At 42.0% G+C, this 65,199-nt stretch overlaps 4 protein-coding genes across 4 annotated transcripts; 1 reads left to right on the top strand and 3 right to left on the bottom strand.

Annotated features, from left to right (window-relative positions):
* Positions 1 to 18,421: 18,421 nt before the first annotated feature.
* LOC311056186 (histone lysine acetyltransferase CREBBP-like) lies at positions 18,422 to 23,669 on the bottom strand. The gene is made up of 8 exons (XM_084072627.1): positions 23,561 to 23,669; positions 22,802 to 23,041; positions 22,410 to 22,465; positions 21,256 to 21,373; positions 20,343 to 20,517; positions 20,098 to 20,160; positions 19,583 to 19,658; positions 18,422 to 18,576 (listed from the first exon to the last, which is right to left on the bottom strand). The coding sequence occupies exons 3-8, from the start codon at positions 22,442 to 22,444 to the stop codon at positions 18,558 to 18,560; spliced, it is 486 nt and encodes a 161-aa protein (XP_083928753.1). The 5' UTR covers positions 22,445 to 22,465; positions 22,802 to 23,041; positions 23,561 to 23,669; the 3' UTR covers positions 18,422 to 18,557.
* A 406-nt stretch (positions 23,670 to 24,075) lies between these two features.
* LOC311056188 (CREB-binding protein-like) lies at positions 24,076 to 37,460 on the bottom strand. Its single transcript, XM_084072629.1, has 9 exons — positions 37,398 to 37,460; positions 36,867 to 36,942; positions 35,669 to 35,860; positions 31,417 to 31,584; positions 27,723 to 27,836; positions 25,911 to 26,001; positions 25,528 to 25,631; positions 24,840 to 25,234; positions 24,076 to 24,362 (listed from the first exon to the last, which is right to left on the bottom strand). Exons 3-5 carry the CDS (start codon positions 35,858 to 35,860, stop codon positions 27,753 to 27,755), a joined length of 444 nt encoding a protein of 147 aa, XP_083928755.1. The 5' UTR covers positions 36,867 to 36,942; positions 37,398 to 37,460; the 3' UTR covers positions 24,076 to 24,362; positions 24,840 to 25,234; positions 25,528 to 25,631; positions 25,911 to 26,001; positions 27,723 to 27,752.
* LOC311054637 (histone acetyltransferase KAT6A-like) lies at positions 36,775 to 56,868 on the bottom strand (the record flags this gene model as incomplete). Its single annotated transcript, XM_084070643.1, is given in 14 exon segments — positions 36,775 to 36,827; positions 37,398 to 37,460; positions 37,643 to 37,817; positions 40,059 to 40,120; positions 40,123 to 40,201; positions 43,289 to 43,430; positions 44,081 to 44,196; positions 44,925 to 45,037; positions 45,782 to 46,119; positions 46,600 to 46,714; positions 48,670 to 48,718; positions 48,972 to 49,087; positions 54,168 to 54,276; positions 56,342 to 56,868. Coding segments are annotated over 14 exon segments (1,539 nt in total). The 5' UTR covers positions 56,351 to 56,868.
* Positions 56,869 to 58,953: 2,085 nt separating this feature from the next.
* Positions 58,954 to 64,283, top strand: LOC311055191 (uncharacterized protein). The gene is made up of 5 exons (XM_084071292.1): positions 58,954 to 59,088; positions 59,749 to 59,980; positions 60,099 to 60,231; positions 62,094 to 62,336; positions 63,552 to 64,283. The coding sequence occupies exons 2-5, from the start codon at positions 59,790 to 59,792 to the stop codon at positions 64,062 to 64,064; spliced, it is 1,080 nt and encodes a 359-aa protein (XP_083927418.1). The 5' UTR covers positions 58,954 to 59,088; positions 59,749 to 59,789; the 3' UTR covers positions 64,065 to 64,283.
* The last annotated feature ends 916 nt before the right edge of the window (positions 64,284 to 65,199 follow it).

Raw genomic sequence — 65,199 nt, 5'->3', positions numbered from 1 at the left:
TTCCTGATAAACATGGACAAAATTAACCATGTTATGACATAAACAGATTAGATTAGCGAGAGAAAGTCATTACAATTTGAGAGGAGTCTGTATGATTGATCAGCCATTAGTGAGGACTAATGAATATCACTGTATTTTTGTTAAAGGAGTTTAATCCCTCGAACCCGCTTATTGCTGCTTGCAATAATAAAATTATTGAATTCACTCACCAACTGCCTGTGGCGGTAAACTGCCCCAGCAACAGCAAATCCTGCCGTCAGCACGACACACGCCACCAGTGCTCCTATGCCTACTCCACTCTTACCAAAGGCAGCTGTCAAGATTGCAATTTTAATCAAGAATTGCACAGATATGAAAAATAATTTAGATATACAAATACATTATTGACATATTTAATAATTGTATACATGTAAGAATAGCAGAAATAGCTGATCTTCTGTTAACTCTGTTAACTTGCTATTTTTACTTTTTTAATATTTCAAAATGTTTTTTTTTTCAATATGGAAACGATAACTATGTAATTATGCAGAAAGACATGCCTACCTCCGACGAGTGACCCCGATGTGATTGAGGCGACATATATTGAGGCAATCAGATAGGTGTGATTGAGGAGTGTCGCTCCCAATGACGGCATCTGAGGATGAGAACAGACATTTAACACGTTGTGAGCTTGTAGGTATAAAATAGGGCTAAAGTGGTAAATGTATGTTTTATAATGTAATGTATATCTACAAAGTAACTAAAGGTTTCAAATCATTGTAGTGGGAACATTAGCCGAAAATAGCAGATCTACAAGCTCACAACGCCTCGCAGTGAGCTTGTAGGTCGGCTATTTTTGGCAAAGAGGGGATAAGAATAAATATGACGTTGTGCTGAAAAAGTTTGATGAATACTTTGTTCCCCAACGCCAGGAACAATACCTCCTAGTTACAGGGCCAGAGCTCAGCTCTGGACCTGTTTTATTATTCGCATTATTTTAGTTCTTCTGCCACTTTTCGCAGTTCTGGCTGAACCGTGCTGTCGCTTTTTACGAAACTCGGCCATATGGTAGATGGTCATGAAAAACGATCAAGAAATAATTCTCACAATCTTAAGTCCAAAGGTGGCGCTATAGCACTCATTGAAAATGGGTACTTTGAACAGGTACAACTCATGCCCTGTGTATCCGCAGAAAAGTTTAAAAGATGTATCCCATGGTGTACACGTGGTGTTGTCCCAAAAAGTAAATAATCCACAAGGAGATGTCCATAAAGTTCAACAAAAACTCTTTACTTTGATCAAAAACAAAATTTACATTCACTTGGGTAAAAAGAAAACTATATTTTTTATTGAATTCACTCACCAACTGCCTGTAACAGTACACAGCACCAGCAAATCCAGCTGTCAGCACTGCAAAAGGCACCAGTGCGCCGATGACTGCTCCCGTCTTACCAAAGGTCCCTGTCAAGATTACAATTTTAATCAAGAATTGCACAGATATGAAAAATAATTTAGATATACAAATACATTATTGACATATTTAATAATTGTATACATGTAAGAATAGCAGAAATAGCTGATCTTCTGTTAACTCTGTTAACTTGCTATTTCTACTTTTTTAATATTTCAAAATGTTTTTTTTTCAATATGGAAACGATTATAACTGTAATTATGCAGAAATAATTGCGATTATCTCAAATAATTGTGATTATTCTGTAATATTTTTGACATGCCTACCTCCGACGAGCGACCCCGCTGTTATCGCAGCGACAAATGTTGTGGCAAGCAACAAGTAACTAAAGGTTTCAAATCATTGTAGTGGGAACATTAGCCGAAAATAGCAGATCTACAAGCTCACAACGCCTCGCAGTGAGCTTGTAGGTCGGCTATTTTTGGCAAAGAGGGGATAAGAATAAATATGACGTTGTGCTGAAAAAGTTTGATGAATACTTTGTTCCCCAACGCCAGGAACAATACCTCCTAGTTTTATTATTCGCATTATTTTAGTTCTTCTGCCACTTTTCGCAGTTCTGGCTGAACCGTGCAGTCGCTTTTTACGAAACTCGGCCATATGGTAGATGGTCATGAAAAACGATCAAGAAATAATTCTCACAATCTTTCGTCCAAAGGTGGCGCTATAGCACTCAATTGAAAATGGGTACTTTGAACAGGTACAACTCATGCCCTGTTTGACATACAGCCATGAAACTTGGATACACATATGCGTCTCCTCATGCTGAAGAACTTTCACCCTCTGACTTTTGACCTCTGACCTTTAGATCTCCCACTAAGGCTGAACGATTAATCGTTTTCAAACCGAAATCGCGATTTGAAACCACGCGATTAGCGAATCGCAAAGGCCGCGATATAATTATTTTTAAATTTGTTCATACTAATCAGCTGGAGCAAGTCTACTCCAGTGTTTGCGACACTGCAGCAACTCTTATTGCCGTCCTCCTTGAGTGACAGTCTTGCTAACCAATCACAAGTACTGTGCTCTCTATTCTAACCAATCAGAAGTGTTTAAATGCGTCTGCTTGCATGCATATCCTTTACGTCAACCAGTGTTGCCATATCGGCTTATTATAAGTGATTTTGGGCTTGTTTTTCTGTAAAGTTTCTTGTAAATATTGATAGTTGTGGGTTGCATTTTCTTTGGGCTTGTTACTAATGTTATTGTTGATTTAAACCAGTGTACATTTGCATGTCAAGGGACCCCAGATTAATATGCATTTGTGCCAGGGACCCCCATACAAGATTTGTGTTAAAATGTTTTAAAATTATTACAATTATTGCTTATTTCTCTCGCAGAATTGGCAACACTGAAACTGTGCAACTAGTGTGTGACTGAGCGTTGAAGCTCATAGCATGCTAGTCAGTTAGCTGGCATGGCGTCCGCGGCAGAGCCCGAACCAGAAGAAACTCTGCACAATTTAGTCCCGAAAAGATCATGCACTTCGGTGACATGGGATTATTTTGGGTTCGAGATTACAGATGTGCAACAAAAGAAAGTTTTGTGCAAGACCTGTCGTGGTACAGTCGCCACATCCCGAGGCAACACCACAAACCTTCGTCAACACTTGAAAAAACATCACAAGCACCTATACGACGAGTGTATGGTCAAGGCAGGTCAGAGTACTGGTAGTAGTAGTACTGATGATGTTCTGACCCAGTCTAGTAAACAGACAACTCTGCAAGATTCATTTGCAACTGTTACTCCATATGAAAAGAGCTCACGTAGGCATCGTCAAATAACGAACGCCGTAACACACTACCTCGCCAAAGATATGGTGTCCATTAATACGGTGACCAAAGAGGGATTTCAAAAGCTAATCCAAACACTGGATCGAAGATATGCATTACCATCTCGCACATACTTCAGTCAAGTAGCTATTCCTGACCTGTACACGGAGTGTAGAAAGGGTGTCGAGGCAGAGCTAAGCACCGTGGACTACTACGCTACAACCACCGATCTGTGGTCAAGCAGGACGACCGAGCCATACCTAAGTCTCACGGTACACTTCATAAATGACAACTTTGAGTTGAAGAGTCGCTGCCTGCAAACCTTGTACTTCCCTGACGACCATACGGGAGAAAATATTGCCGCTGGACTTAAGGAGAGTCTATCTACCTGGGGCCTGAAAGAAGAGGACCAGACGTGCATCACAACTGACAACGGAGCAAATGTCATAAAGGCTATGTATCTGAACCAGTGGACCAGGCTACAGTGTTTTGGACACAGACTGCATCTGGCGATTGGTAAGTGTAGCCCCCCCGCCCCCCCCTCTTTAAAACTATTAGTATGTATTCCAATTAATAAATAGCTTTCCAATTGATTCGTTTTACTTAATGCTGCTGATTGTATTTGTGTGGAGCACTTTTTGTAGAGCAGTGCACTTTCTAGTAAAACTGTTAAATCCTGTGTATTAAGTTATATGGATTATTTTTGTTCTATTTATTTATTTTTTCAGCTACAGACTCAGAGTTGAATTAACACTGACTATTTTGCTATGTACAGGTTGTCATTGGTTCTTCATTTTAACCACTTTAACTTTTTATACTTTGTTTGGCTATTCAAAAATAGCAGATCTACAAGCTCATAGCGCTATGAGCTTGTAGATCTGTTATTTTTGAAAGATTGTGAAATTTTGTGCAAAGTTTAAACCTTTGAATATATATATTTTCAAAGCGAACATTAAACTCAAATCTTTGCTTGTGGGACTGGGAGTCCCTGGAACAAAACATTTTGAGATGGGGGGCCAAACACATCATTTTGGTGGACCTCTGTCCTTCACATGAAAAAGTTTGAGGACTACTGATGTACACAGCAAAATAGTCAGTGTTAATTCAACTCTGTAGCTGAACAAAATAAATGGAACAAAATAATCATGACATGTTTATCATTATCAGTCTGAAAAATGCAATACTGTTTTTTTTTCTCCAGAAAATTCTGTGAAAAATGACAAGAGAGTAAGCCGGGCAACAGGTGTCTGTAAAGAGATGGTTGGCCATTTCTCCCACAGTTGGAAGAAAAAGAGAGCACTAGGTGAGGCACAGAGGGAGTTAAAACTGCCAGAGCATTCATTGATCAGAGAGTGTCCTACACGATGGGGCTCAAGGCAGAGGATGATGGAGAGGGTGTTGGAGCAGGAGAGGGCCTTGTCTAAAGTTCTGTCTGGAGACAGAAAGACCCGTCACCTGGTCCTCAACTGGTCTGACAAAGATGTCCTAGAATCTGTAAACAACGCCCTGCAGCCTCTCCAGGAGTTTACAGACGCCCTCTCTGGGGAGGCCTATGTAAGCGTGTCATACCTGAAGCCAGTCTTGGATCTCCTGAGAACAGAAACTCTGGCTGAAAAGGATGAGGACACTAACCTCACAAAATAAATAAAGTCAAAAGTCCTAGCCTACATGGAGGATAAGTACCAGGACCCCGCAACACAGGCGCTCCTAGACATCGCTTCATTCCTTGATCCAAGATTCAAGTTTGACTACATGAGTTTACCAGCTCTAGGAACCACCAAAGCAAGGGTGAAGATAGAAATGGAACAAGTGGCACAAAAGGTAACTTGTCTTGTTTTTATATGCATTTTAGTGATTACAAGATGCCAAATGCATTTGAGATATTGCATTTGTATTACATTAGTTATAAGTAAAAAGCATTTACATAAAATGCCCAATTGTTAAAAATTACATCTTGTAAAACTTAACAGCTCTCATCTCTTTCTCCACTCTTTCTGTGTCTGTGTTTTGTAGAAGAGGGCCAGTGACAGCACCACAGACACCGTGCTTCAAAATGCAGCAGAGGCCGGGCCATCCACTGAGGGGAAGAGAAAGCGAAAGTCTTTGGGCAGCTTCTTCAAGAGTAGGGCACCAGTGGTCCCTGCATCCTCCACTAGTGTGCAGGATACCATTTTAGCTGAGCTCAACAGCTACCTCTCAACTCCAAAGCTTGATGAAGAGGGAGATCCCCTCGCCTGGTGGAAAGAACGTAAGATAAACTTTCCTATCCTCAGCAAACTGGCGCGCAAATACCTGTGCATACCAGCAACGAGTTCACCATCAGAGAGACTGTTTAGTGCTGGGGGCAATGTCGTCAACTGTCAGCGGGCATGTCTGAAACCAGGAAAGGTTGACATGTTGGTTTTCTTGACCAAAAATCTGGGTGTTAAGAAGTAGAGATGTAAGGGAACTTGAAAGGAAAGTTGTGTAATGTAAGGCTTCTGTAGTAGTGTATTTTATATCAGATTTTATTTGTGTTGACTTTGCCTTTTGTAAGGAAAAAAAGTAACATTTTCTACTTTTCTAAGATGCACTTTGCCTTTTGTATGGAAAAAAAGTAACATTTTCTACGATGCACCCTGGTGAGCCAAAAAAAGTTATGGAGCCATAATTGAATGACCATGATTTCACTGTTGTGAATCGTTTACACAAAGGTCATTATTTTCTTTTTATATTATTATTTTATTCGTGTTGACTTTGCCTTCTGTAAGGAAAAAAAGTAACATTTTGTACTTTTTTTTGTTGAATGTTCATCTACTACTGTACTTTGCCAATTTATAAGCTAAATACCGTAAATATACGTGCAATGTGCTTCTGGAGCCATAAGTGAATGACCGACTTATTTCACTGTTGTGAATTGTTTACAGAAAGGTCATTATTTTCTTTTTATATTCAGTTTTATATTGTTCAGTATTGATCAGTCACAGATAGACACTGTAGAGCCTGGTGCTCTTTTGACTACACTACACAAAGTTGCCAACTGTGGTGGTATGTGATATATTTGTTAATGCGACTCCAGAGCAACGAAGACGACTTATATGATCCTATCAGTGCCATGGTCTTAGTGGGTACACACAGAGCCATAACTCCTCATGTTCTGGGACTTAAGCTGCTTGTGCCTTTCCCCTATCAGTATTTTGAGGGGAAATAAACAAAACACAAACCTATTGTTTTGAAACCTCATCAGTTCCTTTTGCATCACTTGAAAAGTGAATGCGGTGGAATTACCCCCTTATTTCACTGTTGGGAATTGTTTACAGAGTATATTGTTATTTTATGTGTATTACTTGAAGTACTTAAGTTCAGAAAGTGCTGCTGCACCTTCAGCCATATGTTATTGACTTAAAAAGTTCAATGTCAGATTGTGGCCATGTTACACTTGAAAACAATAAATATGATTCCTGTTGGAAGCAATTCATATCTTATTTCTCATCCTTATTTATTCAAATCTAGAGCAGTAAATTAATGGTATGCCATTGTTTTTAATGTTCCATTACTTTTTAAATGTACACAGTGAATACTAAACTGAAGCTTGACTTAAAAAATAATAATCGCAAATCAAATCGCAATCGCAATATTGGTCAGCAAAATCGCAATTAAATTTTTTCTCAAAATCGTTCAGCCCTATCTCCCACCATTTTGAATTATATGAAAAACAGTCATTGGCTCCTAACTTCTGCATTTTTTCACTTATGGAAAATCCGCCGCTTTTGTTTTGTCGGCAAAGGTCCTAAGTTCATGTGTAAAATGTTTCGTGCAGATTACTCAAAAATCCCAGGAGGAGATAGGTTTTAACTATTGCAGTTTTATGAAAATGATTCATCTGCCCCTAACACATACATGCAAGACTCACATTTCTTTGAAACGTTGCAGTAATGTAGCGGGTCATTCCAAATATCACTGAAACCAATCTCACTCCAATTGGCCAAAGGGGGGCGCTATAGCAATTTTTTGAAAATGCAAACTTTAAACAGGCAAAAGTCATGCCTCGTTTGGCCGAAAGTCGTGAAACTTGCTTACACTTGTGCCTTGACTCATGAGGAACACATCTATCGCTTTGACCAGTAAGCTCCGCCCTTAGTTTGTCCGCAATTTTGAGCAGTTTGAAAAACACTTAAACCCAGGATTTTTCAGCTATTTGCGTTGTTGGATTCCTGTTAATGGCAATAGTATTGTCTTTCTCTCTCTCTCTCTCCAATCTATTCCGTTTCCATGTCTCTCTCTCTCCAATCTATTCCGTTTCCGTCTCTCTCTCTCCAATCTATTCCGTTTCCGTCTCTCTCTCTCCAATCTATTCCGTTTCCGTCTCTCTCTCTCCCTCCAATCTATTCCGTTTCCGTCTCTCTCTCTCTCTCTCCAATCTATTCCGTCTCTCTCTCTCCAATCTATTCCGTCTCTCTCTCTCTCTCTCTCCAATCTATTCCGTCTCTCTCTCTCTCTCTCTCCAATCTATTCCGTCTCTCTCTCTCTCTCTCCAATCTATTCCGTCTCTCTCTCTCTCTCTCCAATCTATTCCGTCTCTCTCTCTCTCTCCAATCTATTCCGTCTCTCTCTCTCTCTCCAATCTATTCCGTCTCTCTCTCTCTCTCTCCAATCTATTCCGTCTCTCTCTCTCTCTCTCTCTCTCTCTCTCTCTCAGCTATATTTGTCTTTGTTATTTTCATTCTGACGATACTGAGAAGCTACCGAGTGTAAAGTATTGAATGATAAGTTGCGAAGTCAATATTGTGGTTACAAAAGAGTTCTGAAAAGATTTGGGAGTTAATCATCTTTGAGGGGGAGATGTAATGAGTTAAGTTACTAAGACAGGGTGCTTGTCATTTTAAGAGCTGCATGTGTTGTGTGTGACGTAGGCGGAAGTACGAGAGAGGTTATGTGTGATGCCGGTTCTGGAGGGAACGTTAATAAACAGACTACTGCTGATACACAACAAGAGAACTCGTGGAGTCGCCTCATTATAATTGTGTGAACTTTATATGTCCTGTAAGATAGACATCTACAGACATTACAGTTTTACAAAAACATTGTATTTTTTATCATGCTAACATTGAAGATGCTTCTTCCACTCTAGCTTTGATCGTGGTAGCTATGTACCGGCAGCCAAATGAACGAATAAGGATTGAGTAAGGAGTGTTGGAATGTGTGGTCTCATCCATTATGTTGTTTCTGGTGTGCGCATATATTATTATGTATACGACCAGATTCTCTTGTGGCGCTGTGCGCTTGTATTACAGGATATACGTGCTGATGACGTGTATTGTATGTGACGAGTGTGTTTTGCGTGCGCACTTTGTGATCTACTAGTCCAAGAGCTTAGCTCCCAAATACAAAGGAATCGTTCAGTTTGTGATAAAAGCATCAAATTTGGTACACTTATAGCTAAAGGCATTCCAAAAATAATTGGATATGGAGCCATCATGAATTTTCAACATGGCGCCCATGGCAGCCATTTTTCAAAATGGCCGCCAGCGACAACTGTTTTATGAATGATGGATATAATATGATATTTCAGACTTATTTACTATACATAGTACTTGGTAAATGTCTTTTGATAATAGAAAATTGTCATCGAATATTCAAGATGGCCGCCATTTTTCAAGATGGCAGCCGTCACTTGTATGATATGGGTGATCTCGGTGTCAAATCAGTCATTTTTTATGATGCAGAATTCAAATTTGGAACTTTGGAATTGGCCAGAAGCTTCCTTCTACCTCACAACTGAATATGACCACTGTTTCTTTCAAGATGGCAGCCGTATAGCCGAAATAAAAGTTATAATGGCAAGAAAAGAGAGCTATTATCTATTTTATTGGAATAAAAATGTTGATCCAATAAACAAAAAAAAACCTATATCTGCAAAATGAAAACAACTGAACCATTCGATGAATGGAAATGTAATAGAGTGGATGTTGAAGCACAGCCAGGGCACACTGGTGACACCACTGCTGTGAAACTCGGCATGGGGTTCAGTGCCAGCTAAATACACTCCGCTTAATAATGCCATATTTTCTGTAATTAATGTGCTGGTTGTGGTGATAGTTTAGTGGTAGTGTAGTTTAGTTTCCTAAATGCTATAATGTTAGCCCCACATCTACTTATAGTTTACATATTTAGATGTAGTTAGATAGCCGCACCTGAATGGACAGGATGTGCCAGCGCGGGAGAGCCGAGCCAAGGGTAACGGGGCTTTATATGACTTTCATATACTGTAGTTACCCGGATGGTGTACAGATCGCACAGGAATTAAATGGTACTGGATTAACGATCGGGCTAGGTGTAGGGGAATTTTCTTATCCGAACCTAGTTGTATCCCATACTTGAATGCGTTTCCCTGTTGTAAAAGGTGGTAAAAGGATAGTCCTTCAGCCTTTACTGCAAACATTGTTTTTTTCTTGTATGAGAAAATGTCTAAGAAATTCCAACTTTTTTTTTTGATGGTCAAGGACCATCAACTTCTTGCACAGCCAAGACTGACTGGAAGCTCTGTATTATATGCCAAGACGGCAGAGGCATTGAGACGTCCTTTGCAGTCCAAGCGAGCAGACAAGGGGAGTGGATACACTTCACTTGCAGAGCATTTAATCCAGTTTAATGAACTTGGCCAGCTCCCTTCAACATTTCCAATTGGAAGTCACTTTTGCGATTAAAAAGAAACCTGCCATCTTTCAAGAAATTTGGGGACAGTTCATGCAGTTTATGGAAGGTAACCCTTTAGGACCTGTGTAAATAAATAGTTCTGCTACTTCGTATTGTGGGAGGAAAATTCATGACCATATCTTATTATTTTTGTTTGTTTGTTGGTTGTTGTTGTTTTTCTGTTTTGTTTTTTATGTCTTTGTAACGTTTTGTTTAATTTTTGTTTTTGGATGCCAGATGCTATGTATATGTATGATTGCTATGTGTTGTCTTTTTGCTCTGTTTTTGTTTGTTGTTTTATTATAGACATTTACTACAATTGCCATATTGCTGTGTTATATACCTGAAAATGCCAAATAAATATATTGTTTAAAAAAAAAAAACATTTCCAATTGGAAGACTGGATGAGGGTCATGGTATTGAAGCAGCCATGATTGCGAACAAAGCTCAATACCATCAAACATGCAGGCTGAAGTACAATGAAACCAAGTTGAAAAGAGCAAAAAAACGAGCATGCAGTGAAAGTCTTGATGAACAGTCATAGTGCAAACTCAGAAGGTCCCAACCAAGTCGGACTCCTGAAATGAGACAGGGCATGTGTTTTTTCTGCAGACAGCCTGCTGGCAATGAAGGCCTTCATGAGGCTGCAACATTAAATTGGACCATCGGGTGCGCGCTGCTGCAACCCTACTTCAAGACACAGAATTACTTGGGCGACTTAGTGCTGGGGACATGGTGGCCATTGAAGCTAAGTATCACACCAGATGCCTAGTAGGTCTCTATAAACTTAGAAGGTCTTGAAGATAATGGCCAGGGACATGCAGCATCAACCTCTGGTGTTGTGTTTGCTGAGTTGGTGCTTTACATAGAAGAGACCAGGCAACACGATGGGTCAGCACCTGTATTCAAACTAGCTGAACTTTCCCAGCTCTAAGTCACAAATGGAACAGCTAGGAGTAGAGGTTGATAACAGAGTTAACTCTACACGGCTGAAAGAGAGACTTCTTGCCGAGTTCCCTGATATGCAAGCTTACAACAAGGGAAGAGATGTCCTGATGGCCTTTGAAGACGACATCGGCAGTGCTCTTGCCAAAGCCTGTGAGCAGGATAACAACGAAGATGCTCTGCACATTGCACAGATTGTCCGCCGTCACATATTTGGTGAGGCCAAACCATTTCATGGTTTTCCCGAACAATGCCAAGTGGACTCTGTGCCACAGCTGTTGCTTACCCTTGTGAACATGGTCCTAGAGGGACCCAGCATCAAAGACCAGATGGAAGAAGCAACATCTCCTGCAGCACTTACGATTGCTCAGTTACTAAAATTCAACAGTGTTAAGCACTAGCGGACACCAGACACAGCAGCTTTTGTCAGACACAGTACTGCACAGGAGACACCAGTTCCATTATACATAGGACTGATGCTGAATGGCCACACACGTAAAAGGTATCTTGTAGATAAAATGGCACATCTGGGCTTGAGTGTATCCTATGATCGTGTTTTCCAGCTCTCAACTCAGATGGGGAACCACGTCTGCCAGCAGTTTCATAGAGAACAAGTGGTATGCCCTCCACAGTTGCGCAGTCATGTGTTTACCACTGCTTGTGAGAAAAGCCCTACAAATCCTACGGAACCATTACGCCAGCCACGGTAAACCCAGAATTATTGCACTATACACTGAACTGACGTCGCTAAGAAAAGAACATGAAGAGACCGTGACAGACTACGTACTCCGAGCTGAAAAGACGGTAACAGCATTAAGAAATGCTGTTGGTATTAATAAGTATGTTTTACTATGTTCTGTCCAATAATCGTTTAAACACATACATGATACGTTAAAAAGGGTTAGCGCAACCAGGCGTCTGCACCAGGGGGTTAAGCCAACAAGAAGAGGTACTAGTAGTGGTGCCAGATTCTGTGAGAGAAACAAGCAACCAGGTCTAGGAAAACCAGCCCAAAAGCAGCGACAATGGGCCACATGAGTACATTAACATTTACATCAGCTATTAGAAAATCTTGCGGGGAAATTATACTGAGCAGCTCTGGCAACCCTGGGTACTAGCAGCAGGTACTCACGCTGCTGGTTGCGCTTGTCGCTGGCGTTCTTCAGAGGCAGGCAGACGGGACAGTCGTGCCGCGTGCAGTTCTTCCAGTGGGAGATGATCTGTCTGGACGACGCGCAGTGAGCCACTGGAGGAGAGATGGAAGACACAAAAAACGAGAGAGAGAGAGAGAGAGAGAGAGAGAGAGAGAGAGAGAGAGAGAGAGAGAGAGAGAGAGAGAGAGAGAGAGAGAGAGAGAGAGAGAGAGAGAGAGAGAGAGAGAGAGAGAGAGAGAGAGAGAGAGAGAGAGAGAGAGAGAGAGAGAGAGAGAGAGAGAGAGAGAGAGAGAGAGAGAGAGAGAGAGAGAGAGAGAGAGAGAGAGAGAGAGAGAGAGAGAGAGAGAGAGAGAGAGAGAGAGAGAGAGAGAGAGAGAGAGAGAGAGAGAGAGAGAGAGAGAGAGAGAGAGAGAGAGAGAGAGAGAGAGAGAGAGAGAGAGAGAGAGAGAGAGCACAATATGAAACGTGAGTTATCCCATTAAGACCGGGAAAGCATCTGTGTCATTTTAGATTTTAGCGTTGTCTATTCAAAATGAGCAGATATACAAGCTCACAGCGCGCCACTTTGTGCCACGCTGTGAGCTTGTACGTCTGCTATTTTTCCAAAAGTAGAATCATTTTGAATTACGAAAACGTATGAGAACTACTGATTTAGAAGGCATTTGTAGAATCTGCCTCAGGTCTTAATGGGTTATTATCAAGATAGATTGCAGACGTGGTAAAGAGATGAGGACAATGAGCCCTTCATCACTTCACCGTCCGTAAATCGAGAACGCAGCCGAGGGAATAGTGAACGGCGCCTTAAGAGACGGGCAACGCTCTCTGTCTGAAATGACAAAAGGGCCGTGGCACATAATGACGGAAAGTCATTAGGTGCGCTACATAAAAGCCTCACCGGCTGCACCCCAGCCATTATTCACAGAAAAGAAGCAGCAGTTCAGCATGCTATTTTAACCACATACGCCTTCATTTTATACTTCGGCTATTCAAAATCAGGGTTAATATGGTAAAGAAAGTACCCAATGAAAAATAATGCCTTTTCTTTCGGCCGCGGGTGGGGGGGCGGAAGGAGTTTAAACATACTCAGTTCAGAGTAAATTCTGTGTACTGAATAAACCGAATTAAAGTTACAAAACCCCCCCCAAAAAGTTGCGCGCGCGTGCATGTGTGGCAGGTTGGGCACCCGCAGGTGTTTATAAATATCGGCGCCCCTGGATGCTAGGGTTAAAGTGGTAAAGGCGATGCTTTAGGTATGCAGGCTTTAAATCGAAGAAGCAGTCACTCACAACAAATTGGAGAAATCAGAGATATAAGGAGGAAAGTAAAAGTGGGCGGGTGGGTGTTAAGTAAGAGTAGAAAAGGGAGAGTAAATAAAGGGAAAGAGGAAGCTGCTGTTAAGCAATCAAGTCTTAAGCAATCAAAGTGGCTACGCTGAACAGCTCCAGAGACGAGACATCGCGCAAAAACCTAATTAAAAACAATGTGTAAAACTGAAGAAAGAGAGAGCGAGCTGGTAAGCGTCCGACATCGAAGAAATAAATCTAGTCCTTCACAGAAATAGAACTGGAACTATTTCCTCTCTTCATTAAGTCTCTTTCCTGTTCCTGGAAGAGATTTGCATGCCTCTGGCTCTGTGTTTGCTCTGTGCCGAGAGAGCCACACTTCACTGGAAGGTAAATTACTCGGCGATATTCGGAGGCGATGGTCTTACAACTAAACGCCCGCCCGCCCAAGCTCAATTTTCATCCAAGCCAGTTTCTTTTTTCTGAAGAGAAAAGCAAACATGTACCTAATTGTTTCACGCAGTCATATGAGAAAAACACACATCCAAGTCTATACTGCCTGTGTCGCTTATATCGGAGTGAACTCCATGGCAGTGTAGCATTACTCCTACATTCCAGGTGTTTTATAAATCCGACATGGAAATACAGAGACACGACCGAAAATAAATCATACAAGTAGGCTGGAGTGGTTGTAGGCCACCTACCAGGTTGGGAACGCTGGCTGCTCCCTTCAGCTCTGCGGGGAACTGTGGCAGGCTGTTGGGGAGGGCCGTCTTGTTCTGGAGCTGCTGGGCGTTGACACCCGCTGGCCCCATCTGCTGTACCCCGGCCTGGCTGTAATGCTGGCCGAACGGAGCCCCAGACATCCCCATCTACACACAGGAGACAGAAACAGAGGCTGTTCAGAACAAGTATGGCTTCACAATAAGGGTGCAAGAGTTAATTGATTTAATTGAACTCATAGATTAGTTTCATTACTAAATGTTTTATTTAATCTCCAAAAATGTTCTAATACAGCGAAAATAGCAGACCTACAAACTCACAACACATTGTGAGCTTATACATCGGATATTCAAGCTAGGGTTAAGTGCTTAACTCTCTCAGTGCCAAGCACCGAGTTATCCCGAGTTTTTTCTGAATGCCCTCAGTGCCTGAACGAGAAATCCAGAGTTTTTACTTTTTACTGTGATCACAATGTTCTGTTTATTTTTCATCATCAGTTTCGCTTTATGATTCCTTCAGACTCACCGGGTTCCGGATTCATGACGCAGATTCCGTTTCCGGTTCTCATTTTTTTCCGGTCATTTTAGGCCAGAATAGGGAAAAACACGTTTTTTTCACACGGTACAAAAAACGAACGGAGAGCTCCACTTCTATTTTCTTTAGCCTGGGTGACGAACAGTTATCGTCGGGCCTTTCTGTGTGGATTTTGCATGTTCTCCCCGTGTCTCCTAGGGTAGGTACCCTCACAAAAAAACATGCAGTAATCCTGGTCCCTATACTGCCTCCCCCTGGCCAGCTGGGGCGCCTGATGGAGGGGAAGGTAACTGGTTGGAATGAATAACGTGTTCCTTCCACGCACTATGTCCAACCAGGGAAACTCTCCCCTGTCTGGTGATAAGAAGGTCAGACGGCTCTCATGCATTGAAGGCGGCATGAGCTCGGCCCTGGCCTCCCTAGGTTGGCAGAGGGAAGGCAGTGCCCAGGATTACACGCTTAGGCATTGGCACTAGGGTGAAAAAATAGGGGTTACAAAATCGTGGGATAAAAAAACCCCCAAAAAAAACAGTAGCACAGACAGTGATCCATTTAATTTGTTTAAATTAGTCATTTCTGTTTTGTTCTGGTCAAGCCTCACTAAATATGAAATGTGGTCTAAGTTTGACTAACTCATTAATATACAGTCGGGTCCTGAATTCATTCAAGATAAGGTTTCTACGGTTGTCCTCTCATAGTTGAATATTCCATGAATAGGTCCGTTTGGTCTTGTTAGTCGATTCAGTCAGTGTATAGAGCAATAGCCAATGTAAAGTTCTCAGTTCTCAACCTCACCAACCTGAAAATGCGGGTTCTCTGCATGATGTGGCAAACACAATTTTACAGGTTTGTCAGTTAAATCAACTAATTGGTAAATTATTATTATTAGACAGCCCTATAAGTTTTACAACAGAACGCATTCCTTGTCAAAACTCGCCAACCTAGCGAAGCACTGCAGGATATTGGGTGTAAAATCACTGAGATTCCAGTATGTTCCCTGTATGTTCCAGCATAGCGTGTCTAACGTGCCAGGATTGGTTTCAGCCTCGAGGAAGAGTTGAGGAACCACAGCACCTCCATCGGTCTATTATAGATGTCAGCATATACTGTTCTAACCTCAACTGTAACAAGGGGGGGGGGGGGGAGTGGCTCCTGCTAGAGATGCCTCTTCACATCACGCCATCTGAACCACAATGTGTGACAAAAACAAGCAGTCGAACAGATGATCATCATAACACAGGGTTGGAGACAAGTTTTCAACTCTGTCTGGCTGAGTCTAGTACAGGAGGGAGGTTTAAGGAACACTTCTAAATCCTGACTTAAGTTTTCAAAAAAATCTTTATTAAAAACAATAAAAAACAATTATGTTGCTATAACAACTAAAATGAAAGGTATCGGTTTGAAAGGTATAACAACATATAGGTGTAACAAAACTAAATGGGTTAAGGTAGACAAAACCAGAGTCGATGAGCAATAAATGACCATGGGTTAAAATGAATTAGTTGCAGCTATAAATAACGCAAAACAAAAAGATTGATTGCATTCCACCATCCATTATAGATTAATATCCTCTAAGAGGGGTGATAATTTGTTTTTTTCCCACTTTCTATAGAAGCCTAAAAAGCGTGCTGCGTCTCCGGGGAGGCTTCCAGCATGTAGTGTGCGCACACCGTCTCCCTGCACTCTGGCCAATGAAGCAGCCAGCTCTGCTGGGCTGGGCTGGGCTTTGCTTTAGCGGAGGCTCCCTGCTGCTCTCAGCGCTCCAGCAGAGAGATGAAAGAGCAAGCCCCAACCCAGTGGAGAGACATAAACAGAGAGAGAGAGACAGAGAGAGAGAGACCAGCAGGCTCTCAACAGCTGAGTAGAGTAAGAGCAGCATAGCACAGTGCAGTCGCGTGCCCTTCCCCCTCTCTTTCAAACACACATACTCGCTACCTGCCACCATCTCCCTCTGACTCAGGAGCCTCCTTCGCTAGCACGCATCGGTTGAAAGCCTCACTAGGCAGACTTATGGCACTTTCTCACCACACGGTACCGGTACTCCACTCGCTTTCACTACCAGGTATACCTTGTTTTTTTCCCTGCAGATAGTACCCCCTCAATATAGCTGGCAGTAATAGCGACATCCAAACCTCTGTATAGCCGACATCTAGTTTAAATGTTTGTTAACAGTGTTGGGTAGCTTCCATGCAGTCATAGGAGAGTAAGTCGGGACGATTCTCTCTGACCAATCAGTAGTCTGCAGTGTTTTCACTAAGGATGCACTACATTGAAATGTAAGCAGATATCCGATGACCGATTGCTTGCATGGTCAAATAGATCAGTGCCAATATTGCTTTCACTGCTAAAGGAGTTGAGCACTAATTAGTTCTTTACCAACTTAAAAGGTAGGGTAAGTGATATTTTTTGTTAGTATACTTTGAACAAAGTATTTTGTTCAAAGGTTAAATCACTATATTCTGATAGTAATCGTTGCTATAGAGTGTTTGTTCAGTAACAGGAGTCTCCCTGTCTCTCCAGCTCTTTAATAAACAGAAAATACATTTTTCGGTAGGTGTCAAAATCTCAGCCAATCAGGAGAAAGTATCAATTTTTAAGCTTAATTTGTATAGTGTTCCGGTTCCAATTTTGTCTGCTCATTTCTTAGTGTCATCACTTCAAATTTCACTTGTTTAATCTGTATCCTGATTGAGTTCTCTGTCCTGGTTGTATAAAATTGGAAATGAAACTGAAACGAAAATGCATTTTCTGTTTAATAAAGAGGTGGAGAGACAAGGAGACTCCTAATACTGAACAAACACTCTATAGCAATGAGTACTATCAGAATATAGAGCTATTTAACACTTATTTTAACCAAAGCAAATCACTTACCCTACCTTTAATGGCATTTATACCTCTGGGACCCCAATTCATATTGTAAAATCAATGTTAATTTAACTCTGAGAGTGTACAAATGTTTGTACACTCTCAGAGTTACAGACCCATAAGGGTCCGTTTGGTTCCTGTCCATCATTTAGCTGCGGACCCTGGAACCCCCTCCAGTACTTTGAGAACCAATGCCTTAGAAGGACTGTTCCGTGATAGCCCTGAAACATGACTGTCATACCATGACAGTCATGGTGCCATGTCCCCCTGGGTTTTCGGGGAGTTCTATTTGTTGACATTGCCAACTCTCACATGTACATAAACGTTCAGATTTCAAATATAAAGTGCTCACCACGAGCCACGGATGTTACCTCGCGATGCGGACCACATTAAGTACCCGTATCCCCCGTATTGTTCAATAAACAGCATTTTAATCCCATCGCCGGCCATCTTTCTTTTTGTAATGTATCAGAGTGCAATACACCTCCCAACCATTAGGTGTCGCATGGTTGAAAGTATCGGAGAACATTTGGAGAAAATGGCCGGCGATCGGATTAAAATGCTTTTTAGCTAGTCAACAAACAACAGGGTAAATAGTCACATAGGTAGAGTGCCAAGAAAACAAATGTGTGCTTCTAAGAAACTAGGATACCAGGTAAACATCAATCCTAGCATCTGTATAAACAACATGCTATCTAAATAATGCCATTAAATGCCATGTCTATCTAAATAACATTCTTCACATTTGTGGTCAAGCAAAACAAATCGAAATAACAAAAACATGAAAGAGTAGCCGACACATTTATCTATCAGAAAGGGTTGACAAGAAGAGATACAATGAGAGGTGTGCTAGGGGGTGAGGATGATGGTTCTGTGGCAAGATAAACATACTTCTATGCACACTATATACAAACCAACATGTCCTTGACCAAGCATTATGATATAATCAGACTGAAAACAACGCCCAAATCGGTGGTCCTCACCTGAGTGACAGCAGCCTGTACAGTGGGTTGTCCCAGGCCTACATTCACATTCATTCCCCCGCCGCTGGCTGCAGGGAACTGGCCCTGGGGCATGAACTGGCCCTGGTTGGCGCCTGGCTGGCCCACCATGTTATTACCATGACTACCCATCATGCCTGGAGCTTGAGGCATCCTCAACGGGGACATGCCCATCTGGAGAAAGGGAGAAAAGAATTAAGAAGAGGAAAAAAGCACATGATTGCGGTTGTCGACATCCAGCATTTGAATGTCTGCCAAGACAAATTGACTACATCTGAATGGAGCGCAACCTCCATACACAGTACCACGACAATACACCCTTGAACAGGTGCCTTGTTTATTGACGAATAAACTGTGCATTCATTTAAAAATCACACCCAGTGTGAAGAGAGTGGTGCCTTTGAAAGTGTAACTGGTTGCATCCTTGTGTTGCAATCAGCAACAATATGTTGTCACGTGACACGTGACAACATATTGTCACGTGTCACGTGAAGCTTGACCAATCAGCCGTGCTCAAACATACGGACACACGGACAAAGTCAAATGTAGGAGTGGTTGGCACCACTCAAAAATCCCACATGGCGGCTGATCGAAAGCAGACAGGGGAATGTTAACAACTTGAGCCCTATATATACTTTGTACGACAAATGGTGAAAATACCAGATCTACAAGCTCACTTGTAGATCTTCATTTTCACCATTTGCAAAAGATTTTAGAGAACTTTGGACACATTTTTAGGATTTGCCCAAAATACAGATGCGGGGTAAATGTTGCTAACAACTTATTAAATCTGGGCCCAAGAGTCCTTCCACCGTTCCCACTGGCTGACGGCTGCAGTGACATTACAGCCATCAAGCTCATCAATGGACCAGGGACCTGGGTCAACTCGTTTTTACAAACGTTGAGATAGTAGAAACAGTACTAGGGGGAAGAAGAGGCAGAGGAGGGCTGGACGAGGTTCACAAAGACACAGAGGCACTATGCAGCAAACAGAAGGCACAGGGAAGGAGGGACAGAGCCAAAAAGTGCCACGGAGAGGGGAGCGGGAGTAAGGGAACGATGATCTGGAGAAATGAGGCTGTAGAGAGTTAGAGGTGCCAGGAAGGGAGATGGAACAGAGCCACGAGGGCGAGACAGAGGACTGACAGGGGAAATGAGGGAAGGAGAAGAGACATCTCACCGGGCGGCCCGCGCTCCCATGGGTGCCTGAGACATCTGCACGTTCTGCATCGCCATGGGGTTAAACTGATTGATTCCTGTGGGGACAGCAGACACGCACACAATTAAAGGCCTATTTACTGCGCTCGGAGCTGTTGTAATTAAATATTCCATGGTCTACTGAGCTCGCGGAGTCACTGAAATCGGCTTGGTTAATCATCAGAGCCCCGACAATGTTGTTCATTTAGGATAATGACTCTGGTTAAACAAAACCACACAGGTGCGCGGGTTAACTTGCAAAGTGTGAAGCTACTGTACTTACTATATTTGTCTTATAATCAATCAGTCTTTCATTTATAAAAGGGAATTTGCCATTTATTTTTCTCGTGCAAGTCTACTGTGAGTTTTGCCTGTGTATAAAGAGGACTGTAAAATAACTGACTTAACTAGGTTAGGCTAGTTCTGAAGGACAACCAATTATACGAGGACTGCAATACTAAATTGATAGTTCATGAATGCAGAAGGGAGCGCACATACCTTGGGACACCTGCATACGATTCATGATCTGATTTGGCACGTTGGGCATAGGCACAGGTCCATCTGAGAGAAGGAGGAGAGATAAAACCGTGTTCATCGACCATATTCACATGGCCATTTTGCTTTTATGTCATACTCGGTGGGTGGGGGGAAATGACGCTTTCTGTAACTCAAATGAGCTCCACAGTGCGTATAGTCAATGTTCTCAAACATGTATGAATAGCATCTAGGTGGGCAGTACTCACTGGGAGGTCTAACAGCCTGACCAGGGCCCATGGCGTTGGGCTGGGCCATGCCGGGCGGCTGGGGTCCCGATGCGCCCACCATGCCAGGCTGTTTCTGCAGCCGCGAGCGTCTCTTTTCTTCCAGTTCCTTCTGGATCTTATAGATCTTCTCTGCCAGGAAATGATAGTACTCATCCTAGAGGCAGGGGGGGACAGGGCAATATATGTTCAATGTTGGCTTTGTGGTCTAAGAAATATCCTCTGCGCTCATGCAGTGCTTAAATATTCATTTAAAAAAAAACTTTACAAAACTTGCAGCTGAAAGTGTTCCATTAAAAGGATTAAAAAAACAACAGGAAACGGATTAAAAGGAAGCAAACAAGACAAACAAAGTGCTTCGCATTTAAAAAAAAAAAACCCGTTGAGGGCTTTATAAACAAGTAGAAGGACTTTAACATTGACTCTGGAAGACACAGGGAGCCAGTGTAGTCTGGAGTGATCGGCTCTTTTGTTTATGTTAGCAGTCTAGCAGCACAGTTCTGAATAAGCTGGACTTTTAGGACACACTACTGCAATGCAAAAAGTGCATTTGCAGTAGTCCAACCTACTTGAGATAAAATGATTTCTGTGTTATCCTCATTTAATTTTACAAAGTTATTACTCATCCATTTATTGATTGCAGTCAGGCGATCATGGAGCTTATGGCATCTGCATCATTTGGTTCAACAGATATGTACCATTGACTATCATCAGCATATGCTATGGAAGCTAACATTATGTTCTCTAATGATATCAGACAAGCAAAACAGACACCTTATTAGCATCAGTGCTAACTCATATCTTTCTGAGAGCAGTTTCTGTGCTACATAAATAAACAAACATGAACACAGAGCAGATAAAAGTGTCCAAACGGAGGCTCTAGCAAATGAATTACCCTGCTGTTAGCAGACTCATACATGTCCCCCTCCACCTTGCGGGCGTATGCCACCAGGTTCTCCATCCGACGATCCTTCAGTGCTGCAGGGTCTGGGGTGGGGAATATGGCTTGTACTCTGAGACAGGAGACAGAGTGGGGGATTAAATACGGAACACAGTGAGGACTTTGCATGCTGAGGTAAATTGTCTTCATATACGGAAAAAGCCTGAGTGATCCAAGTAGAGCTGCAACAGGTAATCGAACTAATCGATTGGATTGATTATAAATAATCCATAATCAATCATTTAATAAAATCCTCAATTAATAATCAATCCCTATGTCATTATAGACGAAGAAATAAAAAAAATGGCCGCAGGCAGGTTGCCCATGGCCCCTGCCACCAAGCCATCTGGCATCAGCTGACTGCAGGGTCAAGAGGAGGACGTCACACGTTATTGGTTGGAAAGTAAAATGCTGTCGCTAACCACTTTCAACCTGGCATCCCTATTTTGGGAATGTTTACAGGCGAAGAGATGCGTTGTGAGCTTGCATAGTTGCATTATATATATATATACAGATATTACTTTACATTACAGTCATTTAGCAGACGCTTTATTCAAAGCGACTTACAATAAGTGCATACGACATAGGTACGGAACAAAACTACTAATCACCAGAAGAAGTGCATTCTCTTCTAAAACAAGCAACTAAGAGTATACCTAGCGCTAAAAGTGCAATATATTAGCTACCTACTTTCTTAAACAGATGAGACAAATAGGAAAATCAAATGAGCAAGAGCTAAAACAAATAAGTGTATCGAATAAACAATAAAGAATAAACAAGATCCAATTAAACAATAAAACAAGAGTTTGTACAACTAGGCAAGGCGATAGATAGGTAACACAAGGCAGATAGATATACACATTACTGTGCAACCTTTCGATGGTATATTTTTCACTATTAAACTTCCATATAAATGTGTTTTTTGACACATTACTTTTTGAGCTGTACTTCCCAAAAAAAACGGAATTCTGGAAATTGCAGGTCTAACAGAAAGCAAAGCTGGCAGAGGTGTTGCCAAAGCCTGCTAAAAATGATGTGACACAGTAAGACTTTAACATTTAAATAAACGCAGGGGCAGAATATGAGGCAGGAAGGACGAGTGGACTCACTTGTTGAGTGTGGAAGGTAGAGAGTCAGAGTGCATGCTGGTTCATCTGGTTAGTGCCTGACACACACACACACACACACACACACACACACACACACACAGGTAAGTCACAGACAGATAAGTAGAGCAGACAAGCATAAATTGGAATTTTGGATCCATTAGCCCATTCAATCCGGGAAGGCATCTCTGTCTTTAGCTATTCAAAAATGGCAAATATACAAGCTCATATGAGCAAATTGCAAAGATTTGAGTTACAAATGTTCGCTTTTCTCTGCTATTTTTGAATAGCCAAAGAAATCTAAAATGACAGAGATGCGTCCCCGGATTGAATGGGTTAGGTCCCATCTCAGAGTTAAAGAGGGTCTTTGAAAAGTTTGAGAACCGCTGTCCTACCTAGCGAGTCGATGTTCCGTAGCTGCTGGTGCTGAGGCCCCTGGGGAGTCTGTTGGCCCTGGTTCTGCCCCTGGACGGGAGACTGGTTCCCGTAGGGCAGGCCCAGGGCAGCTTAGGCCCTCTGCATGGAGCTGGGGTCGATGTGGGTTGCAGAGCTGTTGATGGCTGGGGCGCTGGGCTGGCCCGTGCCCACTGTACTGATGGCATTCTGCAGGCTGGATCCAGAGGAACCCAGCATGGCTGGAGTGACAAAGGACAGTAGTATTAAACAGATAATGGGCTGGTTGTTTATCCAGATCCGAAAGCCGCTATGAGATTATCCAAGAAGTAGCTACGATATGTAATGCTTTAGGGCTGTGAAAACAACTACTGATGAGTTGTATTGATGGAACTCAATTAATCGTTGCCTTTTATACCGTTGGCTGCAGCCCTGGTGTCATTACGGTGATGTCAGTCATATCCATATATGGAGTGGGCTATGTCAGTTATGCCCAAACATGGGCCAAATATGATGTCAATCATTTCGGTTAGCTCCATATATGGGGTTCCAGGAGGGGTTCTCTGATGTCAGAGCTAGGTAGGTTAGTTATCTCCATATATAGAAATCTAGGAGAGATTCTATGATGTCAGACTTGGGGAGGTTGATTATCTCCATCTATGGGAATCTCCATATAGGCCCTATATGAAAAAAAATAGCAGACGTACAAGCTAAATCTAAAATGACACAGATGCTTTCCCGGTCTTAATGGGATAACTCACGTTTCATATTGTGCCCTCCTTCTCTCTCTCTCTCTCTCTTTCTTTCTCTTGTTTTTTGTGTCTTCCATCTCTCCTCCAGTGGCTCACTGCGCGTCGTCCAGACAGATCATCTCCCACTGGAAGAACTGCACGCGGCACGACTGTCCCGTCTGCCTGCCTCTGAAGAACGCCAGCGACAAGCACAACCAGCAGCGTGAGTACCTGCTGCTAGTACCCAGGGTTGCCAGAGCTGCTCAGTATAATTTCCCCGCAAGATTTTATTTGAAAATAGCCAATCTACAAGCTCACAACGCGTATGTATGTATATATACATATATATAACACTATGTACAACAAAAGAAATAGCTGATCTTCTGTTAACTCTGTTAACTTGCTATTTCTACTTTTTTAATATTTCAAAATGTTTTTTTTTTTCAATATGGAAGTAATTATGCAGAAATAATTGCGATTATCTCAAATAATTGTGATTATTCTGTAATATTTTTGACATGCCTACCTCCGACGAGCCCCCCCGCTGTTATCGCAGCGACAAATGTTGTGGCAAGCAGATTTGTGTGGAGTCAGTAAATCAGTGGTGTAAGTGTGGATGAGTGAAACATGGTGTAGTGCAGGGTGTGTGGATGAAAAGAATAATCAAATAGAACTGAACAAAAGCATGGGAGTAGCTGAAGAGGACAGCAGTCCTCTCTCCTCTGGATCTCAGCATGAAACGATCATGGGCTGGCTTTTATAGCTTCCTGGAGGCACCGTGCCCAGGTGCTCTCCAATGAGCCATTAGTACATTGAGTCACTCGCCTCGATCCTGCACACAACACACACACACACACACACAAAGAAACACGCACACACGCGCACACACGCGCACACATGCGCACGCACACACACACACGCACACACACACACACACCACACAGATGTAGACAATACGTTAGTTTATGTGTGGAAGCCAATACAATGAATAAAATTAAAAACATGTCACATTTCATATCCATTATTTGCACATCCCCAATTTATTTTTTGGGCGGCCACTGTTTGTGAAAATGATTTTCCAGCAGGAAATGATGAATGCGAAACATATTGTTTTACTATTGAGGCATAACTGCACCGATCTGTGTAAAACTTTGTATGCACACTCTAGAGGCCAAGGAAAAACCTTTTTTTGATATTAAGCCTTCAGATTTTATCCAAATTTCACGCAAATCGGTACACATAATCTCTATAGTCATGTGATCAAGACGGATTTGTTTGATTTGAACTTTATTAAATCCACTCATCCCACCTTGAAACAGTGCTGACGGCACTGGTGTAGCTGCTGTAGCGGGTCTGCAGCTGCTGTGTGTGGGCTTTGTTTGATTTGAACTTTATTAAATCCACTCATCCCACCTTGAAACAGTGCTGACAGCACTGGTGTAGCTGCTGTAGCTGGTCTGCAGGTGTAGCGGGTCTGCAGCTGCTGTGTGTGGGCTTTGTTTGATTTGAACTTTATTAAATCCACTCATCCCATCTTGAAACAGTGCTGACAGCACTGGTGTAGCTGCTGTAGCTGGTCTGCAGCTGCTGTGTGTGGGCTTTGTTTGATTTGAACTTTATTAAATCCACTCATCCCACCTTGAAACAGTGCTGACAGCACTGGTGTAGCTGCTGTAGCGGGTCTGCAGCTGCTGTGTGTGGGCTCTGAAAGAAAAGAGACAGTATCTCAAGAGATATCACAATTTTCAAGACGGATCTGTTTGATTTGATTTTATTAAGGGTTTGAGGCCTATCAGGCTCGAAGCCTTATTGCATCTCTTGGCTTTCACTATTATTATTCTTCCGCCGTTTTTGGCAGTTCTGGCCTAACCGTGTGGGCACTTTTTACGAAACTCAGCAATATGGTATTCTCTCTCTCTCTCTCTGCCTGCCTCTGCCTTTTCCCTCGAACCCGCTTATTGCTGCTTGCAGCTATATTTTTTATTTAATTCACTCACCAACTGCCTGTAGCAGTACACAGCACCAGCAACAGCACATTCAGCTGTCAGCACTGCAAAAGGCACCAGTATGCCGATGACTGCTCCCGTCTTACCAAAGACCCCTGTCAAGATTACAATTTTAATCAAGAATTGCACAGATATGAAAAATAATTTAGATATACAAATACATTATTGACATATTTAATAATTGTATACATGTAAGAATAGCAGAAATAGCTGATCTTCTGTTAACTCTGTTAACTTGCTATTTCTACTTTTTTAATATTTCAAAATGTTTTTTTTTTCAATATGGAAACGATTATAACTATGTAATTATGCAGAAATAATTGCGATTATCTCAAATAATTGTGATTATTCTGTAATATTTTTGACATGCCTACCTCCGACGAGCCCCCCCGCTGTTATCGCAGCGACAAATGTTGTGGCAAGCAGATTTGTGTTCTTGAGCACTTGGGCTCCCAATGACGGCATCTGAGGATGAGAACAGACATTTAACACGTTGTGAGCTTGTAGGTATAAAATAGGGCTAAAGTGGTAAATGTATGTTTTGTAATGTAATGTATATCTACAAAGTAACAAGTAACTAAAGGTTTCAAATCATTGTAGTGGGAACATTAGCCGAAAATAGCAGATCTACAAGCTCACAACGCCTCGCAGTGAGCTTGTAGGTCGGCTATTTTTGGCAAAGAGGGGATAAGAATAAATATGACGTTGTGCTCTCTCTCTCCAATCTATTCCGTTTCATGTCTCTCTCTCTCTCTCTCTCTCTCTCTCCTGGCCCTGTATTATCGCTGCTTGCAGCTATATTTGTCTTTGTTATTTTCATTCTGACGATACTGAGAAGCTACCGAGTGTAAAGTATTGAATGATAAGTTGCGAAGTCAATATTGTGGTTACAAAAGAGTTCTGAAAAGATTTGGGAGTTAATCATCTTTGAGGGGGAGATGTAATGAGTGAAGTTACTAAGACAGGGTGCTTGTCATTTTAAGAGCTGCATGTGTTGTGTGTGACGTAGGCGGAAGTACGAGAGAGGTTATGTGTGATGCCGGTTCTGGAGGGAACGTTAATAAACAGACTACTGCTGACACACAACAAGAGAACTCGTGGAGTCGCCTCATTATAATTGTGTGAACTTTATATGTCCTGTAAGATAGACATCTACAGACATTAGTTTTACAAAAACATTGTATTTTTTATCATGCTAACATTGAAGATGCTTCTTCCACTCTAGCTTTGATCGTGGTAGCTATGTACCGGCAGCCAAATGAACGAATAAGGATTGAGTAAGGAGTGTTGGAATGTGTGTTCTCATCCAATATGTTGTTTCTGGTGTGCGCATATATTATTATGTATACGACCAGATTCTCTTGTGGCGCTGTGCGCTTGTATTACAGGATATATGTGCTGATGACGTGTATTGTATGTGACGAGTGTGTTTTGCGTGCGCACTTTGTGATCTACAGCGAAAGATTCAACAATGCTGTGTGATGATAAGAGAAATAAAACAACAGTAAACTAAGATCTTGTGTCTGACCATTCCTCAACATGGCTAGCGAAGCTGGAAATCTTACAGGTTATGGGCCCAGGCGTGATGCAGGAGGAAGGTGGCAAAGATTAGTCTTTGATGGGAACGAAGACAACTACGAACTTTGGGAGGTAAAATTCCTCGGTCATATGAGAATGAGAGGTCTAAAAGACACGATCCTCTCCACCGTTGATCGTGAGAAAAGCCCTACAAATCCTACGGAACCATTACGCCAGCCACGGTAAACCCAGAATTATTGCACTATACACTGAACTGACGTCGCTAAGAAAAGAACATGAAGAGACCGTGACAGACTACGTACTCCGAGCTGAAAAGACGGTAACAGCATTAAGAAATGCTGTTGGTATTAATAAGTATGTTTTACTATGTTCTGTCCAATAATCGTTTAAACACATACATGATACGTTAAAAAGGGTTAGCGCAACCAGGCGTCTGCACCGGGGGGTTAAGCCAACAAGAAGAGGTACTAGTAGTGGTGCCAGATTCTGTGAGAGAAACAAGCAACCAGGTCTAGGAAAACCAGCCCAAAAGCAGCGACAATGGGCCACATGAGTACTTTAACATGTACATCAGCTATTAGAAAATCTTGCGGGGAAATTATACTGAGCAGCTCTGGCAACCCTGGGTACTAGCAGCAGGTACTCACGCTGCTGGTTGCGCTTGTCGCTGGCGTTCTTCAGAGGCAGGCAGACGGGACAGTCGTGCCGCGTGCAGTTCTTCCAGTGGGAGATGATCTGTCTGGACGACGCGCAGTGAGCCACTGGAGGAGAGATGGAAGACACAAAAAACAAGAGAAAGAAAGAGAGAGAGAGAGGAGGGCACAATATGAAACGTGAGTTATCCCATTAAGACCGGGAAAGCATCTGTGTCATTTTAGATTTTAGCGTTGTCTATTCAAAATGAGCAGATATACAAGCTCACAGCGCGCCACTTTGTGCCACGCTGCGAGCTTGTACGTCTGCTATTTTTCCAAAAGTAGAATCATTTTGAATTACGAAAACGTATGAGAACTACTGATTTAGAAGGCATTTGTAGAATCTGCCTCAGGTCTTAATGGGTTATTATCAAGATAGATTGCAGACGTGGTAAAGAGATGAGGACAATGAGCCCTTTATCACTTCACCGTCAGTAAATCGAGAACGCAGCCGAGGGAATAGTGAACGGCGCCTTAAGAGACGGGCAACGCTCTCTGTCTGAAATGACAAAAGGGCCGTGGCACATAATGACGGAAAGTCATTAGGTGCGCTACATAAAAGCCTCACCGGCTGCACCCCAGCCATTATTCACAGAAAAGAAGCAGCAGTTCAGCATGCTATTTTAACCACATACGCCTTCATTTTATACTTCGGCTATTCAAAATCAGGGTTAATATGGTAAAGAAGGTACTTTTTTAAACTTCTTTTTACAAGAAGTTTAAAAAAAACATCTCCAATCAAAAAACACCTCAATAATCATGTCACAACTTCAGAGACTAGCTGACAGAAAGAGGCCTAAACAAATCTGATATGGCATGCAAACATCTATGTAAAAACTATTTGTATTCAATCATCATGTCATAAAACCATAAACAGCCGACACAGCCAATGACGTGAAACCCCTCCTTTTTCCCCGTGAACATTAGAAGATATTAAAAAAAAAGAGAACATGAGCGTTCTGCTGTCTGCATTCAGTGCATTGTCATTGTCGACTTGTCGTCAGCATTGTTATCTGTTGTATAGCTTATGGACGGTGCTGAAATGTTGAAACATGCTGAAAAGTCATGAGTGAGTCTGAGTTGACATTCATTGTTGTAAAATCATACCAGTACCACTGTACTATTGGCAAACTGTTAATAAAGTACCCAATGAAAAATAATGCCTTTTCTTTCGGCCGCGGGTGGGGGGGCGGGGGAGTTTAAACATACTCAGTTCAGAGTAAATTCTGTGTACTGAATAAACCGAATTAACCGAAATAAAGTTACAAAACCCCCCCAAAAAAGTTGCGCGCGCGTGCATGTGTGGCAGGTTGGGCACCCGCAGGTGTTTATAAATATCGGCGCCCCTGGATGCTAGGGTTAAAGTGGTAAAGGCGATGCTTTAGGTATGCAGGCTTTAAATCGAAGAAGCAGTCACTCACAACAAATTGGAGAAATCAGAGATATAAGGAGGAAAGTAAAAGTTGGCGGGTGGGTGTTAAGTAAGAGTAGAAAAGGGAGAGTAAATAAAGGGAAAGAGGAAGCTGCTGTTAAGCAATCAAGTCTTAACACTGGCATGACTGAGGTTACATTATCCAACACACAGCCTGCAAAACGGTAATTTTGAACAAGAAATCAAGCTCTCCTATTCGTTACTGTCTCACCTCTGTGCTCCAGACTAGCTGACACCTTCTCACCCACACAGTGGGGGGTTCCATTGTCTTCTAAATAGCCATTAACATCTCAATTGCACTCTGCACAGTCAGTGAGCCCGCATAATGTTGTTGTTGTAGGCAGACACAAACATTATAAAATTAGGCTAACTTGTAATGGTAACTGCAGATTCTGTATGTAAAATCTTTATTTAAAAAAAAGCGTATAAAACAGCGCGACCTGTAGCGTCACACATTAAACTCTTCAGTGAAACATGGAGCCTATATGAACCACTGAAGCCACTGTCTAATTACGTGACTCCACGGTTAGGGTTAGGGTTAGATTACATGATCTCCATTGTGCAAAACACATGGATATCTCTTGACAAACCAATATTATATTATATAATATTCACATTATTGTCTGAGCGTAAAGCTCTCATTCTATCAGCTGTTCACGCTGATGAGAAAGCGTCTCCTCTCCTGTCCCTCTCATCTCCTTGTCAGCGTAACAAGTGAACACATCGCTATATGTTCCACAAATGTGCTCATTCCTGTGCTAAATATCTGATCTACAAACATAAAACAATCGCTGCCTGACGAGCCATATGCTTGTAGATCACATCTGTTGGCACAGCATTTTAAAACAGCGCGATCCAGTAGCAAACACTCTGTACACTGCAGTGAAAGGGTTGACACATTTTGCGAGAAAAATAAGCAGTCAGGTCTATGAAAATGTTACTGCATGCATTGTGCCCTAAGAAAACAGTGAGGCATGAAACCATTGCATTGTAAATGGGGTTTATATCCGAGGCAAATTTGCAACCCCAGTCCCTGGTTAGACCTTTCTATATAAATATTTACCTAATAAAAATTATCTACAAAAGGACATGCATGAAGCTCTAATCTAAACAAGTATGAAAATATATTTATATCTGCAAAGTAACTAGTAGCCTAACTAAAGTTTTCAAATAATTGTAGTGGAGTAAAAGTGCAAGATTTGCCTCTGAGTTGTAGTGGAGTAGAAAAGTATTACCATTATAATGTAATTATATATATCATTATAATAATAATAATAATAGAAAGACGCCCAAAGTCGCTTATAATAAGCAGACATGGCAACATAGAATAGTTGCGCAGCAGCAAGTCTGCTGTCTACGGGCCGCTCTGTGGGGGGTCTCGAGGTGTAAAGTGCTCTAGGGAGGGGGAGAGAGGGGGAGAGCGATCAATTTAGCCGAAATAAAACGGCTGGGATGGGATACATGGTATGTATTTCATATTTATAATGAGTAAAAAAAAACAAAAAAAACGGAGATGGTTTGAAACATATATTTAGGAAAAGTCATGAAAGGGGAACTTTCTCAGAGCTTCCTGAGAGAAGTTAAGCCACTTTCAATTCTCAAAATCGGTCCCATTGATTGCTTAGTCACGGAAGTGTTAAGCAATCAAAGTGGCTACGCTGAACAGCTCCAGAGACGAGACATCGCGCAAAAACCTAATTAAAAACAATGTGTAAAACTGAAGAAAGAGAGAGCGAGCTGGTAAGCGTCCGACATCGAAGAAATAAATCTAGTCCTTCACAGGAATAGAACTGGAACTATTTCCTCTCTTCATTAAGTCTCTTTCCTGTTCCTGGAAGAGATGTGCATGCCTCTGGCTCTGTGTTTGCTCTGTGCCGAGAGAGCCACACTTCACTGGAAGGTAAATTACTCGGCGATATTCGGAGGCGATGGTCTTACAACTAAACGCCCGCCCGCCCAAGCTCAATTTTCATCCAAGCCAGTTTCTTTTTTCTTAAGAGAAAAGCAAACATGTACCTAATTGTTTCACGCAGTCATATGAGAAAAACACACATCCAAGTCTATACTGCCTGTGTCGCTTATATCGGAGTGAACTCCTTGGCAGTGTAGCATCACTCCTACATTCCAGGTGTTTTATAAATCCGACATGGAAATACAGAGACACGACCGAAAATAAATCATACAAGTAGGCTGGAGTGGTTGTAGGCCACCTACCAGGTTGGGAACGCTGGCTGCTCCCTTCAGCTCTGCGGGGAACTGTGGCAGGCTGTTGGGGAGGGCCGTCTTGTTCTGGAGCTGCTGGGCGTTGACACCCGCTGGCCCCATCTGCTGTACCCCGGCCTGGCTGTAATGCTGGCCGAACGGAGCCCCAGACATCCCCATCTACACACAGGAGACAGAAACAGAGGCTGTTCAGAACAAGTATGGCTTCACAATAAGGGTGCAAGAGTTAATTGATTTAATTGAACTCATAGATTAGTTTCATTACTAAATGTTTTATATAATCTCCAAAAATGTTCTAATACAGCGAAAATAGCAGACCTACAAACTCACAACACATTGTGAGCTTATACATCGGATATTCAAGCTAGGGTTAAGTGCTTAACTCTCTCAGTGCCAAGCACCGAGTTATCCCGAGTTTTTTCTGAATGCCCTCAGTGCCTGAACGAGAAATCCAGAGTTTTTACTTTTTACTGTGATCACAATGTTCTGTTTATTTTTCATCATCAGTTTCGCTTTATGATTCCTTCAGACTCACCGGGTTCCGGATTCATGACGCAGATTCCGTTTCCGGTTCTCATTTTTTTCCGGTCATTTTAGGCCAGAATAGGGAAAAACACGTTTTTTCACACGGTACAAAAAACGAACGGAGAGCTCCACTTCTATTTTCTTTAGCCTGGGTGACGAACAGTTATCGTCGGGCCTTTCTGTGTGGATTTTGCATGTTCTCCTAGGGTAGGTACCCTCACAAAAAAACATGCAGTAATCCTGGTCCCTATACTGCCTCCCCCTGGCCAGCTGGGGCGCCTGATGGAGGGGAAGGGAACTGGTTGGAATGAATAACGTGTTCCTTCCACGCGCTATGTCCAACCAGGGAAACTCTCCCCTGTCTGGTGATAAGAAGGTCAGACGGCTCTCATGCATTGAAGGCGGCATGAGCTCGGCCCTGGCCTCCCTAGGTTGGCAGAGGGAAGGCAGTGCCCAGGATTACACGCTTAGGCATTGGCACTAGGGTGAAAAAATAGGGGTTACAAAATCGTGGGATATAAAAAAAAAAAAAAAAAAAACAGTAGCACAGACAGTGATCCATTTAATTTGTTTAAATTAGTCATTTCTGTTTTGTTCTGGTCAAGCCTCACTAAATATGAAATGTGGTCTAAGTTTGACTAACTCATTAATATACAGTCGGGTCCTGAATTCATTCAAGATAAGGTTTCTACGGTTGTCCTCTCATAGTTGAATATTCCATGAATAGGTCCGTTTGGTCTTGTTAGTCGATTCAGTCAGTATATAGAGCAATAGCCAATGTAAAGTTCTCAGTTCTCAACCTCACCAACCTGAAAAGGCGGGTTCTCTGCATGATGTGGCAAACACAATTTTACAGGTTTGTCAGTTAAATCAACTAATTGGTAAATTATTATTATTAGACAGCCCTATAAGTTTTACAACAGAACGCATTCCTTGTCAAAACTCGCCAACCTAGCGAAGCACTGCAGGATATTGGGTGTAAAATCACTGAGATTCCAGTATGTTCCCTGTATGTTCCAGCATAGCGTGTCTAACGTGCCAGGATTGGTTTCAGCCTCGAGGAAGAGTTGAGGAACCACAGCACCTCCATCGGTCTATTATAGATGTCAGCATATACTGTTCTAACCTCAACTGTAACAAGGGGGGGGGGGGGGGGGGGGAGTGGCTCCTGCTAGAGATGCCTCTTCACATCACGCCATCTGAACCACAATGTGTGACAAAAACAAGCAGTCGAACAGATGATCATCATAACACAGGGTTGGAGACAAGTTTTCAACTCTGTCTGGCTGAGTCTAGTACAGGAGGGAGGTTTAAGGAACACTTCTAAATCCTGACTTAAGTTTTCAAAAAAAAACTTTATTAAAAACAATAAAAAACAATTATGTTGCTATAACAACTAAAATGAAAGGTATCGGTTTGAAAGGTATAACAACATATAGGTGTAACAAAACTAAATGGGTTAAGGTAGACAAAACCAGAGTCGATGAGCAATAAATGACCGTGGGTTAAAATGAATTAGTTGCAGCTATAAATAACGCAAAACAAAAAGATTGAATTCCACCATCCATTATAGATTAATATCCTCTAAGAGGGGTGGAGGCTCCCTGCTGCTCTCAGCGCTCCAGCAGAGAGATGAAAGAGCAAGCCCCAACCCAGTGGAGAGACATAAACAGAGAGAGAGCGACAGAGAGAGAGAGACCAGCAGGCTCTCAACAGCTGAGTAGAGTGAGAGCAGCATAGCACAGTGCAGTCGCGTGCCTTTCCCCCTCTCTTTCAAACACACATACTCGCTACCTGCCACCATCTCCCTCTGACTCAGGAGCCTCCTTCGCTAGCACGCATCGGTTGAAAGCCTCACTAGGCAGACTTATGGCACTTTCTCACCACACGGTACCGGTACTCCACTCGCTTTCACTACCAGGTATACCTTGTTTTTTTCCCTGCAGATAGTACCCCCTCAATATAGCTGGCTGTAATAGCGACATCCAAACCTCTGTATAGCCGACATCTAGTTTAAATGTTTGTTAACAGTGTTGGGTAGCTTCCATGCAGTCATAGGAGAGTAAGTCGGGACGATTCTCTCTGACCAATCAGTAGTCTGCAGTGTTTTCACTAAGGATGCACTACATTGAAATGTAAGCAGATATCCGATGACCGATTGCTTGCATGGTCAAATAGATCAGTGCCAATATTGCTTTCACTGCTAAAGGAGTTGAGCACTAATTAGTTCTTTACCAACTTAAAAGGTAGGGTAAGTGATATTTTTTGTTAGTATACTTTGAACAAAGTATTTTGTTCAAAGGTTAAATCACTATATTCTGATAGTAATCGTTGCTATAGAGTGTTTGTTCAGTAACAGGAGTCTCCCTGTCTCTCCAGCTCTTTAATAAACAGAAAATACATTTTTCGGTAGGTGTCAAAATCTCAGCCAATCAGGAGAAAGTATCAATTTTTAAGCTTAATTTGTATAGTGTTCCGGTTCCAATTTTGTCTGCTCATTTCTTAGTGTCATCACTTCAAATTTCACTTGTTTAATCTGTATCCTGATTGAGTTCTCTGTCCTGGTTGTATAAAATTGGAAATGAAACTGAAACGAAAATGCATTTTCTGTTTAATAAAGAGGTGGAGAGACAAGGAGACTCCTAATACTGAACAAACACTCTATAGCAATGAGTACTATCAGAATATAGAGCTATTTAACACTTATTTTAACCAAAGCAAATCACTTACCCTACCTTTAATGGCATTTATACCTCTGGGACCCCAATTCATATTGTAAAATCAATGTTAATTTAACTCTGAGAGTGTACAAATGTTTGTACACTCTCAGAGTTACAGACCCATAAGGGTCCGTTTGGTTCCTGTCCATCATTTAGCTGCGGACCCTGGAACCCCCTCCAGTACTTTGAGAACCAATGCCTTAGAAGGACTGTTCCGTGATAGCCCTGAAACATGACTGTCATACCATGACAGTCATGGTGCCATGTCCCCCTGGGTTTTCGGGGAGTTCTATTTGTTGACATTGCCAACTCTCACATGTACATAAACGTTCAGATTTCAAATATAAAGTGCTTACCACGAGCCACGGATGTTACCTCGCGATGCGGACCACATTAAGTACCCGTATCCCCCGTATTGTTCAATAAACAGCATTTTAATCCCATCGCCGGCCATTTTCTTTTTTTTTTTTTTTTTGTAATGTATCAGAGTGCAATACACCTCCCAACCATTAGGTGTCGCATGGTTGAAAGTATCGGAGAACATTTGGAGAAAATGGCCGGCGATCGGATTAAAATGCTTTTTAGCTAGTCAACAAACAACAGGGTAAATAGTCATATAGGTAGAGTGCCAAGAAAACAAATGTGTGCTTCTAAGAAACTAGGATACCAGGTAAACATCAATCCTAGCATCTGTATAAACAACATGCTATCTAAATAATGCCATTAAATGCCATGTCTATCTAAATAACATTCTTCACATTTGTGGTCAAGCAAAACAAATCGAAATAACAAAAACATGAAAGAGTAGCCGACACATTTATCTATCAGAAAGGGTTGACAAGAAGAGATACAATGAGAGGTGTGCTAGGGGGTGAGGATGATGGTTCTGTGGCAAGATAAACATACTTCTATGCACACTATATACAAACCAACATGTCCTTGACCAAGCATTATGATATAATCAGACTGAAAACAACGCCCAAATCGGTGGTCCTCACCTGAGTGACAGCAGCCTGTACAGTGGGTTGTCCCAGGCCTACATTCACATTCATTCCCCCGCCGCTGGCTGCAGGGAACTGGCCCTGGGGCATGAACTGGCCCTGGTTGGCGCCTGGCTGGCCCACCATGTTATTACCATGACTACCCATCATGCCTGGAGCTTGAGGCATCCTCAACGGGGACATGCCCATCTGGAGAAAGGGAGAAAAGAATTAAGAAGAGGAAAAAAGCACATGATTGTGGTTGTCGACATCCAGCATTTGAATGTCTGCCAAGACAAATTGACTACATCTGAATGGAGCGCAACCTCCATACACAGTACCACGACAATACACCCTTGAACAGGTGCCTTGTTTATTGACGAATAAACTGTGCATTCATTTAAAAATCACACCCAGTGTGAAGAGAGTGGTGCCTTTGAAAGTGTAACTGGTTGCATCCTTGTGTTGCAATCAGCAACAATATGTTGTCACGTGACACGTGACAACATATTGTCACGTGTCACGTGAAGCTTGACCAATCAGCCGTGCTCAAACATACGGACACACGGACAAAGTCAAATGTAGGAGTGGTTGGCACCACTCAAAAATCCCACATGGCGGCTGATCGAAAGCAGACAGGGGAATGTTAACAACTTGAGCCCTATATATACTTTGTACGACAAATGGTGAAAATACCAGATCTACAAGCTCACTTGTAGATCTTCATTTTCACCATTTGCAAAAGATTTTAGAGAACTTTGGACACATTTTTAGGATTTGCCCAAAATACAGATGCGGGGTAAATGTTGCTAACAACTTATTAAATCTGGGCCCAAGAGTCCTTCCACCGTTCCCACTGGCTGACGGCTGCAGTGACATTACAGCCATCAAGCTCATCAATGGACCAGGGACCTGGGTCAACTCGTTTTTACAAACGTTGAGATAGTAGAAACAGTACTAGGGGGAAGAAGAGGCAGAGGAGGGCTGGACGAGGTTCACAAAGACACAGAGGCACTATGCAGCAAACAGAAGGCACAGGGAAGGAGGGACAGAGCCAAAAAGTGCCACGGAGAGGGGAGCGGGAGTAAGGGAACGATGATCTGGAGAAATGAGGCTGTAGAGAGTTAGAGGTGCCAGGAAGGGAGATGGAACAGAGCCATGAGGGCGAGACAGAGGACTGACAGGGGAAATGAGGGAAGGAGAAGAGACATCTCACCGGGCGGCCCGCGCTCCCATGGGTGCCTGAGACATCTGCACGTTCTGCATCGCCATGGGGTTAAACTAATTGATTCCTGTGGGGACAGCAGACACGCACACAATTAAAGGCCTATTTACTGCGCTCGGAGCTGTTGTAATTAAATATTCCATGGTCTACTGAGCTCGCAGAGTCACTGAAATCGGCTTGGTTAATCATCAGAGCCCCGACAATGTTGTTCATTTAGGATAATGACTCTGGTTAAACAAAACCACACAGGTGCGCGGGTCAGGTGCGCGGGTCGACACATCAAAGTGTGAAGCTACTGTACTTACTATATTTGTCTTATAATCAATCAGTCTTTCATTTATAAAAGGGAATTTGCTATATATTTTTCTCGTGCAAGTCTCCTGTGAGTTTTGCCTGTGTATAAAGTGGACTGTAAAATAACTCTGACTTAACTAGGTTAGGCTAGTTCTGAAGGACAACCAATTATATGAGGACTGCAATACTAAATTGATAGTTCATGAATGCAGAAGGGAGCGCACGTACCTTGGGACACCTGCATACGATTCATGATCTGATTTGGCACGTTGGGCATAGGCACAGGTCCATCTGAGAGAAGGAGGAGAGATAAAACCGTGTTCATCGACCATATTCACATGGCCATTTTGCTTTTATGTCATACTCGGTGGGTGGGGGGAAATGACGCTTTCTGTAACTCAAATGAGCTCCACAGTGCGTATAGTCAATGTTCTCAAACATGTATGAATAGCATCTAGGTGGGCAGTACTCACTGGGAGGTCTAACAGCCTGACCAGGGCCCATGGCGTTGGGCTGGGCCATGCCGGGCGGCTGGGGTCCCGATGCGCCCACCATGCCAGGCTGTTTCTGCAGCCGCGAGCGTCTCTTTTCTTCCAGTTCCTTCTGGATCTTATAGATCTTCTCTGCCAGGAAATGATAGTACTCATCCTAGAGGCAGGGGGGGACAGGGCAATATATGTTCAATGTTGGCTTTGTGGTCTAAGAAATATCCTCTGCGCTCATGCAGTGCTTAAATATTCATTTAAAAAAAAACTTTATTTCATACAAAACTTGCAGCTGAAAGTGTTCCATTAAAAGGATTAAAAAAACAACGGGAAACGGATTAAAAGGAAGCAAACAAGACAAACAAAGTGCTTCGCATTAAAAAAAAAAAAAAAAAAGAAAAACTTTGAAGGAACATAAAACAACAGGCAGTCTGTGATGTAGGCCGGCCCTAACCCGTTGAGGGCTTTATAAACAAGTAGAAGGACTTTAACATTGACTCTGGAAGACACAGGGAGCCAGTGTAGTCTGGAGTGATCGGCTCTTTTGTTTATGTTAGCAGTCTAGCAGCACAGTTCTGAATAAGCTGGACTTTTAGGACACACTACTGCAATGCAAAAAGTGCATTTGCAGTAGTCCAACCTACTTGAGATAAAATGATTTCTGTGTTATCCTCATTTAATTTTACAAAGTTATTTAGGGTCCCCACACATTTTTACCAATGAATTTCCAAAACTTTTCCAAAACTTTTCCAGAATATTTAGCCCAATTTCCAGGCCTATATAACAATCATTCAGCGCAATAATGTGTCTCTTACTCCTATGTACAATGCCCAAAGATAGGCAGTGTAGCAAAATAAATAAATGAAAAAAAAAAAAAAGGGTTTGGGGGTGGGGCACAGCCGCGAAACCTCGCTCAAATAGAGCCTGCGAGTGAAAATAGGAGGGGTGGACGACGTCGTTGCACGGTTCGTTGTCGCTTGCGGTAGGTCAGGACGGTCTCATTCAAAAACATGTATTTTAATGAGATTTCATTGCCCGCTCGCGTCGCGTCACGTCGCATCGCTGGCAGTGCGGATGGGGTGTTACACAGCCTGTTCGGCGAAAAAGTACTTATGTTACATATTTCGTGTAATGTTATACATCTTAATGAAAAGGTTTTGTATTAAAAAAAATCAATAGCCAAAAACAATGCATAGCCAAATATTTTTCCAGGACCCTTGATAAATTCCAGGACCTTTGATGAAGTTTGATCAATTCAAAACCTTTTCCAGTACTGGATTTTTTTTTTTTTTTTCTCAAAATATTTCCAGGAATTTCATGACCGTGGGGACCCTAATCATTTCATCGACACATATGCTGGGATGGCCTGGAATCGAACCTGGGGCAACCAGGGCCTCTGGCTCCCTAGGCGGGCTCACTAACCACTCAGCTATGGCCGCCCCTATTGAGCATTACAACACACTTAAGTGTAAGTGTAAGGAATGGATCCGTGATCCATTTGTGAATGTCCCTGGGGAATTGTCTGTCCCTGTGGAGGAAGATCAACTCCTTGAGGTTGCAAATGACCGTGGCATGTTTATGTTTGAGATAACTTAATCTCTGCTGACATTCTGGATTAAAATCAAGGTTGAATAGCTACAAAAGTACTGAAAATGTTGCTTCCATTTCCAACGTCCACACCATCACTCAAGTATGAGGAGAGCAAAATTCTCTCTACATTCTTGGTTAATAACTAACACATTTTTTATTGGTTATTTTACTCAGATGTTTGGTCACAATCAAATTGGTCTGTGGTACATAAAGGTAGGGGGCCCCTGGTGTACAATGATCTCGTGCATGCATGTTACACAGGAGGCAGTCTGTAGTACTGGATGTGGATCAAGGTGTACTACCACACACCCTCACTAGATGCTGCGTTTGGCAGCGAGGACTCATGCTAATGGGAGCACCTGCATCAGGAAAACATGCTCCCAATTCACTAGAATTCATTACAACAGGTCAGTCAACACATTTTGTTGTAGTTTTCCTTTCTTGAGCCCCATTTCTCCATTGTATTATCTGTACCTTATTACTTATTGCTGTGACAACTCAATTTCCCCACCGGGATCAATTCAAGTCAATAAAAGTGTTATTTTCCTGAAGATGACCTTTTAAGTCATTACTGCCTTATTGGCAATACTTTGAAGACTGAAAGTATAGATCAATCAGAGAGGGGATGACATTGTGATGGGGTCGGGTTCAAAAGCATAAGTTGCAATAGGGTCTGTGCCTGTGTGATAAGCATGCTACCTGCATGACTCTTATGTCATCTAATCTAAGCCTATTTCTCACATTACATAATGTCGTGGCTAATGCCATGACGGCTCTTGTGTTTGTGTAGTAGGGGGACTGTGACGGTGTGCACCTTAGAGAAGTATCCAACAAGATGGCAGCCCTTGCTGTCGTTCTGGGTGAGGACGTAGAAGAGTACAGTGTCTTGTGGTCCAGGAACAGCTTGGCCAGCAGGCACAGGTTCTGACAGTAGATTGTGCCCACATTGCCATCCACCTGAAGGGGAAAATAGAATGCAAATGTAAGTGCATGTGTACATACAATAATTATGCATGCGCAAACATCTAGGCCAGGCGGCAAAGAATCTCTGCTGGAATGGAAGCTCACATCCGGGTTCTCTTTCTTTATTACCTTAGCAAACCTTTTCATAAACACTTTGTTTTCAATCGCTAGTTTAAAGTGTTTTTTTAAATCATCGTGATATGCGTTTAGTAAATTATGGTCCCAATAATACAAAAAAATAATGATAAAGTAAGGTATTTTTCTAGGGTTTCTACCGGTTCTACCGAGTGAAGACCCGCCCTTGCTGCGGTTTCAGCCAATAGCAGTCGTTTCCGGTAGCATTTCGGACAGGATATAGAAAGATGGCGGATTTGAAATAGCTGAAAAACAGGCTTCAAAACGGGTCTGTAGAAACCAATGTAGAAACTGTAGAAACTTTGTCCATTCTTTTTTACAGTCTATGATTTATGCCTACAAAGGCAAATTTGCATAGACAAATAAAAATGCAGGCGCGCACACACTGGGAGGATATCAATATGAACTACAGTGAAAACTTCACAAAGCTCCCCGAGGGTATCTGTAAGTGGGCATCTTTAAAGTGCCATTAGAGCTGTGGGACAAGGAGAAGACAAGGAGAGGAGAGACGAACACAATGATCTCAGCTACATCTCTGGAGAGACACACACACACACACGAGAGCGAGTGCACACACAAGAGAGGAGAGAGAGAGACAAATACAGAGGAAGGACAGAAAACAGCTATGGACAGTGACGAGAGGAAAGAACAATAGAAAAATGGAGGTTGGCAGCTGGCCAGTGCTTTCCTGGACCAGTTTCAACATCAGCACTGATTGAGAACAGTCTGCAGAGAGAAGATGCAGTAACCAAGGCCTGAACACATCGCTGATAGCCCCTGCTGAACAGCCCCACACAATAAAACACCACAAACCAGATCAGTACGTCTCTGGCCTGAAATGGTTGTGCCTGTACGAGAGGTTCAAGTAAGTTCAAATGCTTCATTCACAAGGCAAGCTATCTTCCCCCCCACAGGCTGCATTGTTTAAGAATGCTAACCCACGGCGCTTCCTGTTCAGCAGTAAATCGAGCTGAAGGTTCAAATGTCATTGTCCCAAGTGGGAAATTTGTTTCGTGGCAAGGTGTACTAGAATACTTGCATAAGTTGTGTGATAGTACTCGCAGGCGTGCTACTTACGGTAGATTGTTAGGTTGTATTATGTAACTGTGACAATCCGGTTGTGTATGGCGTGTAGGCGAGGACGAAGGCGGTGTTGGGTGTCACGCTGTTTGATTTCAGGGTAGGGAGGAGTAAATGACACCTCTGGAGGAGGATGTGGACGAGAGGGGCGGTGGCTGCAGCAGACCTGTGGTTTGTGGGCTAGGCCTTGACTGCCTGCCGCCCGCCCTGTCTTTCTACTCTCAAACATTCTTTCTTTCCTCTAACTCAGTCCTCTATCTTTCTCTCCTCTAATACTTTAGTCAATCTTCCATCACTCCACATATGTAGTAGCTAACTCCCTGGTCAGTAAGCTTCTACATTTTAAGAATCTGTTTAGGTACAATCAAAGTAAAATCTGACTCTTATCGTCCAAAAAGTATCATCAAGTTCAACCTAACTATAAATTGCTGTTGTGATTTTTTTGTTATCTCCAACAACTTTGGTAGAGTAAAGCCTTCATGTTGTGACTGGCTGTCGACAATAGATAATTAAAAATAAATACAAAATAAAATAAAAGTAGCTTGTGTGGGTCTCGATTTAAAACTTTTTTTAACATACCTTCCAAAGGACACATGAAGTATAAGTGTTGTGTAAAGTACTTTGGCATAGTTTTTGATCAGTTTGTCTCATGTGTTGGTATTGCTAAAAGTGTTATTCAGAGATTAAATGCAAGGCTAAGGGTTTTGTAGTGACAAGGAAAGAGCTCGACTCTTGACAGATTAAAAAGGCTTTGTTCTGCCCTAATCCATTGTCTGACTTTGACAAACCACTTCCTGCCTGGAACTCCAGGCTCTATAGAAGCCTTAAGCAGAAGCTCCAGATGAAGCATATCAACATGGTCAGATTTATTCAAGTGAACCAGGCCCTAGATCTCATGTTGGACAGGGGGAGCCTTCCAGCCTGTGCTTACCAAAATTGGAGGATAATGTCGAGTTCCTTAGACATTCATAAAAATTAAAGAGGCATTTTCACTTGTATAAAATATTAGCATAGATTTCCTATTTATTTATGTAAAATTACTGATGATAAAGTGCTTTACCCAGGTGGTGTAATTGCTTGTCTTATCCATTTATTTGTACACTTTAACCTTGACCCCATTGAAAATAAGCAGGCCTATTCAGATTAATGGGTTATAAGGAATTATTTTATTCCATTTGAGGATGTATTTTAATTATTCGAGGTGTCATTTTATATTGAATGACAAATCAAAATCTGATCACTCACTCTTTTCCTTCCACGCTTGTGCTCTTATTCAGTCTAATTCCTAAACACTTGACTTTCTTTTTTTTTTTACTCCACACAATTTCTTCCCTCCACCTTTCTGTTTACCTCTGTCCTATTCTACCCGCTCCCGCCCCCTCTGCTGCGCGGTGCGTCTCTCCATCCAGGGTCCCCACACATTTTTAGCAATGAATTTCCAAAACTTTTCCAGAATATTTAGCCCAATTTCCAGGCCTATATAACAATCATTCGGCGCAATAATGTGTCTCTTACTCCTATGTAGAATGCCCAAAGATAGGCAGTGTAGCAAAAATAAAGTTTGAGACATACATTAGGCTGCCGTCACACAGCCCGTTCGGCGAAAAACTACTTATGTTACATATTTCGTGTAATATTATTCATGTTTATGAAAATGTTTTGTTTTAACAAAATCAATAACCAAAAACAATGCATAGCCAAATATTTTTCCAGGACCCTTGATAAATTCCAGGACCTTTGATGATGTTTGATCAATTTCAAACCTTTTCCAGTACTGGATTTTTTTTTTTTTTATTTCAAAATATTTCCAGGAATTTCATGACCGTGGGGACCCTGTCCATCCCGTTGCGCCCGCCCACGTCTCACCTCAAACACAGAGACTTCTTCCTTCCTGTAGATCTCGTTGGCCGGTGGGTGGAACCAGCAGCACTTCCTCATGTGCTGGTACAGGATGCTACGGCTCTTCATGTAGCGCAGGCAGAACTCACACAGGTACAGCTTAGGGAGCCTGGGATGGAGAGAGGGAGAGACAAAGCAGAGGGAGAGGGTATAGAAGAGGGGGACAGCAGAGGGTAGGAGGAAGGGAATGTTATTGAAAAACTCAGCAAAAGAAGCCAGCGCTCCAAAAAGAGCTTCCCAGTGGACAGGTAACCTAGCTTCCGTTTTAAACAGGCTGGTACATCCCAAAATTCATGCTATTTCACACAAATACCTGGCGCAGTGGCTGGTGGAATAGAGTAGGCAACTGAACCAGCCATAGACATAATCTGCTGAGCAATCTATATTAATTTTAGATACAGCCTGTATATTTGCACATATCATACAGTATATATACCGGTACTTGCTGTACTTATTGCATGAATACATACAGTATGCACATATTATGTAAATTGTTCCTTACATGTTACAACTCTATATGCATGTACTGTATGAAGTAGATACACACTGTGTTAAAGGTTTAACCTTCAGTTGATGTTTTCTTTGCCTTCTATTTTTGTTTTGACTTCTATTACTGCTTGTATCTAGGCTCATTTGGGCTATGAGTACAGTGATCATTGGCCTCATCGCATGGGGATAATTTCCCAATCCTGGAATTTGGTATAATATACCAATTTCCAAAGATATAATGTTTGCATGTACTTGTGTGTGGGGGCTCACCGGCTGTACTCTTGTGGGTACGGAGATGAGTACCAAGTCTGGATCTCAAACTTGCCAAACTCAATAACAGATGGACAACGCATCTGGGGGTCTGGGGGACCTGTCACCCCGACCTTCTGTAAGGTGGAAGCGACAGAGAGAGACAGAGAAAAAGGTGGGTCAAGACCAATTCATTTTACGGTGGAAAGAGTAAAGCATTGGTCGACAGATTACACTAGGAGGAAATACTGGCAGGACTCCACAACCTTCCATGAACAGTAGATCCTGTTTACACACACAAAAATCGACCCAACACACATAACGACGCACATACAGAGCTGCACCAAATATGCAAGCATACTGACTCTGTCTCACACAGACACACACACACACACGTCCCAGTAGCGTGATAGTGCCAGCAGGGTTATTATTAGTCGTACGCTCTGTGCTGAAGGGAAACTCTCAGCATCTGCTGGCCGTCTGTCTGTTGGTAGGACGCACACCAGCAACACATGCTAGTGTATGCATTATGCCTCGGCTCTTGCACTGATAAAAATTCTCCCCCCATTTTTTTCCCCAATCACATGAGCAACTCTAACACAGACACTCAAATACAGACCTGTACATTAAATACCCGGGAATTTAGACTCACCATTTCCACAACCTCCACTCTGTCATGTGTATGATGCTGTATATACTATACGTGTCTTTACAGTGCATATATACAGATGGATGACAAATCCTCAGAAGTCTGAAGAATAGCTTGTTGCTTAAAACGTCATATTGCATTACATAAAATCCTCTTAAAAAGGGAGATATTTGGTGTGCATATCTTTCTATTGTAATCTTTATTACATGCGCATACCTGTAGTGCCAGCTCCTGGATGTGTCTGAACAGTTCAATGTCTTTCTCCATCAGGCTTTCATGTCCCGACAATTTGTCGTCATCGTCGCGCCAGTCGCTGCCCTCCTGATTGTCTGTAGAAAGAAAAGCTGGCTTTAACACAGGCCCACAATGTGAGACAAAAATATACCATATGTTTCACAGGCTGCCCAGGTAGCTCAGTCGGTAGAGCACTAGCCTTTGAATTACAAGGTTCTGGGTTCGATCCTGGACACCGGCACTCAGCATACGAGTAGCACGGCTTGGTTAACTAAGAGATTTGTTAAGTGCACATTAGCAATCCCATCTCCAAGGGGTCTAGCACATTGCCAAGGGGATAGACGTTCTCTTTGCTCAGCTGATACAGACAATATGCCAACTTCCGTGCTTTGCTCCCTGGACCCATGTTTTTTCAAGACTTGGTTTTGTTGTCCATTTTATTTGTGTCACTGTGCTTAAAAACTCATCTGTGAGTACAAACTAAACCAAGTTAAACACATTTGAGTACAATCAAAAATTGTTACATTTCTGTACATTTAAACTGTGGTAATAATAAGCACATGAATAATTAAAAGGTTGGTGGTGGGATAGTATGTCAAATATATACAGTTATCACAACGTCAACGCTAAGCTCGCTTGGTTTGATTCAGGCTGATACTATACTATACTGTGTCCCTTCTTAATGCCAATTTTATACTTCAGCACAAGTGTCACCCAAAAGCATTGATGTACTAAAACACACTTTCAACAGAAAATAGTGTTGAATGACACATTCTTCTGCTGAAAATACTGAGAGTGAATGTCAAGACCAGAGACTGCTCACTCTCCCCTTTACTCACCCTCACCTGTCCGATCTCCGTCTCCCTCTCCCTTGCGCATGGACTTCTTGCGAATTTGGCACTGCTGAGAGTAGTCCACTACCTCCTGGCGCGCCTTGCGGCCCTCTGGCGAGGGCGTGAAAAACTTGGTAAGTGCGTCGATCAGACCCTTGGTCTTTTTGTTGAAGCGCAGACCGCCTCCCCCAGCCCCCTGTGCCGAGTCGTCGTCCTCGCGTAGGGAGAACAGCAGGCGGTCGTCGCCGGGGTAACCCTCGCAAGACGAGCTGGAGGAAGAGTTGGGGGAGGCGGAGCGCTTCCGTCGGCCACGCCCACCCAGCTTCTTGAAGGGCCGACCCGGTCTAAAATGGAGGGAAGGGGAGTGATTGAGGGGAGAAGATATAGGAATACATGGTTTGGAATTTAACTTATTCATTTATTTTCTTTACTTAATGCACTCTGGGGTTTTTTATGCTGATTTAAATTATTTTTTTTATATATACACACACACACACACACACACACACACGGGTAGTAATTATACTGCATATAGTGTGTGTTGTGCTTTGTCTTCACCTAATTTCAACCAATTTCATTTGCTTGGATGCAAATAGAAGTAGTCTCTCTGAATAACAAAAAAAAAAATCACTTATATTTCAACAAGCCAAAAATAGCTTTCTTCTCACTATCAACTCTGAGGCCTTTAAAAGCACAAAGCGTTGAAGCTTGTTGTGCTCCAGTGGATGTGATGTATGGCTTTCTGGCCTGTGTAACAGTCTGCCAGGCTGACAGTGAAGGAAGACGCCATTAGATGGGCCCCAGTTCCTCAGTTCCTCTTTTACCTGTTCTTGGGCCGTCCCAGCGGTGCGTTGTAGCGGCGTTTGATTTGTGCTGCCTTTTCATGTAAGAGCTTCCTTCCCTTTTTCCTGGGCTGGCAGATCTGACAGATCCACATGCCTGAACACACACACACACACACACACACACACACAAACACACACAGTGGATTAGAGATGTGCTTCACCGCTTCTACTGACATATGTTGGGATCTACTAGATACTTAGCTAGTACCACTAGCACTAAATGATAAGGTATTATGCACTTCATTAGATTAGAGAAGGGGAAAGATTCCTTAAGGTCCTCCTTACGATTTTGTCATTAGTTTTGTGAATACCAGTATGGCCATATCAGAAATGGAATAATTTAAAGCAAACATTTCCAGAAAAACAAGAGCCAAGATACTTATTTGGCTACGTTATAGAGTGAAATGGGTGGAGATAAATGACCAAAAGGACAAAAATTTGATTAGTGCAATAATTGTTACCCCAAATTAAATAAACAGACAGACAGATAAACATGAGTTAGTCTTGTATGGCCAGATATTCAGAGATCTCTGCACGTCTGGGGAAATCTAAATTCAATACGTGGGCTAGAACAGTGGAGAAAACAAGTGCTAAACAAACCTACGCCTATTGCTTTAAAATGCAATCCTGATACCATCCTAATATGAAGTTCCGGCCTAAAGTCCTTGCAATGGTTCTGCAAAGCAATACTATTATTATTATTTATTTTTTTCTGAATTGTTTCCAAGCAATTAAAAAAATTCACTGAGTTTAGTGATTATTGATTTCATCATTAGGCAGCGTTGTCTGATCGTCTGGCTACATGAGACTAAACATGAGGATGTCCATCCTAATTTAAGAAATGACTAGAAAGGTGCTCCCAGTTGAATGCAAATCTCCACCAGGAGGCATACTCTAATAATAATAATACTTGTACTGTCTGACGACATAAGCCAAATTGCACCTCTCTCTCTCTGACAAATTGTAAAACATAGTGCTGTGATCTGTGGACAGATATATGACCTACACAAGTTTTCCAACAGTAAGTGCCACTTGAACAAATTATGTCAGATGATTAAGTTGGGAATATTGGAAAGGTGTATGCAACATGACTTAAGACGAGTTGTGACGTAAACATAACTTGGATCTTTCAGAAAGAAAGTCGCGGTTTGGTGGTGTAAAACACTCTCTCGCTCTGTACCGTGTGTGTGTGTGTGTCAGTAGGCACTGTGTGGAAGACACAGGCATGTACTCCAACAAGTATGATCCGTTATATCCATTTCAAACAGGACAAATTGTAAAACAAAGTTGACGGTTTAAGAGGGGGTACAAAATATGTTTGTATTTTAACAATGGATGTCTTCTTAACCTATTAGCAAAAAAATAAAGATGTTTTGTTGAGATTTCATTTAGGTTCTTGAAGACAGTGTTCACGTGTTTGTACAGCTCACTAGTGTAATGTCCCTGCACCAGCATAACAGAGACAAACCACTGTACAGCTAAAGCACTTGGCAAATTAAGTAGCCGCTTTCTCGTTTGAATACTGGAAAATGTCCAAGGAATCAGGTCGGGACATTGCCCGGTGTTGGCCTTTCACACATGTAGCATGCAATAGAATGTCAGTTTCAGATGTGTTCACACATGAAGGTAAATAGCTACACATTAGCTACTCCCACTTAAATATAACAGCGCGAGGGAGATACGAGGATTTTACTTCCTTCCACAGAACATAACAGATACATTGAATTGCTTGACATGCGGTCTCCCATTGATGCACCCATACAAAACACAAACATACCATAGTATGCCTAATGTAGACAACGAGCTACAACCTACTTTTCATCCTCAAAATAAGGCATCCTCAGAGCTGGAAAATGTACATTGGTCTCCATGTACAGAGTGCGTACTGTGCAGGGAAGCAGGTGTTACTCGTACAGTAGTCTACAATTACTAAAGAGACGTTTATGTTTTGTTTCGCTTATGAACCATTTCATTGAACTTCGATTTGTGAATATTTCCAACTGAAACGCTTATAAAAAAGCAGAATGAATCTGGATTTCAGTTAACTACTGTATCTCTCTCCAAACACCTCAGGAGACGGGGAAGCTTCACTCGTCACCTATTAGAAGCGCCATCAACACGTCCACTCACATTGAGCCACTTTGGGCACAATCGGCCAATCGGACTTAAGTCAATGGTCCAGCCAGCATAATGTCTGTTGCATGGCCGATCCTACTGAGCCGGAATGTTGAGTTCATACGTATACAGCCCCTCCGTTTAAAGTCTGTAAAACTTTGATAATACAGTGCATGTCTGAAAGCGACTTTTGATTCTGTTAAGGAAGAGTAGATGTCATTGTCTCCCTGACTCACCGCGTTCTTGCCTTGATCCTGACAGCTGCTGCAGGTCTTGCATTCTATACACTGCCACCACAGAGCCTGGACTCGCACTGTGAGCTCAGGGGAGAACTTGAGGCAGGACGGGTGACCTGCAGAGGACACAAATGTACAAGATAAGACACACATACCTAGTCATAAAGGCATACGCACATGCAATGTTTATAGCATCATAACATTGTATAACATAGCATCATGACACCATTTTCATACTCAAACCATTCAGTGACCCCTCGCTCCCTGTGGAAGGTTGTTTCATCTAGAGTCCGACCGATATATCGGTACCCGATATGGCCTTATTTGGTTATATCGGATCATATCGTATCGGTGAAATTTCTCACCGATATGACCGATATGAAAAAAAAAAAAAAGGTTTGCTCAAAAAGCACTTTGCTGGTGTAATTATATATTTTGTCCAGCAGATGGCGCTGGGCTTGTAGATCTGCTACTTTCAGTAGGCCTACCATACTCTACTACTCTACACAACAGCAAAACAAACAAAAACATTGTCGACGGTCGACCAAAGCAGCTTCAACCAGCGGATACTTTTCCCAGATGCGACGGTAAATTAGTTCAATCTGATGACTGGTTCAGCCCAAAATATGCCAGTATAAATAGTTGTGGATTGTCCTATAATAATGATAGGCTGAGCCTGAGGTGAGGCTATACTCACTTCTATTTTAGCGTCGTCATTTTGGCTTAGTTTGTTACGCCTCAAACAAAAACAACACCACCACAGCTGTAGTGTTAATTAATTAATTGTCTCCATAGCGGGTTTGCGTATTAAGTAAAAGTATCAATACTGTAATACAGAAATACTCTATTACAAGTAAAAGTCCGGAATTAAAAAAAATCTGTTAAGTAAAAGAACAAAAGTTTTGGTATCAAAATGTAGGCCTACTTAAAGCAGAGTCCTGCAGGGGTCCAATGTTGAGAACCCGTGCTGCCCGTCAATAATCAGATCTGCAGAGTAGACCCACCCTTCACCCTGGCCGTGATCCTTTCAAAATACGAACCAGAACCGCCCGCGTCCGCCCGTCAAATAATGGACCTGTTGTCCGCCCGTTTACCCATGATTACATACTGCGATCACGCTGCTGGCCGCTCTTTACATGCAGAGTAAAATGTAAATAGCCTACAGACAGTCACTCAATTTAAAAGTGTGTTGAAAAGGATAGATAGCAGTCTTCAACAATAGAGCTATACATTCAGTGTACAAGTGAAGACGGAGGAGCGAGCTTTAGCCACACGCGCGAACGCGCACATACGCAGTAAGCATGTGTCATTGTTTACGTCTCAGATGGTTTTAATTTGAAGGTTTAACAGGATGTTCAATGTGTTTTGTGAGTTAAGATAACTGACCAACGTGATCCATGCTGTTGTGCTGTGTTAAGTTACACAAGTGACGTTGTTTTCGCGGAGACAGGGCTCTCTGATTTTCACAATTAAACGTTACCTACCCGCGTTTAGTTCAGAACCGCCCGTCGGTATATTTTACACCCGTTTTCACCCGTCAAACGATTGCAGGACTCTGACTTAAAGTACAAAGCAGAAAGTAGGCTACTACTCATTATGCAGAATGTCCTGTTCAACAAGATTTCAAATGGATAAAAATCTTTGGAAAATAGCAGATCTACAAGCTTGTAAATCTGCTATTTTCAAATGGCAGAAATCAATGTATATAGGGCTGAAGTGGTTAATGTGTGTTTTGTTTATAATATTCTAGATCTTAATCTACAAAGTATAGTAACTAAAGTTTTCAAATAATTGTAGTGGAGTAAAAGTATAATATTTGCCTAGTCTGAGATGTAGTGGAGTAGAAGTAAAAGTGTTGAAAATTGGAAATACTTTCCAATACTTTACTATTACAAAAATATAAATAATAGTAAAAAAAATACCTCAAAAATGTACTTAAACATTTCCTAAGTACAGTACTTGAGTAAATGCAAAAAAAACAAAAACAGAAAAGGCCTATTTCATTCCAGCTAATAAAATTCACAATATCGGTTGTTGCATTTCGGTTATCGGTGACCGATATAATCCAAACCTCTCTAAAATCGGTTATCGGTATCGGTCACAAAAATCCCTATCGGTCGGACTCTAGTTTCATCACAGGATAAAGGTGATCACTCAAGAGTAACTTTGCATTGATTTGCAGTGACCATTCCCTCTAAGGGGACAAGTGGATTCAAACCATGCCAGGAAAATGCCCCCACAGCAAAACAGAGCCACCATTACCCCCTCACTTTCAGCATCAAGAATACAGGACTGTGCGTTCTTTTGGTATACGTCTCACATGCACTCGCTCGCTTGGATGACTCATCTGATAACTTTTTTTCCAAATATCTGTAGACTAGTGCCTATAGTTTTTGCACAACTCCCTAATAATGAACCCTCTTTTATTGTCACTTTGATATTTTTCTCCAAAATCGAGCAGTGGGCCTGCGCAGCATTTTTATACACGCTACAGAACATGATAGGATGCTGAAAGCTTAATTGCATTTGCCGTTTTTTAAATTATTGTTTTATTATGCAATCTTCTCCAGCGGATTTCAAAATGTGGGAGTAAGTAGGTAGTGCAAAGTGTGGAAATGATTGAATTTCTGATTTTAAAAAATTGTATTCTTTATATCAAATCAAGAATTTATATCAATAAATGGCTTCTAGCTTTACTTTTGTTGAAGGGTGTTGTCCCACTCTCATTGGTCAGCTCAGCAAATACTTTTGCTTTTTGGCAAACTACTGTAATTTTGACCGCATTGAATACACTTAAGTTTGATATCCATGCATTTGGCTCTTTGCATGCTTCAAGAACCTGGCTGGAAGAACCTAAAAAAGTATGTTTTTAGTTTTTTTTAGTTACCGGTGCAAATACCTCAGAACCTCAGCCAACTCTACAGGCCAAGAAAGTATCAAAAAAGGACCATGCCAAAAGTGCAAAAGGCCTTGCATGCCTCTAAGGCTATCCGGTGCTAGCATGAAGCCATCCAAACTGTAGAATGACATCTCATGACTTAAAGTGGCATATTTATCAAGGGACATCCTGTTTCCCCTCACCTTGAGCAGTGAAAGTTGATGAAGGGACAACTACCATCCTAGACAAAGCACTGTGGGCAACTGGGCATAATTTCTGGCTTCATATCAAATCACAAAAAAGCCACACACAATCAGCGAGGAGCTTCTGCTGTCTGCATTCATGATTATAAATTAGTTGAGGAGACGTTAGGTAGGGAGGCTGCAGGGACTATAGCGAAAGTTCCTCTTTCTGACTGAATACATTTATTTGGGGTGATGAGAAACTGTTAGTGGTTGTGCAACAACAACAAATGGTGTGTTTGCCCTACTACTGTGTATGTTGTCTTGAGTGACATAGTTGAGAACTTAATGATTTGTGAAAAACTGAATGGGAGAACTTTTGATCTGAACTGAATAACTACATCTTGGCAGAGACTCCAGTTGGTAAACTTTGTGGGGCTACGTATATACCAACTCAGTTGCTGCAATGACGGGCAAACGCAGCTGACTTGCCTTGTTGCTCAAGTCAAAGAGGTTGCCCCATCAGCTACCTTTGCCCACTGTTTATTTACATAAGCCAAATTCCAATACTCTAACTTTCACACTTGCGCACTCCACTCTCGTCCACCACTCGCACCTTAGTCCCGCTTTTGAGCAAGGAGTTGAGGATTAGATGAGAGTCCGGAGGAATCAAGCAGGTTAGACTGATTCACATGTCACTTTCCAACACTCACATTTCTGCCTGCTTTCCTCCTCCATCCTGCATGTCATGCATTATATTGGACGTTGCATTTCTCTCTTGTGAATTGATTATATTCATTTTTGGGGGGGGGGGGGGCGTTTCTGCCTTTATTTATAGATATAGTGGAGATGGACAGGAAACAGAGAGAGATGGGGAGAGACATGCAATAAAGATCGTCGGGATTGGGCCTCGAACATGCGATGCACTGTCAGGCTACATTGGAGTCTAAGTGCCCAGACCGCTAGGCCAACAAGCCTGAATTGAGCAATTTGACATGTATTTTCGCACACCCATGCACAACAAACCGCATCATTGCATAAATAAAGATTATTATTTAATTTAAATAACAGTGATCAATTTGTTTGATCACTGTTACTCAGATAGATATAAATGCACTTCAGTATCTCTTCAAGTTTAATCAAGCTCGACACTGTCACTCTCAGACCATTGATAAACACATATGCACGCAATGTGTTATGTTAACACTATTAGGATATGAGTTACGTTTACATTAGGATATGAGCAAATGAAACTTTTTCGGCTATAAACCATCTCTTTGAAGTTCGCGACATGGCATAGCCCGAGGAGACAGTCCATCCAATAACAAAACAGTCATTTAACACTTCCCCAAAACTCGCTGAAGTGAACACTTCATGTTCACTTGCGGTTTCTCGCCGGTCTCGGCTCTTCAAAAAGCAAATTACGCTAACGATTTCCGGGTCAAGCTGGATGAACGAGTGCAGAGTGAGCAAGTGAGCAGAGATTTGGGTATTGGAATTTGGCTACACAGAGAAGCCCCTGCTATTAAGAAACTGAACCCTGAGCTCAACAACGTGCTGCAGTAAGCGATCAAAATAGCCAAAGAGATTAAGGCTTCTCTCCTCATGACTGTTCACTGCCCTATGCCATCAGATGGGCTCGCACCAGCACCTGCAGTTTCATTCCAAGGTCAGGAGGCTGTCTCGGGAAAGGGTGTTAAAACTCTTGCTTGAGCAGCAACAAGGGGTATGTCGTTTTGCTGCTGAGGAATCTTGTGCTGTCAAGGTTTTCTCCAAGTTGGAACTTGGAGAAAACACTGAGCTTACCAGTTATGAGCCAACTAAGTGAGCCAGTTTACCGCCCCTCAAACTAGAGATGGCTGTGTTATCTCTGTAAGAGTATAGGCTCTGTCCCCTTCTATGTCTTGTTTGATTATGTTTGTGTGTTGGTGTGACTGCTTCCTGGGTGAGCAGGGTGTGTGTATGTGTATGTGTGATCATGATGATGCCATGAAAACCTAAGATATGTCAATGAATTGTTATTTTGTAGGCCCAGTATTTACATCCTTTGCTTGTTTTGCTCTGCATGTGGGCATAAATAATTTAGATTGTGGCAGCCTGGCTGTGGTTCTACCAGACGTCATAACCTCCACTTACCGCTGTTGCCACAGTCGGCACAGGAGATGAGTTCTTCAGGCTTCTTGTCACGGTTCTGTTCCTTTGTGCCCAGACAGAAGCTGCAGATGGGGATGGGCTCTGCAACAGCCTGGGGTGGACAAGAGAGAGAGACAACAGAGTGAGTGCCGTAGAAATATATGTGTACTGTTACATAAAACACAGAGAGAGATGGATGGCAAGGTTGATATATATATAGATACATAAATATGATCACACATAAGAAATAGAGGAATTGGTGAGATAGTCAGTCAACTTAATATATCTGCATTGGACAAAAGGCATATGACAATGTGTCATTGTGCATGACCAGCAACAACTGTGTCCCAGCATTAGAACAAAGACTATGAACACAGTGTGCTGGCAGTGCTAAAGACTGGGTTGGTGAACAGAGACCGTTTAATGGAGACTGAGACTTCTGTGATGAGTATAACTCATGCAACATGTGGTGTAAAGCCACCATTGTTGTGTGTTGAGGTCTCTGTTAGTTCCTGTGTTCACTTCATCAGGAAGCTGCTCAGTGGTGCCTGTCATGAAGAAGAACCACATTATTCCTGCTGGCCTGGGATCATACTGTCTCCCGTTCCGTTTTCACACCGTCTTATCTTTAAGGATTTGAAGTGGAATTTGTTGCCATGGAAAACAATATATATAAAAAGTTAATTTATACTGAAACAGATGGATAGGAACAAAAGAGCGAGGCAGACAACGCAATGTGGAAGATAAATAGAGACGTTTGCACTAGTACTGGAGACGTTTGCATTAGTATTGGTTTGGTGTTTTTTTCACAAAAAACACACAATTTATGCAAGTTGGTCGGGTTGGGCTCTTGTTGTAAAACAAGTATTATTAATATTATTATTATTATCATCATCATCAATAACAGCTCTATAAGGCATACAAGCTATCATATAATATAATTAATCATCATATATGCTATTAATAATCATAAAAAAAAATCATACTCCTAAAAACGAACATAAAAAAAATATGGTGATATATATCGTCTATCGTGATATTTCTTGAAAAATATCGTGATAGTTTTTTTTTCAATATCGAACACCCCTATTCTGCACACAAGTGATGACCCATTAAACATGATGATCTCTTAAACACACAGCATCACTCAACCTGGCCAGCAACATTATGCATCATGCAATAACACAGCCATGTCATGTCTCTTGATTTTGGTTCAAACGTGTGGTTCTCAGTAGTGGAAAGTAACAAAGTAAATTTAATCAAGTGCATAGTTTGTTTAGGTATATTTTACTTCCTTCCGTATTTGCAATGTAATACTTTTACCCCACTACATCTCAGAATATTGTACTTTTACTCCACTACAATTATATGAAAACTTGAGTTACTAGTTACTTTGTAGATGTTGATTATTATTACAAAACACACTAATCACTTCAGCCGCGTACATTTCGGCCATTTGAAAATAGCAGATCTACAAGCTCGCAATGCGACGCATTGTGAGCTTGTAGATCTGCTATTTTCAAAGATTTTTATACATCTGTGAAATGGGACCCTGCCGAGTACTTTTACTTTTGCTACTGTAAGTACCTTTTTATACCAATACTTTTGTACCTTCACTCAAGTAAATTTTGAATTCCGGACTTTTACTTGTTATAGAGCATTGGTTCTCAAAGTGGGGTCCGGGGACCCCCAGGGGTACTTGAGGGGGTTCCAGGGGGTCCCCAGCTAAATGATGGACAGGAACCAAATGGACCCTTATGGGTCTGTAACTCTGAGAGTGTACAAATGGAACCAAATGGACCCTAACGGGACATTCTCAGAGTTAAATTAACATTGGTTTTACAATATGAATTGGGGTCCCAGATGTATAAATGCCATTAAATGGGGGTCCGTAGCCTAATGCATGTCAAACTGGGGGTCCTTGAAATGAAAATGGTTGAGAATCACTGCTAGAGAGCCGTAACAAAAATCTTCTCTTATTGGGGTCCCTGGCTTATCTTTTCAAATGGGGGTCCACGGGGTAATACGTGTCAATTAGAGGGTCCTTGACATGAAAAAGTTTGAGAACCACTGTTATAGAGCATTTCTACACTGCAGTATTGATACTTTTACTTAAGCAAAAAAGTACTTTTCCCACCACTGACAGCCACGTCATGTCTCTGTTTATTTCTCCTCACCTGGACCATCTGATGCTGAGAGAGCAGGTGAATTGAGCTTGTGTCTGCGTCCAAAAAAATAATATTTCAGCTTGAGAAAAATAAATAAAAATAATATCACGCGATGCGATGACGCGTCCCTCTCGCCGTGTACGGGTTTTCACGTATATATGGAATCAGCTTTTTTTTTCTCGCAGCCCCAAAATCAAAAACGGCCTTAAATCCTCCTCTTGGTTTTAATAAAAAGAAGTTAATTCCACGAATATTTTCGGTACACCGAGGTGGTTCTCTGGACGCTGTCGTCCGCCGGCGAAGACATCGGGTCGGTGCGGAGATACACGGCGACAAGCGGCGCTTCTCCTCCGAAGGGGAAATCAAACATACGAAGGGCTTTAAGGACGACAAAAACGCCGTTAATCCTCACATGTTTGCGACGGCTCTCTTCTCAAGAACGAGCGCTACGCAATTCCGTGCGAAAAGGGGGTTCGAGTCCGGTCTGGCGCGGCTCGGACGGGTTTAAAAAAAATAAATGCTAACGCTGAAATCCCGATTCGGAGCCGCGTCAAGATGGCGGCTGTTGATTCCTACCGATAGCTCAGACTGTATGGGGGAGGGGCTCTGAACTTCTTCTTCTTCTTCTCTTAGTTTATTGGCGTGTCGCAACCACTTTAAGGTGCATATCGCCACCTACTGTATACATAATTTCTGCTGTTTTATTATATATCAGTCTATTTACAAAAACACCCATAGTGATCCCCTTCTCGTTCTATATTACATTCTACCCAGACCCAGTGGTCTGAGTTGGTGCGAACCCTTCCCTCAGGGTATAATCAAGGTCCTCTCCACTTATGTCCTCTATGTCAAGAAATCTCCTGGCCGCGTCCAACACATAGACCCCTTAACAGACGACGTCATACTGGCTGCGTGCAGCCAGTATGCGCGCAACGAAACCCATTATATCAGGTCTCGTTAGGACGCGTCTCACTAGCCAACACACACAAGAGGGGGTTGGGGTGTGCTGAAACCAGTGCACCCCGAAACAGGTTGGGAATTGATTGCGTGAAACAATCACCTGTGCGTCCAGGCTCAATGTTAGTAAACAAATAATTGGTCTATAGGTCCAACACCATCTTAATCCTTTCAGATTTCCCCTGCATCTCAACCGCACAGTTAATCACCATGGCGATAAACGCCAGGAACTTTCTTCTATCCATACATATGTTTTGTCCATCTCCCTTTGTGTTTTCCTCCATTTTGTGTTTTGTTGCCCTTTCATCGTTTCCCTCCATTCTCTTCACTGCTTCAGCATACGATAGTCCCTTGTTTTCTCTCATCCTTTTCACATTTCCTTCCTTTATCCTTCTAGGACACTTTAATGCCCCTGTGTAGTGGTTTCCCTTGCAATGTATGCACTCTGGTTCCTTCTCTCTTGCACTACAGGACTCGTTACACTTCACATCCCCACATCTCCCACACTTTCTGGCTCCTCTATAAACAGCCGCAGCATGACCGTATTCCTGGCAGCGAAAACATCTGAGGGGACCTCTCTCATATGGCCTGACCCTGTATGTGACATAGTCAACATATAACCTTTCGGGGATTTCTCTATAAAACTCAAGGCATACTGACTGACTCCGCTCTTTCTTTCCGTCTCTGAATCTATTCATTCTTGTAACTTTCCTGATTTCCAAAATATCCCTAAATGCCTCTAAGTCCTCTGTCAATGGCACCCCACTTATCACTCCGACCCTATTTGACTTAACTCCCAGTTCAAAGCGGTTCACCCTGTGACCGTCAAATTTCTTGATGCTAAACGTAGCATTCATCTGCCTCTCTGATACACACTCTATGACAACAATACCACTTCTAGCGATCCTTATTGATTTAACCTCTCCTACCTTTCCCCCAACAAACTTTGCCACGCTATGATATTCCTTGAAGATCCCATCTACTTTTGAAACTGCTCTCATTCCAACTACAAACTTTTCTTCTTGGCTTTCATTGCACAAAGTTCTCCGCCCACTTCCGTCTGGAGCGTCAGCCCTTGCGTCCACTTCCGGCCCATCCACAATACATAGATTTCAGTCATTTCCCCCCGTCAATTTAAGTACTTTCTCGTCACTTGTTTTTTATTTAATAACTTGCGTGTATCAGTTGTGTTTGTATTGTTCATATCATTTACCGTTTGTTGTGTGTTTAGTGTTGCCAGCGTGTTTTAACGGCCTCGCTCTCCAACGTGTGGTGTTGTTGTTGTTGTTGTTGTTGTTGTTAGCCAGCTAGCTCTGTAGGCTAACGCATCTTTTATACAAGGCACGTTATTTCGCCATGGCTCAGGCTCATTTTTAACAACACCTACAGAATGAAGAAAGGCACCACAAAATTGATGAAGAGGACGGGCAGTTCTGCAGACTTTTGCTCAGTCCCTCGTTGCTCTGCATCATCTTCATTCTGTAACATGAGTTTTCATGTTTTCCCATCTGATGCTGAGGTTCGGGCAAAGTGGCTTGTCAACATTAAAAGGGCTAACTTCACCGTCACTTCAAAGAGCAGGGTGTGTAGTAGGCATTTCCTCCCTGAAGACCTGAGAAAAACTACCGGTGGAGTCAATCGTCTCAGAAAGGGAGCATTGCCTGTACTTTTTGAATGGAATGGCTTTCAAGTCCGCCAGCGTGTGAGTGTTTGGGAGAGGAGAGAAAGACCAGTGGCAGTGGCTAACGGCACCGATCAGGCTGACAACAATGACGGGGATGGAGGTGCTGCAGCTGGAGGTAACTGGTCTGATTAACGTCTAAACTTAACACCAGAATGCTCCCCCCCCCAACAGTTTACATACATATATTGTTTTGCTACGTTTTATTGCTACTAATACTGATGCTGTCTAGGCCAGGGGTCTTCAACGTTGTCAGGCCAAGGACCCCCTAGCTGAGAGAGAGATGAAGCAGGGACCCCACTATATTGTATAAAATTCAGGGATTTTAAACTTTTTTGTTTACTTGGTCTGCTCTTTTTTTCCCTCTACACTAAACACCTCTTTGCCAAAAATAACAGATCTACAAGCTCACAATGCCTCACAGCACGAGGTGTTGTGAGCTTGTAGAGCTGCTATTTTTGGCTATAAAGTTCTCATCAGAAAAGGGATGCTAGGGTTCAAGTGGTTAAGGTAAAGAAAAATCATATCACACAAAGATTTGGCGGACCGCCTGTAGTAACTGAGGACCCCCTAGGGGTCCCGGACCCCCTGTTAAAGACCCCTAGTCTAGGATATAGTATTGTATGTCTTTAAATATCTCTATGAATTGAATACACAGGACCTCAATGGAAACAAGTCCTCAGGACCTTTTTGGTTTATCCTTTTAGTTAGACCAAGTGTATGACTGTACTCGTGCTGTTTGTATTTCTGTCCAATAAAGTATTCAATCAATCAGCAGATCAGACTGACAATGACGGGGATAGAGCGGCTGCACATGCAATGGAAGTGTGTGACCACGACTACTGCACAGCCCCTGAACCTGCCACAGTTGACCTGGCCTTGAGTGAGAGGGATGAAATGCGAGATAAAATCCGTCAACTGACGAAGCAAGTGGAGGACTTGACAGTGAAATCTCGGTTTGGGTTACGTAGATTTGAAGGCTCAGATTCACAGATTAGAGTCTTCACAAGGTTAGTATAACTTGCACAAAGCATACTAATTTCACATGAATAACATTACTAAGTTATGATGTTGTAAATGCCATTATATGAAACCTTACTTGTATGCATGTGTCTTAATGTTCCTTAGATTTGCTAGCTATGAGCACCTGATGGCTTTTTGGCAACTCATAGAACCATCCACTGCCAACATCATCCGGGTCACTCGAGCACGGAGAGCCCAGCAGAGAAATGAGGAAATAACTTTTCCATGTACTTACTCAGTAAGTTGTGTTTACTGGTTTAGTATTTTGAACAGTGCGGTATGTTTTTACTGTCGCTTCACTATACCACAAAAAGATGTAATCAAGATCAGATATAGTTAAAAGTACAGCAACATGGTGTTGTGGAAATTTGTCCTCTGCATTTTACCTATCCTAACTGCTTTATAGAGCATTGAATATTGACATTTCCCAAGGTAGCTTATACATTGTTGCAAATTCATGTTTTAATTTATATTCTTTTGGAACATTTCTTGACAAATGTTTTTATTTAAAAATGTAAAGTATTAAATGAAAGGTCTCCATGCCTTTTAAAAAAGCCTTCAGTGGTTCCTCTGAGAGATTTTTCTTTCTAATCTTAAGAAATATCATCATTAAGCCAGATTAACTGAGAGGGTGGTTTTGGAGATTTCCAGGATAATTATATTCTTCTATTTAAGAGTGTTGCAAAAGCAATAATCTCTAAACGTTGACTCATGGATTGTAAAGGGGTTGATGGTGTGCCAAATATAGCTAGCAGTTGGCATGGTTGTAGGGCAATTTGTAGAACCCATCAGACAGTGTCGGACTCATCACTGTCAAACACAAGTGACCAGAAACGTAACTGTGGGCAAGACTAATACATATGTGTGAGGTGTGGTGGTGTGTTTGTGTTTGGGCACAGCGATCACACTTTGAATCGGCTTCAGGATACATTTCAGCAAACTTGGCTTTACTAAGATGAGCTCTATGCACCACTTTCAGTTGAATTAGACTAAGATGTGCACATGAGGTAGTTTTTTTTTTTTTTTCAATAGTATTTTTATTGATTTTTCTTTTTTTTACACAGAGACAAAACAAGACGAGACAAGACAAACAGCTCAGCTCAGACACGTTATAAAAGGACAAGGACACTGATACAAATATAGATTACACATACTTACATTGGACCAAAAGATAACACAATATATATATACATGATTGGTGCTTGACATTACACAGATGGGTGAGTAACTACCCCAAGAACAACAAAAAATTAAATAAAAATCAGTACAAGAAATATAGATCACAGCACAAACATCCACAGCAGAAAAAATGAAAATAAAAGACAAAAATAAAAAATAAACAAGCAAGGATTTAGACATTATACATCAAGGTCAGCGGAATCACTCCTGTTAAGGAACCCTATCGTTAAAGTGTCAGACAATTGAGGACCAATAAAATGTAGATATGAGAGATGTGATAGATTAGGGTTCATTTTATGGCGAAGGCTAGGAGTGATCTGTAATCGGTGTATAGTTCTTAACTGAACCGACCAGGCTCTATTGCATATAGAGAGTTTCTTTGCATTTTCAAATATTTCCTCCCAAACTTCGTCTGCAATTTCAACCCCGAGATCTCTCTCCCATTTCCTTTTAGTATCCAGGGTGTTAACAGTCGTATTGGATCTTAACATGCCATAGAGAATGCTAATAAAACCCTTTGTAAAATCCATTGTCAATGCCCTTTCAATTGGAGAGGTGCCTATGTTAGTTGATAGTGTTGTGCGCCTGAGAATGAAATCCCTCACCTGTAAAAATCTAAAAGAATTGTTGCGAGATAGACCATATTTCCACATGAGGTAGTTTAAATGATTATATATAAAGGCTATAGCACCCACCACTCATATGTCAACTCCGACCTCAATTCTCTCTCCCATTTAATTTTTAATCGTTGTGTATTCACATCAGTAAGAGATGAGATGGCTGTGTAAATGTCTGAAACAAATCCATTCTCAGTTGGTAACATTAGGAGAAGTTTTTCCCACTTCTGACTATTAGAAAGATGTGTAAAATTGAATGCTTGAGATAATAACTGTCTAATATGTTTTGTACAATGTCTTACAGAGACATGCTCTTCCTCTGCTGGATGAGCTGTTCCTTTACCTCATGTACATGGCCCTGGGGTCCACAGAAGTTGACCTGGCAGATCGCTTTGGGATCCACCCATCGACGGTTAGCCGCATCATCACAACCTGGACCCATTACCTGTACTTTCTACTTGGCTCAGTGACCATCTGGATATCTAAAGAGCAAGTTCAGGCTGCGTTGCCGAGGGAATTCAGGGAGAGCCAATACGCAGACACACAGGTAAACATTATCACTCACATACACTACTGTATTATTTGTTACATAAACTGACTTGCAGTTGCTACACACCAAAGTTAATTATTATCATAACTCTTTGCAGATTGGTAGGCTATACATTCCTCTGAATTATTCATTAAGTGTTCTAAAATAAATATAATAGTTTAGTTAAATGTTGTAGGTGTAATGTACTGTTGTGAATCAGCGTAGTGGAACAACCCTAGAATGGCTGTGATATTACATACATTTAATGTATTCCAAATACACAGCCATAGATCGCTCCTATGCCCGCCCGGGTAGCAGATTGATCTTTGCGGCATAAAACATCGCGCTGCATGTGTACTCACCCAATAATGTATTCCTGTGACTTGGAGTCAGATATTGTCCTCTAGTTTCATATCCTAAGTACTAAATAATACTAAACAGTAAACACACATTTTATGACAGAACTTTCAAATGGATATGAAACTAGAGGAGAATATCTCAATCAATCAATCAATCAAACTTTATTTATATAGCACATTTTTACACAACGTCAGTTGAACCAAAGTGCTGCACAGGTAAAAGCAAAAACAAAGACGAAGAAAAAGAAAACAATACAACAGATCAGCAAAAAGGACATTTTTTGATTAGATGTGGTTAAAGGCCAGAGAGAAAAGATGGGTTTTAAGTAAGGTTTTAAATATCTGGATGGACTGAACAGATCTGATGTGGAGGGACTCCAAGTCTTAGGAATTACGACTTAGTGTCTGACAGAAAGTCAATGTTTAAAGTATCTCTCCTCTCCAGTTAGTGTTATTACATTATTAAAACCTGAGAAGTGTGACCGGTTATTACTTAACTGTGTAGAAGGAAGGCCCTGGCATAAACTCTGACAATTAAAGCCTTTTTATTCACAGGGTGCAGGCAAACACTGACAACGTTTCGATGTCAATACAGGCTGCTACACCACTGCTGCTTGCTTTGTGTTCATGCTCTATGACCTGACAAAGATGTATTGACATCGAAACGTTGTCACTCTGTTTGCCTGCACCCTGTGAATAAAAAGGCTTTAATTGTCAGAGTTTGTCAGACTTTATACCAGTCCCGCTCCTGAGATTCACCGAACCAGCCAAAATGTGGCTTGAGGTGCAGTGGAACCCCTTTGTGCCTGGTTATTACTTAACATTGCAGTAGGACTATGTGTGAAAAATAATTTGATGTTACTTGATTTGGCAGGTAGTTGTTGACTGCACAGAGCTGAGATGCCAACAGCCAGAAAGTCTGCCTCTGCAAAGTGAACTGTACTGCAACTACAAGTCTCATACCACCCTGAAGGGCCTGCTCGGAATGGCGCCCCATGGAGCCGTCAGTTTCATATCAGAACTGTATGCTGGCTCCATCAGTGACAAAGAGCTCTTTAAGCAGTCAGGCCTCCAACGCCTGCTGACAGAGGATATGGCTGTAATGGCAGACAAGGGATTTTTGATACAGGACTGTATCCCTGGTAAACTATATTGCCCACCCTTCCTCTCAAAACAGAGCCAGATGCCAGCAGAACAGGTAAAGAAAACCCAGGAGATTGCGCACCTTCGAGTCCACGTTGAAAGGCTAATTGGAAGAATTAAACTGAACAAGCTCTTCCAGTCTGAGATTCCAGTGTCCTCGATGGGAAGCATCAACTCTATGTGGACCGTAGCCTGCTTATTAAGCCAGTATGGAGCTCTTGTAAAGGCTTGGGCAATTCAGTAAAAAATAGCAGATCTTACTTTCAACACCGCACTCATGCTCAACATGTTTATAGAACGTTATTGTTCATAAGTGTGGATGCTCACATCATTACAGTTATTGTCATCTTAACAGTTCATCATTCTTGGTGTGGACGGCTTTTAACAATGTGAACCCTAGCGTCCTTATTCTGGGCCTACAAGCTCAGAACGTGTTGCGAGCTTTTAGATTGGCTATTTTCTATGGAGATATTTTGTGTATATTGGGGGGGGGGGGGGCTATTATAGACCTCTGGGGGACTGTGGTCAACAAAGTACATAGGGTTTAAGTGGTTAAGAAATCCTATTAATCTCTGCCTTTTTGTTGGACTCCATTCACACTATTCTAATATATTTCAAAAACCTTAATAGTGTGTCTGTAATTAATTTCACCAGTTGCAAGTGCTGTAGCGATGAAGTTGAAATATGTTGTTGACTTTTATCCTTGCAAGATACATAGGCCAGCCTAGAGGTACAGACCATTATGCAAGTGTAACACCTGAGATTCAGACGAGGGTCACCCATGTGGGAAGGGACTTTAGCCAAACACCGTAACCACTAAACCAAGAGGGAATTCCCTCATGGCCAGTGGAGATATTAGGCTTTTGGTCTTCAGGTTGAGGCTCTGCTACACATGCGATGAATTAACAGTGAAAGTCAAAAAAAGTCAAACTTTTCAGGACCCTCCCACCCTGACGAGCACTTGGAATTGTAGGCATTACATTGAGTTTGACTCGGTTACACCGATAAATATTGTGAAAATAGCAGATCTACTAGCTCAGTGCGAGGCGTTGCAAGCTTGTAGATCGGCTATTTTCACTATGTTTGCCTCTTATATATTTGGCCAATTTGCTATTAAAAGGTCTTAGAAATGTGTACCCTGTGTTCCCTATAATGTATGTAAGGGTCTTTAGAAATGTGCAGATACCCTGTACAAACTTATACTGAATGTTGAATGTTGGTTTGTTTACTGTTGAGTGAGAAAACACTGTTGCACATTAAGCTAATCATCTGGGGACACCCCAAAATAATTTGGGGGTCCTGACCCCCCAGTTTGGGAACCACTGGTTTGCAGGAAAGTAGCAACTAAAATGTAGACATACTGTTACAAGTCCTGTGTT

Source organism: Gymnoscopelus microlampas, assembly GCF_963454915.1.
Source record: "Gymnoscopelus microlampas genome assembly, chromosome: 11".
Classification (NCBI taxonomy): domain Eukaryota; kingdom Metazoa; phylum Chordata; class Actinopteri; order Myctophiformes; family Myctophidae; genus Gymnoscopelus; species Gymnoscopelus microlampas.
The sequence above is the reverse complement of the archived record's forward strand: the minus strand, read 5'-3'. Positions and strand labels throughout refer to the sequence as shown.

Excerpts from the sequence above, each read along its gene's own strand:
- LOC311056186 (XM_084072627.1), bottom strand. The coding sequence starts at position 22,444 with ATGCACTCTGACTCTCTACCTTCCACACTCAACAA. Across the intron at positions 21,374-22,409 it reads CTACCTTCCACACTCAACAA|AGTACAAGCCATATTCCCCA; the intron begins GTGAGTCCACTC and ends CTCCTGTCTCAG. Across the intron at positions 20,161-20,342 it reads TCAGGCTGTTAGACCTCCCA|ATGGACCTGTGCCTATGCCC; the intron begins GTGAGTACTGCC and ends TCCTTCTCTCAG.
- LOC311056188 (XM_084072629.1), bottom strand. The coding sequence starts at position 35,860 with ATGGGCATGTCCCCGTTGAGGATGCCTCAAGCTCCAGGCATGATGGGT. Across the intron at positions 31,585-35,668 it reads TACAGGCTGCTGTCACTCAG|ATGGGGATGTCTGGGGCTCC; the intron begins GTGAGGACCACC and ends TCCTGTGTGTAG. Across the intron at positions 27,837-31,416 it reads CAGCCAGCGTTCCCAACCTG|TGGCTCACTGCGCGTCGTCC; the intron begins GTAGGTGGCCTA and ends TCTCTCCTCCAG.
- LOC311055191 (XM_084071292.1), top strand. The coding sequence starts at position 59,790 with ATGGAAGTGTGTGACCACGACTACTGCACAGCCCCTGAACCTGCCACA. Across the intron at positions 59,981-60,098 it reads CAGATTAGAGTCTTCACAAG|ATTTGCTAGCTATGAGCACC; the intron begins GTTAGTATAACT and ends AATGTTCCTTAG. Across the intron at positions 60,232-62,093 it reads CTTTTCCATGTACTTACTCA|AGACATGCTCTTCCTCTGCT; the intron begins GTAAGTTGTGTT and ends AATGTCTTACAG.